Below are 63,899 nucleotides of genomic sequence, written 5' to 3'. Positions count from 1 at the left end.
CCCTACTCACGGGTGGTAGTTGTTGTCAGAGTGCTACTGGTATGGTGCTCTGCTTTCTCCAATGTTGATATTACTCGGCTGCATGCGTGTGTTCCCTCTGTGCTGTCCCAGCTCTGCAGATAGCTGACACAGCAGACCCGAAGAGAACCCCCAATGACCACAGAGTCTAGTAAGGTACGAAGGCACGTCGACCAGGTTTATTGCGATCTTGGACACCCTTGCAGGGTCCCCATAGATTACTTAGTCTACCGGGCATACTACGACAGAGTGCCTCTTGGCAATGGACCTGGCTCAGTCAGTGGTGGGACTTTCCACTGCCCCCTCAGCCAGACAAAGACACCGCCCCAGAGATGCATTCTTATACACAGGTACAAACAAGTTACACATCACACCTGACGTATTGAGGTGCAACCCCTCTACGCAGCAAGGTACAACCCCTTTACGAAGTAAGGTGCCGCCTCTCACCTTGTGCATGTTGGTTCGATCAAAACAACTCTATCCATCATATTACCCTTTTGGCCCTGTCATTGGGATGGGCCAGCCTGTTCCTTGTTATCTGTGTGGAATGTGCAAGTATGTGAATGTTCTGATATCTGGTGTTCAGTACCTTTTAGGTATGTCTCTGTTTGCAGCATCAGCCCTTTCCTTGCCAGCTTCTGTGAGCAGGGCCTGCCTCTGGCTCAAAGCTTAACTTTGCTTTACGTTAGCAAAGTCTTGACCATTACTTTAGTTCTGGCCTCAGGCCTTTGATACCAAGGTTTATATCTTAGGGCCTCCTCTTACGACATTCCCCCACTTTTTGTCTTTTTATGGGGAGGATGTTTACCCATCGTCCCAGAAGAGCATAATGCATGGACTAAAGATAACCCAGTGGGCTAAACACTGTTATGTGGTTACCTTATTTTACCATCCATACACTTATGCCCCATCTGTCTTTATAGTCTGCACATTCCCTTGTACGACTGTTAGGCAGATTTTATTATCCAATTATTTTTAGTCCCTTATGGTGGGCCTGGGAATGTTAGGCCCGGGACCGTGACTGATGAATGTAGTATTATGACTGAGCCTTAGAGGCACTCCCAAATAATTAATATATATATGAATTCTATGGATATGGCCTATATATTTGTCGTGTGTATGGGCATGTATGTATAGTATGTATGTGTACCAATGACATCACTTTATATCCAAGTGTAACCATGTTTTTCCAGTGTGCTGGTGTACTCTGGCCCTTTTACTTTGGTGACACAGATAGAAACACATGCCTATTAGGGCAATTCCAGTTATCACCTGTCTCATCATTAGTAGTAGGCTGAGTGTTTTAAAATACTGGGATAGGGATTGTGATAGTGTCCCACAGTGTATATGAGAAGTAAAACAGAATTTGGAGTAGTGACACTACCACTGAGGCCTTTATATATAAATATATTGTAATTAGTTACTACACAGTACTGTCCATTCATGTTATAGGTTATCCTTAAGGCTGGTTGTCACTCTCTGGTCAGCTTTACTGGGCAGGAAACAGAAGTGGGTAGCTTCTCTGTTCCATTGGTTGATGTAGATTCAGTTGTTTCTTATGGATACTGTCTTCCAGATAACCTACTGAATGGACAGTAACCAATTTATCAAATATTGCTGTGTCAGGATTTAATATTGGTACCCAGACACTGAACAAGATTGTTTTGAATAACGTGCCTCAGTTAGTGTTGGGTCAGTGTTACTGACCCAAATTATGACTGGTACTAACAGGCAATTTGTTTACCCAATTTGTAGTTACTATGTAACTTAGTTTCTTTACCAATTTTGTTTTTCCTTGCCTTCATGTTTGCTGCCATTCGTTTGTTGATTTTTACCTGTGTGTTGGTTAAACAATTTAGCAAGGTTATACACATTGTACATGTTGTACAGCAATCATACAATACAGCAATAATATAGCAGTACAATGACAATATAGTAGTACAGCAATAATACAGTTGTTTTTACACAGTAGCCAAGTTGAAATTAAATGAGTTTTCCTGGTCCAGCTAGTGGTTTTTAGCTGATTGTTAAATTAATTGTCCATATTTGGTAGGTAGAGGTGTATTTGACCAGTCTCTTATTTATAAAACACTTCATTTTTCTTTTCTCGATGCTTGGGGGTTTCTTCACTGTATACAGATATGAACTGGTGTCTTCAGGGTGTGATATTTTTTGGTGTCTTTTTGGTCTGTGGGATGCAAAAACCCATGCAAATAAACATACAAAACAATACAGAAATGAGGATTTCACAACTACATCTATACAGACATAAGGGTTTTCCAGCTGTGTCTATTGCTAAGTGAGTTCTTGCCAGACAGGATGCGATCAAACTAAGTTTCTTTTTACATCTTCTAGGCTCTTCCCTTTCTCTGGAGGGGACAGGATTGTATTCCTAACAGCCCAATAACACCTTATTTCAATTTGACTAGTTTGGAATGTGAGGATGTGACCGTACACTTCCCAGCTTATGGCTGCCGCTGCTGCTTAGCTGAAGAACCAGGCCTCAGACTGTCACAGTAAGAGAAGGCCATTACACAGTCAGTGATTTTGATTCTTTTATACCTCTATAACTAGCTAAGTGATAAGAATACACCTAAATTCTTAAAGTACAGACCTTTGCAGACAGGCCTGAATACCTATATCCTAACACTGTTAAAAGCACTCAGCACAATCTTTCACTTAGTAAGGGCAGGGTGAAGGGCAGTGGCTTCAGCAGATGTTACTGAGCATGCTCACTTCACCATAAGTAGCACATTCCCATAGGGAGCAGTTTTCTGTTCTGCCTCAGCAGGAGAGTTAATTAATCCACCCCAATGGGCGACAGCAGCTATGTCTGTGGGAGAAGCTCAAAACAAACAAACAAAAAAAGCCAATTGACTCTCCTTCGGCAGGCGGCAGGCAAATGGGAAACGCCAGCCAGAGGGGATTTCCCTGGCAGATAAGATTTCCAACTCTCCTGGACCAGATGCCATTGCCACAAATGGTGTTCGCTCCAGGAGAATGGGCAACCCTAGTGTCAGATGAAAAATTTCTCCACAGACCCTAGAAGAATCTGAAAAGCTGATGTAACCCCTTTGGGGTTTAGAGAACATGGCCCCTTTAAATCTTTTTTTCCTAGGGGGAAGGGGGAGAGTAAGAAAAAGGAGGGAAAACTCCAGGGGGCAGGGCTGGAGCTGGGAGGGAGAGAGAGAAAACAGCAGGGCTGGCCCTGGAGAAGGGAGGAGGAGAACCTGCCTGAGGCCTGAGGAGGACGAGCCCAATCCGGGATAGCCCAGGACAGGAGCCAGGAGCAGCCCTGTGCCAGGGAGGAATCGCCCAAGCAGGACAGGCCAGAGCTGGATCCAGTATCACGGCTGCCCAGAGCTGCGTGGGGCTGTGAGTACTGGGGCTTGTGACTCTGCACTGGGAACAAGGAGGGAGGTTGTAGCTAGTTAAGTGGGGAGGGGGTCGCTCTGTGTGGCTTTGCACAGAGCGGCAGAAGAGGGCACCGGAGGGGTTTGCTGGGGAGAGTTCACTGGCGCCGAAGATGACCAGGAGCACCCAAGACTCACCACCGGACTGGAACTTTGCTCAGGCCTCCTGAGCAATGCGTCTGCGCACACAGTTCAGTGTCTGCCCTTCCAGACTGTGTTACTACTGGGCCCGTGGGGTTTTGGTTTCAATGCAGCCCTGTTTTACTGCTCCCCCTATATTTCCCCTTGTTGTTTTTCTCCTGTCAGCCCTCTGTAAATATCTCCTTTTGTTATATCCATTGTAGTTTTCCTGTGGGGGTGTGTTCACTCTGGGGGGGTTGGAACAGGTGCCCCTGGGGTGGAAGGGAGTTCTCCTGCTGCATTCCTGCGCGCACTGTCTCTTGGCCAGAGCTGCCTGCAGAGCAGACTCCATCTTGGCCACGAGGGCGCTAAAGTTACACTGAAGAATGGTCAGCTCTGGTCTGAGTATGGGCAGCAGGTAAAACAGGCCAGAGGAAGGGAGGCTAAGCAATGGTGGTTGAAGCATGAAGGGACAGAGGAATCTTTAACGCATCTGGCATGTAAATATCTTGCGACTCTGGCTGCAACAGTGTCATAAGATTGCCTCTTCTCACTTGCAGCATTATCTCCTGCAAATGGAAACTAACTTGTTTGTTTAAGCCATTGGCTGAAGAAGAAGTAGAACTGAGTGGACGTACAGGCTCTGAAATTTTACATTGTTTTATTTTTGAATGCAGGTATTTTTTACATAATTCTACATTTGTAAGTTCAGCTTTCATGATAAAGGGCTTGCACAACAGTGCTTGTAATAGGTGAATTGAAAAATACCATTTTTCTTTTGGGGGTGTTTTAAAGTGCAAATACTTGTAATTAAAAAAATAAAGGGATCTCTGTACACTTTGTATTCTCTGTTGTAATTGAAATCAATATACAATAACTACTCACTTAAAGTCATCCCTGTTAACGTTGTTTCATTGTTACAGTGCTGATCAATTTGGGGACATGCTCATTTAAAGTTGTGCAATGCTCCCTTCTAACGTCGTTTGGCAGCTGCCTGCTTTGTCTACTGTTTGCAGGAAAAGCAGCCCATTGGAGCGAGCTGGTGGGGGCTTGGAACCAGGGTGGACCTGCAGCCCCCTATCAGCTCCCTCTATTAGCTCCCTGCTCCCCTAAGTTCCCTGTGCAGCACTGCCATGTGCTGCTCCTGCCCTCTGCCTTGGAGCTGCTCCCCGAGACTCCTGCTTGCTGTGCTGGGGGGAGGGGGAAGGAAGAGAGGGGCTAATGTCAGGGTGTCTCCCTCCCCGCTCCCTCCTGCACCCTGCTTACCCCATCTTCCATAGAGCAGGGGGGACACACCAGGGCTGCAGTCTCAGCAAGCTGATCTAATTAACAAGGCAGCGTACTTAAGGGAAATGCACATCTCCCTCCATTCCTGCTACTTTGCAGAGTGAGAGAGTTAACCCTTGAGGGCTCAGCCAATTGCTAGTTCATCATTTAGCAGTAAGGGAAATATCCCACCCTCTGACTCCTCCACCTCAACCAAGCTTCACAATCATCACTGTGTAGTCTGCCTCCCCCTTTCCATTCCCAGGACAGGCTGGTTTATCCTCAGACCTCGGGGCAGCCCCCTAGGGAGCCACTGCCTGATTCTCAGTCCTGCTCTCAGCTCAGCGTTGTCAGGGCAGTCACAGGCTGGTGCTGGCCTTGAATTCAGTGGGCCGGACCCAGCCAGCCATTTTTATGCAGAACTCCCCACTGTGCTGAGAGCTGCATTGATAACACCTGTATCCAGGTGCTCTGCTGGGCTGGAGCCTTTCACAGATTGGATTCTGCAGCTGCCAACATGTGGTTTGCTGAAATCTCATCCGCTGCTGCTGCAAACTCTGATCCCTTCCCTCATTCTGCATTTGCTGGAAGGCGGATCTAACTTACCATGCACAGAGCAATCGCCCTGTATCCCAGAGTCCTACAGCCCCACCCCCCTGTGTGACGTATTAGTCCAAGAGCTCTCTTCTCTCTTTTTCCCCTCTAGGACATCAGAGGCACCTCGACCAAACATGTTGCTCCTTTAAATCTCGGCTCTGGGTTGCCCTCCCCTTCCCTGCCCCTACCTGGAGGAGACCAGAAGGGGACTTCCGGCCAGGAGACGGACATCACTCACCTTAGTGGTTCCTGCCCAACGCTGGGGAAGGGGCAGCCCCCATGCCATCCCCTCCCACCGTCCCCCAGTGAAGCTATGGTGAGGGGCAGCAGGCTGCACAGGGGAGGCAGGAACGCACATGTGAAGGCAATGTCCTCTCCCCCAGCACCCACCCGCCACAGGAGGGATGGGAGAGGGAGGCTTCCTAGACCTGAGCAGCTGGGGCTTGGGTGAATTTTATGACACCCTGCTCCCCCGCCCCATAGCCACCACCCTCGGGGGGGGGGGAGAGGAGGGGTCCCTCCCCTGGAGCTTGCTGCTGCCAGTGGTGGTGATGGGGTCCTCTCTGGCCCCATCCCAGAACCCTCACCTGAGGGGAAAAACGTGCAACTTAAATTTGGTGGTCAGTTTGGAGTATAATTTTGTTTAGCACGATACTTGACTATTTTACACCCCTTTAAAGTATATAACTAGTCATATACAGGTGTTACAAAGTGGGAATGTTCTTAATGTTTTCTCTGAATACTGTGTGGGTGCCTCAGTTTCCTCTCTGCATTTCTCAAGGATCTAGATGGTGGGATAAGGGGGTGTGATTGTTGTAGAGCCCTAGAGGGACAGTGTGAGCTGTCTGCACAGAGAGTGGCTGCAACCCTATCTCCTGATAACTGATGGCCTGGGACACTCTCCTGCAAGGTGCCAACTGAACGTGTTGGAGAACAGAGAGCTCAGGTGGCCTCCTAATGCCTGGAAAAGAGACAAAGGCCAGAGGAGAGAGTGTCAGTGCCTGTGTAGACTTCTGGGAAGTGCATGGTGTGGAAGGGGGATGCTGTGATGCTTTGGAACAACTCCATACAAAGCCAGTCGGGACTCTGGGGGAGCCTCCTCTCTCGGAGCGTACTGCCTCCAGGGCAAGAAGCTTACACCTTCCTGGGTCTGACCTCGGAGCATTCAGCATGCCCTTCCACACCGTGCACTTTCCACAGCGAATCCGCCCAGGCGGGTCCTGGGGCAACCAGAGGTCCCTGCACCCCAACTCCGCAGTCAGATGTGACTCTCAGCCAGACTGTAAAACAGAAGGTTTATTAGATGATGGGAACACAGTTTAAACAGAGCTTGTTGGTACAGAAAACAGAACCCCTCTGTCAGGTCCATCTTGGGGGGTGGGGAGCCCAGAACCAAGTTCTCCCCATTTCCCCAGCCAGCTCCAAACTGACACTCCCTCCTCTGGCCTCTGTGTCTCTTCCAGACAAGGAGGCCACCTGATCTCTTTGTCCCCAACACCTTCAGTTGGCATCTTGCAGGGGAAACTGAGGCACCCACACAGTATTCAGAGAAAATATTAAGAACATTCCCACTTCATCACAACAGGTGCAACAAAATATAATACTGTATATTGAAGTAGGCAAGTGCTGCTTCTGACTTTCCACTTTTAATTGACCCTTGTAATCTTGTGGCACTGACCCGTTGAAGCTTCATTTTATATCGGATTTTGGGCCCCACCAAAAATTATACAAACCTGCTGCCTATGGGTAAGGCCTAAATTTACAGCAGTGGCCTAATTGTGGGTGTCTCGGTTTATCTCCTCGACATACAGGACTTCAGGGCCCGTGTTCCACCTGCATTCGCAGCTGCAGCCGGAGTCAGTGGGCGCTGCGGGGGCCCAGCCCCTTGGAGAACCAGCCCCTCAGCACTTAGGTCAGGACCCAAATTTGGACCCTAAATCAAAAGAGATTCTTGACGTTTGGACCCAGCCCATCATTGTGCTCTGGCTCCTGGGCCGGCCAGCACAGCTGTTTTTATTTCCTCCCCAGCAGCTGCAGGCACAGGGAGCGCCCCTGGGAGGGGCGGGAGGGAGCGGGGTTGGGGCAGGGACAGGCTGGAGGAGGAAGGGATGGAAAGGGATAGAGGGGTGTGGCCAGGGTGAAGCTGCATCTCTTGTACTCTGCATCCTGGCAAAGCCTCTTAAGTTAATCAGCAAGCTGCTGCCAGGAAGTTCCCTCCATCTTGAGCCCTGTCATGTGTCTCCCTTGCTCTATAGAGATGGGGTAAGTGGGGGGGACGGGGACACCCTGACATTAGCCCACCCCTCCTTCCCTCCCCCCCCACACATTGAGGGAAGGAAGAGGGGGGGCTAATGTCGGGGAGCAGTTCTGAGGCAGAGGGCACGAGCAGCACATGGCAGTGGGGGGAGGGACAGCTGAATGCCCCAGCAATTGGTAGCCTGCTGGGCAGCTGCTGCACAGGGAACTTAGGGGAGCAGGGAGCTGATGGGGGGCTACTGGTCCACCCTGGTTCCAAGCCCCCACCAGCTCACTCCAACGGGCTGCTCTTCCTGCAAGCAGTGGACAAAGTAGGTGGCTGCCAAACACTGTTAGAAGGGAGCACTGCACTTTAAATGAGCATGTTCTCTAATTTATCAGCAACGTAACGACGAAACATTAACTGAGACGACTTTAAGTGAGGAGTTCCTGTATTTGCCTTCTGGTTTCTCAGATCTTTAAAATGCGATCTGAGCGCAGCCCAAAGTTTTTCTCTGCAACCAAGAAAGCCAGCAACTTCCTTTGTTTAGGAAAGGAAAGCCAACAGTCTCATCTCATCACATGCTTCCAGGAGCTGTGGCTTTCACAAACACACTACATACAATGAGACTCATTATAAAATCATGAGTGTTGGAAACACCACAGTTTCTTTACACTGAGCCAGAGCTGCCTTAGTGTACATGAGAATCAGGCCTTTGAAACATTGATATCAGCTTAATCTAGGTTTTGTCCTGTGAATTTCATATCACTAGACTTGGAAGGATCAGACTTTTATCAGTTGATGTCTGTAAGTGTTGATTTCACTGTGCACGCACAAACCAGTAAAAAAATGTACTTTGCATATTTTGACATGTGATGTTGAAAATCTCTATTTAATGAAGCTTTACTGTTTTGAATCTCTCTACTGTCATTAAATAGTTATTGTCTGACCCAAATATTGTCTGATCCCGCCCTAAATCTCCCACCACTGTGAACATTTAAATTGATAATGAGATGCTTAAAACCCAGATTTTTGTGCAACTGTGCAAGTTTAAATCAATAAATATAAAATTGCTTAAATACCTGTCAAAATTGTATATTGAATTCTACCAAGCCTGACTATCCCGCCTTAGACACTCAGTTCCTGCTCCTGCAGGCTCATCCTCACAGGGGGGTGCCTCTGATTGCAGGACCAGAGCCCTAGTGGTACATTTTTCACTGAATGGTCCAGAGGGAGCTATGGCTGCAGAGAACCCCCTGGAAAGTCTCCAGGAGGAAGCTCCACATCCCATTTGTCTGCAGTATTTCACAGAAGCTGTCACTCTGCAGTGCGGGCAGATCAGCCAGTGCTGGGAGGGATCCGATACAGCTGTCTCCTGCCTGCAGAAACTGTGCAACGGAGAAATGTCAGGCCCAACAGGCAGCTGGGAAACATGGTAGAAATCGCCAATCGGCTGAGTTTCCAGGCAGCGAAAGGAGCAGGAGGGGATGGGGTGTGTGGGGAACACCAGGAGGCTCTGAAACTTCTGTGAAGAGGATCAAACCCCCATCTGTCTGGTTTGCCATCTGCCCCGGGCTCACAGAGCTCACACGGTGGTTCCTGCAGTGGAGGCTGCCCAGGAGTACAAAGTAGGGAATTGCTGTCAAGTTTAATGGATTTTAATGACAGGCTAATTTCACTGAAAGGTCCCTGGCACAGGCATGGTGCATTATTCAGCTTTGTAAACCCTTAACGGTATCACATGGTATCACAAAATAACTGATCTGACAGAGTGGTAACAGAGGCAAGTCTTTAATGATACCTGATGTGGGAAAATGTCCTCTGAGATTCTGATGGAGATTCCTGAAAATCTTCATCATATCAAGAATTCTACCAATCCCAAAGGAGCAGACACATCACCCACCAAGTTAATGATACTTCAGTTCTTCCCCAAATACCTGCTACAGCCAATTCTTATTAACGAAACTACTTTTTATTAAAAGAAGAAAAGACAGTATTGGCTCAAAGGTCATTAGACATACAAAGACAAATAGAGTCCTTAGGTCAGTTTCACCAGAGAGATCATAGAATCATAGATTATTAGGGTTGGAAGGGACCTCAGGAGGTCATTTAGTCCAACCTCCTGCTCAAAGCAGGACCAATCCCTAAATGGCCCCCTCAAGGATTGAACTCACAACCCTGGGTTTAGCAGTCCAATGCTCAAAACACTGATGGTGCGTTAGAATTGAAAAGAGTCCTTTTCAGAATCATTTCATCACGTTCTAGTCCAATGTCCAAATGTTCAATATCAGGGCAGTGCAGAGGGGACTGGAGATCTCAGTCTTACGACTCAATGCCCCTTGAATAAAGCTTAAGAAGATCGGAGATAAAAGGATCAGGTCTCAAGAGTTTATACAGACATTTTTGCAGCCTCTCGACAGCAGGCAGCCCTTGGGTGAACAATAGGTTTTGGAAGTAATCTTTTATTTCGCAAACACCACAGGTAATAAAACTATATGGATTAACATAAGGTAATTACCCATAAAGCCATTCATAGACAGTTTACCACAAACTCTAAAGACAGACAGATATACGTCATTATTACACCCAAGTTTAATCTAAGTGTTATTTCCCTCTTGTATGGATTGCTTGATGTTTAACAAGGCCGGACCTCCGTGTGAAACTTTTCCCACAATCTAAGCACTTATGGGGTCTCTCTCCAGTGTGGACTACCTGATGTACAACAAGGTGTGACCTCTGTCTGAAACTTTTTCCGCAGTCTAAGCACTTGTGGGGTCTCTCTCCTGTGTGGATTGCCTGATGTGCCATAAGATTTGATTTGTGTGTGAAACTTTTCCCACAGTCTAAGCATTTGTGGGGTCTCTCTCCAGTGTGGATTGCCTGATGTGTCATAAGATATGATCTTTGTGTGAAACTTTTCCCACAGTCCAAACATTTATGGGATTTCTCTCCTCTGTGGATTATCTGATGTTTAACAAGGGTTGACTTCCATATGAAACTTTTCCCACAGTCTAAGCACTTATGGGATCTCTCTCCGGTGTGGACTACTTGATGTTTAACAAGGTCTGACCTCCGTATGTAACTTTTCCCACAGATTAAGCACTTATGGGGTCTCTCTCCAGTGTGGACTGCCTGATGATTAAGTAGGATTGACCTCTGTATGAAACCTTTCCCACAGTCTAAGCATTTATGGGGTCTCTCTCCAGTGTGGACTGCTTGATGTTTAACAATATCTGATCTCCGTATGAAAGTTTTCCCACAGATTAAGCACTTATGGGGTCTCTCTCCACTGTGGATTGCCTGATGTGCCATAAGACTTGATCTTTGTGTGAAACTTTTCCCACAGTCCAAACATTTATGGGATTTCTCTCCTCTGTGGATTATCTGATGTTTAAGAAGGGTTGACTTCCATATGAAACTTTTCCCACAGTCTAAGCATTTATGGGATCTCTCTCCGGTGTGGACTGCTTGATGTCTAACAAGGTCTGACCTCCGTATGAAACTTTTTGCACAGTCTAAGCACTTATGAGGTCTCTCTCCAGTGTGGACTGCCTGATGATTAAGTAGGGTTGACCTCCGTATGAAACTTTTTCCACAGATTAAGCATTTATGGCGTTTCTTGCCAGTGTGGATTGCCTGATGTGCTGTAAGATTTGATCTTTGTGTGAAACTTTTCCTACAGATTAAGCATTTATGGGGTCTTTCTCCAGTATGGATTGCCTGATGTGCCATAAGATTTGATCTTTGTGTGAAACCTTTCCCACAGTCCAAACATTTATGGGATTTCTCTCCTGTGTGGATTATCTGATGTTTAACAAGGGCTGACCTCTGTATGAAACTTTTTCCACAGTCTAAGCACTTATGGGGTCTCTCTCCGGTGTGGACTTCATGATGTATAAGAAGGGCTGACCGCCGTATGAAACTATTCCCACAGATTAAGCATTTATAGGGTCTCTCTCCAGTGTGGATTGCCTGATGTACAACAAGGTGTGACCTCTGTATGAAACTTTTTCCACAGTCTAAGCATTTGTGGGGTCTTTCTCTTGTGTGGATTGCCTGATGTGCCATAAGATTAGATCTTTGTGTGAAACTTTTCCCACAGTCCAAACATTTATGGGATTTCTCTCCTGTGTGGATTGCCTGATGATCAAGTAGGGTTGACCTCCATATGAAACTTTTCTCCCAGTCTAAGCACTTGTGAGGTCTCTCTCCAGTGTGGATTGCCTGATGATTAAGTAGGGTTGACCTGTGTATGAAACTTTTTCCACAGTCTAAGCATTTATGGGGCCTCTCTCCAGTATGGACTGCTTGATGTTTAACAAGGGCTAACCTCCGTATGAAACTTTTTCCACAGATTAAGCATTTATGGAGTTTCTTGCCAGTGTGGATTGCCTGATGTGCTGTAAGATTTGATCTTTGTGTGAAACTTTTCCCACAGTCCAAACATTTATGGGATCTCTCTCCTGTGTGGATTGCCTGATGATCACGTAGGGTTGACCTCCGTATGAAACTTTTTCCACAGTCCAAGCACTTATGGGGTCTCTCTCCAGTGTGGATTCTCTGATGTGAAACAAGGGCTGACCTCAGTATGAAACTTTTTCCACAGATTAAACACTTATGGGGTCTTTCTCCAGTGTGGATCGCCTGGTGTGCAACAAGGTGTGACTTCTGTATAAATCTTTTTCCACAGTCTAAGCACTTATGGGGTCTCTCTCCAGTGTGGACTGCTTGATGTATAAGAAGGGCTGACCTCCGTATGAAATTTTTCCCACAGATTAAGCACTGATGGGGTCTCTCTCCAGTGTGGATCGCCTGGTGTGCAACAAGGTGTGACTTCTGTATGAAACTTTTTCCACAGTCTAAGCACTTATGGGGCCTCTCTCCAGTGTGGAATGCTTGATGTTTAACAAGGTCTGACCTCTGTATGAAACTTTTTCCACAGATTAAGCACTTGTGGGGTTTCTCTCCCGTGTGGATTCGCTGATGTAAAATAAGGTGTGACCACCACATGAAACTCTTTCCACAGTCTAAGCACTTATGGGGTCTTCCCACAGAGGTCCCCTGTGATTCCCCGTGCCCAGTAACTTCCTTCTGCTGATTCTCCTCCTCGGTCTCACTCATTCTCTCGTCACCTGCTGGGAGAGAGACAATCCAGACAGGAGTCATTGTGCTGGGGAGAAATTAAGAGGAATAGTGCCGAGGGAAAACCCAACATACTAAAGCTGCACAGACGGAGCAATTGGATTCTGCCTCCACCTCCCACCCAAACTTTCACAGGGAAGGAAAGTTGGGAAGGAAACTCCTGCAGGGAACAGGACATGTGGGAAGCAATGTCAGTGATATCTGCTGCCTGCAGCCCTGCCCTGGGTGAGATGAGGAAGGAACTAAGGGCATTTACTGATACCTCATTTTTGGGATTCTCAACTTTTTCCTTCATTCCCCAGATGGTTTGAGTGTCAGTCCTCACCTGTGTGGGTGCCTCTCGGGATCCCTCTTTCCTCACAGGCCTGGAGATCGGGCACCCACGGCTCTTCCCCTCGTTCCAGCCGGGTGATCAGGTCAGGTTTGGGAAGGGGAAATCCTGTGCAGGGAGTGAAATCAGACCAGATCAGAATGAGTGGAGGATTAAGAGAGCATCTGTCAGAAAGGACATTCCGTGGGCAGAATGTGTCCCTGTGTTGTGCTGGGGAATGTGGAATCTAAGAGGACGGGAACATGGTCACTGAGCCCCCTCGGGGGAGGCAGACATCTGTGAAGTTGAGGGGAATTGTGACACACACTGAGCTCCAGTGTTAAACCCCTGCCTATTTCTAACCCTGCGGAGCCCAGAGCCCTCCGCATGGCTGGAGCTGTTCCCAGGGAGGAGGGAGAAGAGGGATTCTGCGAGCAACCGAGAAACAACACAGACAGGACAATACACGGCTTCTCCACCTTGAAAACTAGGGGAGTTGGGTGGGGATCATTTAGTACGTGTCTTAGATTTTGACAGCCTGGTCTCATTGGAGAGTGATGAGGGAAGAACCTGACCGGTGTCAGACATGCAGACCCGCCGCCAGCTTTCAATAACCAAGGGCCCAGGAATCCCTTTGTGATAGTGTACCCCATAAGGCTTTATGGGGAGGGGTGCTCATAAATGTATGTATGATATAACTGGAATAGGGTTTTGCTACATATGCTATGTAACATATCTGTGTAAAGGTTATGATCTACTGGTTATGTTCATCCTAGTTGTGTGCAGGCACCATTTGTGTGTTCAAAGTTATGAACATTGGCTGTATATTTGCTTGACTTCTAAGGCCTGGTCTACACTAGGACTTTAATTCGAATTTAGCAGCGTTAATTCGAACTAACCGCTCAACCGTCCACACCAGGAAGCCATTTAATTTGAACTAGAGGGCTCTTTAGTTCGAATTTGGTACTCCACCCCAACAGGTGGAGTAACGCTAAATTCGACATGGCTAGCTCGAATTAGGCTAGGTGTGGATGCAAATCGAACTTAGTAGCTCCGGGAGCTATCCCACAGTGCACCACTCTGTTGACGCTCTGGGCAGCAGTCGGAGCTTGGATTCTCTGACCAGCCACACAGGAAATGACCCGGGAAAATTTGAATTCATTTTCCTGTCTGGGCACTTTGAATCTGACGTCCTGGCTGGACATCGGGGCGAGCTCCGCAGCACCTGCAACGATGCAGAGCTCTCCAGCAGAGGAGTTCATGTTATCTGTGAATAGAAAGAGGGACCCAGCATAGACTGACTGGGAACTCTTGGATCTGATCAGTGTGTGGGGCGAGGAGTCTGTGCTTTCGGAGCTGCGCTCCAAAACACGGAATGCGAAGACCTACGAGAAGGTCTCCAAAGCCATGAGAGACAGAGGATACAGGCGGGATGCAACACAGTGCCGCGTGAAAATCAAGGACCCCAGACAAGGCAACCAAAAAATCAAAGCGGCAAACGGACGCTACAGAGCCTGCCACCACTGCCCCACCAGTGACCGTGGACTCTGACGATGGGACAGTGTCGACGGCCAGTTCCTCGGTGATGTTTGCGGACGGGGAAGATGAGGAAGGGTTTGTGGAGGACGAGGCAGGCGAGAGCGCTTACAACGCTGGTTTCCCCGACAGCCTGGATCTATTCATCACCATCACGGAGATCCCCCAACAACCCTCCCCGGCCATTAACCCGGACCCTGAATCAGGGGAAGGAGCAGTCGGTAAGTGCTTTAACCATGTTAACTTTTATTCTTAATATAACAGGAATCTTAACTGTGTGAAAAGGAGGTCTCTCTAGATATGGGGATAGAACAGAAATCATCCTTGGAGATCTCCACGAAGCTCTCCTTGCGTTAATCGAAAAGCATCAGCAGGAGGTTCCTGGGGAGAGCTGCCTTATTGGGTGCTCCGTGGTAGCACAGTTTTCCGCGCAAGGCTTTCATGAGGTACTCAGGGAGCACTGCCTCCCCGAGCACGGCTGCATCAGGCCCTGGTTTGTGCTAGCTTTCACGCAGCATGCGCTCTCTATCTCCTTCAGTGACCCTCCTCAGGGTGATCTCGCTCGGAGACTCCTGCATCTAATTAGGGTAATTACTGTAATTTTACACCTGGTCCAAAGTATTTTTAAAAAATCTACGGACAGACAGCATAGCACAGACTCAGCACGCAGCTGCGTGACGAGCGTAACGGAAAGCCAAAGAATATAATGGACGCTCATGGAGGGAGGGGGGAATGAGGACGCAAGGTATCCCACAGTTCCTGCTGTCTCCGAAAAGTATTTGCATTCTTGGATGAGCTCCAAATGCTTCTAGGGTCAAACACAGTGTCTGCGGTGGGTCAGGGCATAGTTCGGCAATTTGCGCACACACCCCACCCACCACCAGAAGTGAAAACAATCCTCTGTTGACTCTTTTACATGTCACCCTATCTTTACTGAATGCTGCAGATAGACGCGATGGTGCAGCACTCAACACCAACATCCTTGCTCCCCCACGCTATGGATGGCTGATGGTACAAAAAGATGGGTATCTGTCCTCATCATCAGCCTATTGGCACATGGGGCAGTGCAAAAGGGCTGGTAACCATGCCGACTAGCATCAGTAAGGTCGATCAAGGGCGCCTGTCCCTAATTTTTGATGGCAGATGGTGCAATATGGCTGGTAACCGTCCTCATCATTGCAACAGGGGGCTGAGCTCCATCAGCCCCCACCCTTCATTGTAAATAAAAGATTCAATTGCCCCTGGACTAGCAGAGGGATGATGGGCTCCTTCATCCACACTCCTTAATGTCCTGCCTGGACTATCATTGCAGCTGGAGGCTTCCTTCCACTCATTTCTCACAAACAAGTCACTATGTCTTATTCCTGCATTCTTTATTACTTCATCACACAAGTGGGGGGACAATGGTATGGTAGCCCAGGAAGGCTGGGGTAAGAACGGAATGAACAGGTGGTGTTGTTGCAGGAGCACCCCCTGTGAATAGCATACAGCTCATAATTTATGCAGGATCGGACACAGAGCAGCTGTGCTCTCTGGTTCTATGATACAGTGGTTCTCTAGTACACTTGCCCATAATCTAGGCAGGACTGATTCTATTTTTAGATACCAAAAAGGAGGGATTGACTCAGGGAGTCATACCCAATTTTTGCTTTTGCGCCCCTGGCTGCTCGGCCAGGGGCACATATGACAGCACCAAATGGAGCAGTGCAAAAGGACAGGTAACCATGCCCATCTTATTACCATCTTATTACCAATTTATGGTATGGTAGATGGTACAATATGGCTGGTAACCATCTCTGCTGTCATGCAAAAGCAAAAGCATGCTGCTGTGTAGCGCTGCTGGCCCGCCTCTGTCAGCGGCATCTAGTACACATACGGTGACATATACAAAAGGCAAAACAGTGTCCATGGTTGCCACGCTATGGCGTATGCCAGGGCAAATCTGGGAAAACGGGCTTGAAATGATTGTCTGCTGTTGCTTTCCCGGAGGAAGGAATGACTGGCGACATTTACCCAGAATCCACCGCGAAAATGATTTGTGCCCCAGCAGGCACAGGGGTCTCAACCCAGAATTCACAGAGACAGCCTAGACTCAGTTAATTGTTCGCAAAAATGTATCTTTGCAAGGAATTCACTCCCTGTTTCCCATCTCACAGCTTCCACTGTCTCCAGACCTGCCACAGCATCCCCCTCGCAGAGGCTGGCAAAGATTAGGCGGCGAAAGAAAAAGACAAGGGACAAGATGTTCGAGGAACGTATGGGCTGCTACCTAGCAGAGGCGGACCAGCAGAGCCAGTGGAGGGAGACCGTCTCTCTGTGCCAGCGCTCACACAGCGAACGGGAGGAGAGGTGGAGTGAGGAAGACAAGCAGGCGACTGAAACGGTGCTTGGACTAGTGAGGGAGCAAACGGACACGCTCAGGCGCCTTGTGGATGTTCTGCAGGACCGCAGGAGGACAGAGACACCCTGCAGTGTATCTGCAACCGCCCTTCCCCGCCACAAAGTCCCATACCCCCCTCACCCAAAATAACCAGAAGGAGGGGCGCCAGAGGCCGTGTAAACTGTCACTGCACCCCAGCAGAGTGCTCAAGTACCCAAAAGCTCTCATACCCTACATTTGCAGAAGTCGTTCCCTTCCGGACTCACACAAGTCCCAATCCCAGTTCCATCCCCTAAGTGTCTACTTAAGTAATAAAAATACTTTGCTGTTAATTACTGTTTCCGTCATGTTTTTTCAAAGAAGACTGTGTTTGAATGGGGGGCGTGGGGAAGGGGGTTGTTAATTGCATAGGACAGTCACCTTTCCCAGGGTACAGACACGGGGGCAGGATCAGCAGCGGGTCACACACACAGTGCAGTCAGTAGGCACCATGGTTGGTATGGGAGGTGGTTTCCAGGTTCTGTGTGGGTGGGGGGGATGTGACTTTGTAGCGGGGGAGGGCGGTTACAGATCTTATACAGCGGTCCTTGTCCTGGACCGCTGAGTCACGCAGCAGAGGAATCTGTATCCGTACTCCTCCACCACAAGGTCACATATCCGCCCGCACACAGAATTCCATAAGGAGGGATGGCAGGCTCCGTTGAAAGAAGCATTCCGGCACTGCAGACCGCTCTAGGAGCAGGAGCCTGTCATTCCTTGAGTTTAGAGGCGGTCTTTACATCACCGCACACCCTACCCAGCACAGTCTGCCTCCCAGTTTCAACCCTTTAACGCAAAGTCATGAATAAAGAAACCTTTCTTCAGTAACAATGGGACATGTATTTTATTTTTACACGTGTGTTGGAAGTGGGGGAAACGGGGTGAACGGGGTATGTAACCGAAGAGGAGAGTCAACAGTCAGTGGGTAAAGAAACAGGGGCAGGTTCAGCTTCTCTGTAAAGAAACTGAACAGTCACAGGTCACGCTGCTCGCTGCTCGCTGGTATTTGAAGAGTTCCTTGTCGCTGTCCCAGGCGCCTGTATAGGGCTTCATGAGCAAGTGCATTAGCGGGCAGGCTGGGTCCCCGAGGATGACTTTAGGAATCTGCTCATCCACAACAGTTATTTCGTGGTCCGGGAAGAAACTACCTTCCTGCAGGCGTCTGAGCAGCCCACAGTTCCTGAAAACACACGCATCATGAACCTTGCCCGGCCACCCGACGTTGATGTTTGCAAAACGTCCCCTATGGTCCCCCAGTGCTTGCAGCACCATTGAAAAGTAGCCCAATTTCTCATCAGCTGACTGTGGAAGAGGTGGATGATAAAGTGCGAGGAGGAGAAAACGGCGATGATCGCAGCGGGCTCCGTGCTTGCAGTGCTGTGGCGTCCGCGCTGTCACTGACCAGAAAAGTGCACGAACAGATTGCCCGCAGGCGCTTTCAAGGAGGGAGGGAGGGAGGTTGTGATTGACGGTTCAATGACGACACTTACCCAAAACCACCCTCGACACATTTCTCCCCCCAGCAGGCATTGGGGGCTCTACCCAGCATTCCAATGGGCAGCGGGGACTGCGGGAACTGTGGGATAGCTTCCCACAGTGCACCGCTTCCAAAGTCGACGCTGGCCCCGTGAATGTGGACTCAGAAATTCGAATTAGTGTATTTAGTATGGATACACAAATTCGACTTCATAAGGTCGAATCCACAAATTCGAACTAAGTTGATTCGAAATAGTCTTGTAGTGTAGACAAGGCCTAAGTAGTCTTAGTTAGAACATTTGGTCACTTCTTGGGAAAGGAGTGTGCAAGTTAAATGCTCAATCAGGAAGAACTTAACAGACAAAAGAGCTTAGAAGACTCCAATCCACATAAGAAGTCTACCTGAGGATGTTCAAGGTAGCCTGTGGGTAATGGCTGCTACCTGCAAGTCCTGAGTCATGCATGGACATGTGACTTGCCCATGTGATTCCGAATCTCCATTTTGTGACTGGATTCTACACAGGCTGAGGAGGGGGTCTCCACCCACAAGAGAAAGTCTATTTAAACCCCTGGGAGACCCCTCCATTTTGTCTTCAGCTTGCTAAAGAAGGAGCCTCTTCCCCGCCCCCCCCAAGATACTTGAAGGAAACTGGAAGAAAGGACAGTAACTACAGGGGGTGTGAGTGATTGCTGGACCCAGGCTAAAAGAAGATTAGTCCGTAGAAGGGAACATTCTGGAACCGGTGAGGATCTTATCTGTATTTAGTTTGATTAGACATAGATTTGCGCATTTAATTTTATTTTGCTTGGTAACTTACTTTGTTCTGTCTGTTATTACTTGGAACCACTTAAATCCTACTTTCTGTATCTAATAAAATCACTTTTTACTTATTAATTAACTCAGAGTCTGTATTAATACCTGGGGGAGCACACAACTATGCATATCTCTCTGTCAGTGTTACAGAGGGCGAACAATTTATGAGTTTACCCTGCATAAGCTTTATACAGGGTAAAACGGATTTATTTGGGTTTAGATCCCACTGGGAGTTGGGCATCCGAGTGTTAAACACAAGCACACTTCTGTGAGCTGCTTTCAGGTAAACCTGCAGCTTTGGGGCAAGTAATTCAGCCCCTGGGTCTGTGTTGGAGCAGACGGGAGTGTCTGGCTCAGCAAGACAGGGTGCTGGAGTCCTGAGCTGGCAGGGAAAACAGGAGCAGGGGTAGTCTTTGCACATCGGGTGGCAGCTCCCAGGGGGGTTTCTGTGATCCAACCCTTCACACTCTTACCCAGCGAGGTCACCGTCTCGTAGTTCTCCTGCATGACGTCCCTGTAGAGGGCTCTCTGAGCGGGGTCCAGCAGAGCCGCCTGCCCCTGGGTGAAATACACAGCCACCTCCTCGAAGGTCACCGGCATCTGAAACAACAAACTCAGAACCTGCTGCCCCAGCCACAATCCCACGAGTCAAGGGGGAGGAGGGACAGAGAAACAGAATCCTCCCTGCACCCTGCTCAGAGCAGCCAGGAGGCTTCAGGGGGTGGGGAGGAGGTCCTTGTCCCCCCACAGCAGAGGGAGCAGGGCAGGGTCTTTTCGTTTCCCACACACCTGCCAGCCACAGGCTGATAATACGGGAAGCAGAGCTCTCAGCCAGGGACAGAGACAGGAATCCCAACAGCTTCCCTGCGTATTTCACAGCAGCCTCTGGCCAGTGGGTTCAGGCTCCAGCACTGGGAATCTGGTCAGTTTTCCCAGCCCTGCCCAGGGGGGTGTTTCCTGGTTCCAAAACTGACCTCCCCCACCACCAAAAGCTCCCTAAAAATCCCCTACCTGAGCTGGTTCCATCACGGCCATTCCCCTGCCCTGTCTCCTGGAAGATGGGACGATCTGGAGCAAAACGTGGATGCGATTCCTCAGCCTGTCAGAGGAGCAGGGAGATTGGGCAGGTTTCATAAGGGGCTGGAGTCCATGTCACTCCCCGATTCCCCCCAGGCTCTCTCCCTGCAGACAGACGCGCAGATTCTAGGACTCTGCCATGCTGGGAACAAATCCAGTTGGTTCATTACCCCCCCACCCCTGGCCTGGCCCCCTCCCCCATTAGAACTAACCCCACCAAGTCTCTTCTAAACCTCCCCAGAACAGCATCTCTGAGCCAAACGCCGGAAAAACAGCAGAATCAAAGGAGTCACTTTAGGGCACTGCCCCACGGTGTATTGTAACCCCTCTAGCTCTGCCCCGGCTCCCTCAGTTCTGCGGTGCTCAGTAGAGTCAGCAACTGGCTTTTCCTCGCTCAGCTCCTCCCCTTGTTCCCAGGAGAGATGACTGCCCCGGGGGTGCAGGGAATGGAGCCGGGCAGGGCTGGGAGCTGGGAACCTCCCTCCCCACTTCGTGCTTCTACTGCCCTTCCAGTCTCTCCGCTCCCCCTTTTATCTTCTTCCCTCGCCCTGGGAGAACGGGCGACTGCCCCATTGCCGTGGGCCTTTGCTTTCATCAGGCAGCTCTGCCACTGACACTGCTAATGGGGGTTGAACCTGGCTGTGCCGCTGAGGGCAGCAGCTCTGGGACTCACGGATGCAGGGAGCCCCTCCCCTTGTAGGCCAAACTCTCCAGCTGGTCCCTGAAAGGGGCCCTTTGTGCAGAGTAATTTCCCTGCCCGGCCCCAGCCCTTTCCCCAGGTCTCTCCATCACCTGGAGGCTCAGGGGCTGGTATGGTTAGAGGGGTTCCAGCCACTGGAGAAAGTGCCCCTGGGCTGGTCTCAGAGGGGTGGGATGAAGCAGGAATGTTCTGAATTTTTTCTCTGAACCCCATGTGTGCCTCAGTTTCCCCATGTGTTACTCAAGTATCAAGCTGGTAGGATACGGGTGTGTGTTCATTGCAGAGCCCTCTAGAGGGCAGGTGTGACTGCAGAGTGGCTGCCTGGGCATAGAGAATGGCCAGAATTCTGTATCCTGGCCAGGGATGGCCGGAGCCAATCCTTTGTAAGGAGCCAGCCTAAGGTGTTGGGAAAAAAAAGAGGTGAGGGGGGGAGGCCAGGTGACCTGTTTTCCTGGGAAAGAGAGAAAGCAGAGAGGAGGGGCAGAGGGGCAGCCTGACATCACTGGGGTGGGGAGGGGCTGGACATCACGGAGGAAGAGGGGCTGGAAGCGGGTCAGTCTCTTGGTTTGGGACTCAGCGGGGAGAGTCCAGGGCTCGGGACTCTGGATTCCCCACCAGACGGACTTTGCTGAGAACTCCTGATTTCTGTGCTAACAAGCTCTGTTCTACGCTGTGTTCCCAGTGACCAATAAACCTTCTGTTTTCCAGGCTGGCTGAGAGTCAGAGCTGAGTGTGGAGGTGGGTGCAGGGCCCCTGTGGGGAGCGGGTCAGGCATCTCCTTAGGCTGCCCCCAGGGATGAGGCTGGGGCCGTGCAACCTCCCTGGGCTTCGGGACGGGGAGGCTGGGCCCACGTGCTCAGCAGGTGCATGTGTGGGGGGGTTATTGGGGGTACTCAGGGGCTGGGATCCTGCCCCTATAATCAGCGGGGGCTGCCTCCGCCAGCCCTAGGTTCACCCCCCCCCCCGCTGGCTGTCCCCATTCTTACCCCCGGCTCCTAGTCCCAGGCAGGGGGGTGAAACAATCTGTACAATGGGGGGCGCTGAGAGCCACTGAACCAGACTGTAAACCAGGATAGGCTGGAAACCCCTTCAAGCCGGGGCGGGGGCGCAGCAGGGCCCCACCAGCCTAGAGCCAGCGCCTCTGCTGCCTCCGTCCCCCACCGCCCTGGTTGTGCCCCTGGGCCCCGCTCCTTCCCCGGCCCCCAGCTCGCCCCCCCCCCATTCAGTTTGGCCCCTGCCCACCTTCCGCCCCCGGGGCTGGCGGCAGCTCTCCCGGGCCCCGGGCGGGAATCGCAGCCAGCTCCGCTGGGAGCAGCCTGGGGCCAAACCTCCCCCTGCAGCCCGGGGGTGCCGGGGGGGGGGGGCGGGTCTCTCTCACCTTCCCTCCGAGCGGGGCCCCCCGGGGCAGGGGCCGGGCCGGGGGCTCTGCCCTGGGAGAGGCTCCTGGCGGGGGAGCAGCGGGAAGGGCCCTGCTGGAGATTCCCCTCTCCCGGCTGCAGCCAGGGCTCCGGGCTCCCAGCACCAGCCGCCCCGCGGGGCTCGGGGATCTCGCCAGGAGCCTGGGAGCCAGAGTCACCGCAGCGGCTGCGAGTCACTTCCTGCGGCCGGGCCGGAGCCCAGCGCTCGCTGCCCGGAGCCGCCTCCCGGCTGCTCCTGGGTCCTAGCGCTGAAGGGATCGCGCTGCAGCATCTCTGGGTCCGGCTCCTGTTCCACTCCCAGGCGCTAAGGTCAGAAGGGCCCATCATGAGCATCTAGCCCAGGGGGTCTCACGACCAAATTTGGTGGCCTCAGAGTGTGGCCAGGAACTCTCGCTGGTGGCTGCTCTGACAGTTTTCCTAAAATACTTAATGAATCTTAGGGGAAACCAGTAACAATGCACAGAGGTAAGCAGGGAAATGGCCCCGCTATTGGGGGGAACTTTCCTGACTTAAACACCCCCCGGAAGGAATCAAATAGCAGCAGGATCTGAGTCCCTGCACCCCACCCCGGGACAGGGACTCGGCAATGAGGCTGCACCCGACCTTGACACAGTGCAAGGGCCAGGCCTGCCCCAGAAACACCCTGGGACCCTGCCCCCGTGCCAGGTGCACCCGGTGTGGGTGAGCAGGCTCAGCCCAGCAGCGGGATCCAGGTGGGGGGTCAGAGTTCTCTGTGGGGCAATCTGGGTGCGGGTGGCTCAGTGGGGTCTGGATGCACAGAAGCTTATTGGGCAGTTCCAGGTGCAGGGGCAATGGGAGTCTGCAGGGGATCCAGGTGATGGTGTTTGGGGCTCAGCAGGGGGGGGTCTACATGCAGGGGAGGTGGGGTTCATTTGGATGGGGGTCCAGGTGCAGGTGGTTGGAGCTCAGTGGGGAGGGTGACTGGGGGGCTCATCGGGGTGATACAGATGCAGGGAGGTGGGGCTTGTCAGGGTGAGGGTTTGCTGGGCCTGCTTAACAGGGCAGCCCCAGTTTCTGCCAAGCGGATGCCACATGCTGGGCTCCAGCTTCCCCCCTGCCCCCACTTCCGCTATCCCCTTCTCTTCCTCACCCCATGTCCCTTGACCACTGCTCCATCTCCCCCGTCCTCTTTCCCCCCTGTCCCCGCTTCCCCTTTTGGTGATAAGAGCCGTTCTCCTCCCCACCTGCTCCTCGCTCTTCCTCTGTCCCTTGCACGTCTCCCCTGCTCTCCCCAGGTGTGTCCGTCTCTCGCTGCATGGCTGAGATCCCCGCTGCTGGAGCAGGCTGACAGCTGGGAGGGATGCTACAGACACAGTGGCTCGAACTCTGCTCTGAATATCAGCAACTCCTCAGTGTCCAACTCTGCAATCGGCTCTGTGGGTGGAGGGGAGTCGGCTGAGCGCCTGGGTACAGATCTCTCTCCAGAGCCACTCCAGCCCATCTGCCAGGTCCCAAAACTCCAGTTTTATCAAAATCAAAATGTTTTGCAGCAGCATTTGGATTTTGGTGACATTTTTAATCATTTCAGTTCCTGTTGCCAACAGGGTACCGCGTCGTATTTCATAAAAGGTGACCAGCAAACCAAAATAAACCTCCGGGAGGGATCAAAATGAAACAATAGGAGGGGTCTGAACTGCAGCTTTTTCAGCATTCTAGTTCCAAGGGACACTTTGAAATTTCAGCTCTTTTGTTCCCTTTTGAAATTTTTTTTTAATTAAAAAAAAAATTTAATTTTCAAAATTGCCAATATTCAATCAGCTCTAGCCCCTCTTCTAAAGTCAAGGGGAGCCAGAGACACACAAGTGGGAATGGGGGAAGCACAAACAGCGTCTGTGGGATGCCCGGGCGGTTCACAGTCTGTCCCTCCCCCATCCCAGGCCTCCTGCCCAGGCCCTGGCTGTGCTGCAGGGATGCTGCGGGTCAGACACCTGCTCTGGCGGTGGCCACACGCCCTCAGGCTCTAGGTGACAGGACCCTTCTTCCCAGTGTCCCTGGGAAGGTGCAAATCCAGAGGGCAAATAAAAAGCCCCCATACTTGGTAATCTCTGTAACTGATTGGGGGGGAGGGGGGCAGACTCGTGATCTTTGAGCACTTCTGGCTGCTGACCTAGTTCTGTCCCTGCCCCCCCCCAGGGTTCCACGGGGTGCAGGCCATGGACTGGGGCACCCCCGGGCGGATGTGGATGACTTCATCAGCTTCCATGTCCAGCCTCAGGCCCCTTATCCCTGTCTGTGTCCCGACTCCCCCACTCCCGAAGCCATGGCCCTGCTCCCGGCCCCACTCCAAGGGGTACAGGGGGCACAGACAGGGATAAGGGGGGGCACCACACCCCCCACTCTAAAAAGCGTTGCACTGGGCCCAGAGCAATTCCAGCCTCTCCCCCTCTGCTTTGCCGGACTCAGCCGGTCATGGCGGCAGCTGGGATGCTGGGCGAGGGCGAGAGCCGGGATGCTGGGCTGGGGCCTGTGTTGTGAATTCCTTTAACGTTTCACCAGGACAATGTTAATAGCTGAAACGGTTACTGCTTTAAAATGCTGTTTGCATCCCTAGTCTGGACTCCTGCCTTGTAGCCTCTGAGCCCTTAGGCAAAGAATCCTGTGGCACCTTATAGACTAACAGACGTTTTGCAGCATGAGCTTTCGTGGGTGAATACCCACTTCTTCGGATGCACGCTCAGTTCACCATAAGTAGCACGTTCCTACAGGGAGCAGTTGTCTGTACTGCACCTGCAGGAGAGTTAATTAATCCACCCCAGTGGGCGATAGCAGCTATGTCTGTTGGAGAAGCTCAAAACAAACAAACAAAAAAAGCCAATTGACTCTCCTTCGGCAGGTGGCAGGCAAATGGGAAACACCAGCCAGAGGGGATTTCCCTGGCAGATAAGATTTCCAACTCTCCCGGCCCAGATGCCATTGCCACAAATGGTGTCCGGTCCAGGAGAATTGGCAACCCTAGTGTCAGATGAAAAATTTCTCCACAGACCCTAGAAGAATCTGAAAAGCTGAAGAATGATCAGCTCTGGCCTGAGCATGGGCAGCAGGTATAGCAGGCCAGGGGAAGGGAGGTTAAGCAATAGTGGTTGAAGCATGAAGGGACAGAGGAATCTTTAACACATCTGGCATGTAAATATCTTGCGACTCCGGCAGCATTAGGCTCCCTTCTAATGTCATTTGGCAGCTGCCTGCTTTGTCTACGGCTTGCAGGAAGAGCAGCCCATTGCAGGTAGCTGGTGGGAGCTTGGAACCAGGGGGGACCGGCAGCCCCCTATCAGCTCCCCACTCCCCTATGTTTCCTGCACAGCAGCTGCCTGCAGTTCAGCTGTGTCCCTGCCCCCACTGCCATGTGCTGCTCCTGCCCTCTGCCTTGGAGCTGCTCCCTGAGACTCCTGCTTGCTGTGCCGGGGGGGGGAGGGGAGGCAGAGAGGGGCTAATGTCAGGGTGTCCCCCTCCCTCCTGCATCCTGCTTAGCCCATCTTCCATAGAGCAGGGGGGACACACCAGGGCTGCAGTCTCAGCAAGCTGATCTAATTAACAAGGCAGTGTACTTAAGGGAAATGCACATATCTCCCTCCATTCCTGCTGCCTTGCAGAGTGAGAGAGTTAACCCTTGAGGGCTCAGCCGATTGCTAGTTCATCATTTAGCAGTAAGGGAAATATCCCACCCTCTGACTCCTCCACCTCAACCAATCATCATCACTGTGTAGTCTACCTCCCCCTTTCCATTCCCAGGACAGGGTTGGTTTATCCTCGGGGCAACCCTTAGGGAGCCACTGCCTGATTCTCAGTCTTGCTCTCAGCTCAGCATTGTCAGGGCAGTCACAGGCTGGTGCTGGCCTTGAGTTCAGTGGGTCGGACCCAGCCAGCCATTTTTATGCAGAACTCCCCAGTGTGTTGAGAGCTGCATTGATAACACCTGTAACCATGTGCTCTGCTGGGCTGGGGTCTTTCAGGGATTGGATTACGCAACTGCCAGCACGTGGTTTGCTGAAATCTCATCCCCTGGTGCTGCTGCAAACTCTGATCCCTTCCCTCATTCTGCATTTGCTGGAAGGCGGATCTAACTTACCATGCACAGAGCAATCGCCCTGTATCCCAGAGTCCGACAATCGCACCCCACCGTGTGACGTATTAGTCCGAGCGCTCTTTTCTCTCTTTTTCCCCTCTAGGCCGTCAGAGGCACCTCGACCAGACACATGGCTCCTTCTCACTCCCCCTCACACTTCTTGAGACCGGGCAGGGCTTGGACACCAGGTGAAAGCCACGTCTCCCCTCAGCACAATGTGGACAGGAGCCACATTTCCGCTACTTTCACTTTGTTCAAGTTAACCTTGAGGTTCTCGCCCTGTGAACAAAATGGTGGATTTACCCTCCCATGGGAAAGATTATGAACTTGTTACATCCCTGGGGGACTGGCTGCCTGTAGACACTGGGGATGTAACATGGGCCTTTCACTGCTAGGTCTCTGCTTACCATAGGCGCTGACTTCTATCTGTCCCTGGGGGTGCTCCACCCCCGCTTTGCCCTGTTATTTCTGTGGGGGTTTGAGCTCCGGAGCACCCATGGGGTCAGCACCTCTGCTGCTTACAGTCATGGGACCGAGCAGTGACCAAGTATAAACAGTGACTTACAATGAGACGTAGCCACGTCCTGCTGTTAATGGGCAGGTCGGTAAGGCCTAAATTTACAGCAGTGGCCTAACGGTGGGTGTCTCAGTTTATCTCCTCGACATACAGGAGTTCAGGGCACGTGTTCCACCTGCATTCGCAGCTGCAGCTGGAGTCAGTGGGTGCTGCGGGTGCCCAGCCCCTTGGAGAACCAGCCCCTCAGCACTTAGGTCAGGACCCAAATTTGGACCCTAAATCAAAAGACATTCTTGACGTTTGGACCCAGCCCATCATTGTGCTCTGCTCCTGGGCCGGCCAGCATGGCTGTTTGTGCTTCCTCCCCAGCAGCTGCAGGCACAGAGAGCACCCCTGGGAGGGGCGGGAGGGAGTGGGGTTGGTGCAGGGACAGGCTGGAGGAGGAAGGGATGGAAAGGGATAGAGGAGTGTGGCCATGGTGAAGCTGCATCTCTTGTACTCTGCACCCTGGCAAAGCCTCTTAAGTTAATCAGCAAGCTGCTGCCAGGAAGTTCCCTCCATCCTGAGCCCTGTCGTGTGTCCCCCTTGCTCTATAGAGATGGGGTAAGTGGGGGGCAGGAGCAGGGGGAGCCCCCCTCTCTTCCTACCCTCCCCCCCCCACAGCAAGCAGGAGTCTTGGGGAGCAGCACATGGCAGTGGGAGGAGGGACAGCTGAACGCCCCAGCAATTGATAGCCTGCTGGGCAGCTGCTCCTCAGGGAGCTTATGGGAGTGGGGAGCTGATGAGGGGCTGCCAGTCCACTCTGGTTCCAAGCCCCCACCAGCTCGTTGCAACGGGCTGCTCTTCCTGCAGGCAGTGGACAAAGCAGACGGCTGCCAAACCGTTAGAAGGGAGCACTGCACAACTTTAAACGAGCATGTTCCCTAATTGATCAGCAACGTAGCAACGAAACATTAACCAGGACAACTTTAAGTGAGGAGTTCCTGTATTTGCCTTCTGGTTTCTCAGATCTTTAAAATGCGATCTGAGCGCAGCCTAAAGTTTTCCTCTGCAACCAAGAAAGCCAGCAACTTCCTTTGTTTAGGAAAGGAAAGCCAAGAGACTCACCTCATCACATGCTTCCAGGAGCTGGGGCTTTCACAAACACAATGAGACTCATTATAAAATCATGAGTGTTGGAAACACCGCAGCTTCTTTACACTGAGCCAGAGCTGCCTTAGTGTACATGAGAATCAGGCCTTTGAAACATTGATATCAGCTTAACCTAGGTTTTGTCCTGTGAATTTCATATCCCTGGACTTGGAAGGATCAGACTTTTATCGGTTGATGTCTGTAAGTGTTGATTTCACTGTGCACGCACAAACCAGTAAAAAAATGTACTTTGCATATTTTGACATGTGATGTTGAAAATCTCTATTTAATGAAGCTTTAACATTTTGAATCTGTCTCTACTGTCATTAAATAGTTATTGGCTGACCCAAATATTGTCTGATCTCACCCTAAATCTCCCACCACTGTGAACATTTAAATTGATAATGAGATGCTTAAAACCCAGATTTTTGTGCAACTGTGCACAAATCAATAAATATAAAATTGCTTAAATACCTGTCAAAATTGTATATTACAAATGAATTCTACCAAGCCTGACTATCCCGCCTTAGACACTCAGTTCCTGCTCCTGCAGGCTCATCCTCACAGGGGGGTGCCTCTGATTGCAGGACCAGAGCCCTAGTGGTACATTTTTCACTGAATGGCCTAGAGGGAGCCATGGCTGCAGAGAACCCCCTGGAAAGTCTCCAGGAGGAAGCCCCACATCCCATTTGTCTGCAGTATTTCACAGAAGCTGTCACTCTGCAGTGCGGGCAGGTCAGCCAGTGCTAGGAGGGATCCGATACAGCTGCCTCCTGCCTGCAGAAACTGTGCAACGGAGAAATGTCAGGCCCAAGAGGCAGCTGGGAAACATGGTAGAAATCACCAATCGGCTGAGTTTCCAGGCAGCGAAAGGAGCAGGAGGGAACGGGGTGTGTGGGGAACACCAGGAGGCTCTGAAACTTCTGTGAAGAGGATCAAACCCCCATCTGTCTGGTTTGCCATCTGTCCCAGGCTCACAGAGCTTACACGGTGGTTCCCACACAGGAGGCTGCCCAGGAGTACAAGGTAGGGAATTGCTGTCATGTTTAATGGGTAATAACTTTGGATTTTAATTACAGGCTAATTTCACTGAAAGTTCCCTGGCACAGGCATGATGCATTATTCAGCTTTGTAAACCCTTCATGGTATCACATGGTATCACAAAATAACTGATTTGACAGAGTGGCAACAGAGGCAAGTCTTTAATGATACCCCTGATGTGGGAAAATGTCCTCTGAGATTCTGATGGGGATTCCTGAAAACCTTCATTATATAAAGAATTCTACCAATCCCAAAGGAGCAGACACATCACCCACCAAGTTAATGATACTTCAGTTCTTCCCCAAATACCTGCTTACAGCCAATTCTTGTTAACGAAACTACTTTTTATTAAAAGAAGAAAAGACAGTATTGGCTCAAAGGTCATTAGACGTACAAAGATGAATAGAGTCCTTAGGTCAGTTTCACCACAGAGATCATAGAATCATAGATTATTAGGGTTGGAAGGGACCTCAGGAGGTCATCTAGTCCAACCCCCTGCTCAAAGCAGGACCAATCCCCAAATCCCTGAATGGCCCCCTCAAAGATTGAACTCACAACCCTGGGTTTAGCAGGCCAATGCTCAAACCACTGATGGTGCGTTAGAATTGAAAAGAGTCCTTTTCAGAATCATTTCATCACGTTCTAGTCCAATGTCCAAATGTTCAATATCAGGGCAGTGCAGAGGGGACTGGAGATCTCAGTCTTATGACTCAAATGCCCCCTGAATAAAGCATAAGAAGATCGGAGATAAAAGGATCAGGTCTCAAGAATTTGTACAGACACTTTTGCAGCCTCTCGACAGCAGGCAGCCCTTGGGTGAACAATAGGTTTGAGAAGTGACCTTCTATTTCGCAAACACCACAGGTACTAAAACTATATGGATTAACATAAGGTAATTATCCATAAAGCCGTTCATAGACAGTTTACCACAAACTTTAAACAGAGAGAGAGAGAGAGAGATAGATACAATGACATTATTACACCCAAGTTTAATCTAAGTGTTATTTCCCTTTTGTATGGACTGCTTGATGTTTAACAAGGACAGACCTCCGTGTGAAACTTTTTCCACAATCTAAGCACTTATGGGGTCTCTCTCCAGTGTGGACTACCTGATGTACAACAAGGTGTGACCTCTGTCTGTAACTTTTTCCACAGTCTAAGCACTTGTGGGGTCTCTCTCCTGTGTGGATTGTCTGATGTGCCATAAGATTTGATTTTTTTGTGAAACTTTTCCCACAGTCTAAGCACTTGTGGGGTCTCTCTCCAGTGTGGATTGCCTGATGTGTCATAAGATATGATCTTTCTGTGAAACTTTTCCCACAGTCCAAACATTTATAGGATTTCTCTCCTGTGTGGACTACTTGATGTTTAACAAGGTGTGACCTCCGTATGAAACCTTTCCCACAGATTAAGCACTTATGGGGTCTCTCTCCAGTGTGGACTGCCTGATGGTTAAGTAGGATTGACCTCTGTTTGAAACTTTTCCCACAGTCTAAGCACTTATGGGGTCTCTCTCCGGTGTGGACTACTTGATGTTTAACAAGATCTGATCTCCGTATGAAACTTTTCCCACAATCTAAGCACTTATGGGGCCTCTCTCCAGTGTGGACTACCTGATGTACAACAAGGTGTGACCTCTGTCTGTAACTTTTTCCACAGTCTAAGCACTTGTGGGGTCTCTCTCCACTGTGGATTGCCTGATGTGCCATAAGATATGATCTTTCTGTGAAGCTTTTCCCACAATCCAAACATTTATGGGATTTCTCTCCTCTGTGGATTATCTGATGTTTAACAAGGGTTGACTTCCATATGAAACTTTTCCCACAGTCTAAGCACTTATGGGATCTCTCTCCGGTGTGGACTGCTAGATGTCTAACAAGGTCTGACCTCTGTATGAAACTTTTTGCACAGTCTAAGCACTTATGGGGCCTCTCTCCAGTGTGGACTGCCTGATGATTAAGTAGCTTTGACCTCCGTATGAAACTTTTTCCACACTCTAAGCACTTATGGGGCCTCTCTCCAGTGTGGACTGCCTGGTGATCAAGTAGGGTTGACCTCCGTATAAAACTTTTTCCACAGGTTAAGCACTTGTGGGGTTTCTCTCCAGTGTGGATTCGCTGATGTAAAATAAGGTGTGACCACCATATGAAACTCTTTCCACAGTCTAAGCACTTATGGGGTCTCTCTCCTGTGTGGATTGCCTGATGACAAACAAGGTCTGACCTCCGCATGAAGCTTTTTCCACAGTCTAAGCACATATGGGGTCTTCCCACAAAGGTCCCCTGTGATTCCCTGTGCCCAGGAACTTCCTGCTGTTGATTCCCCTCCTCGTTCTCACTCATTCTCTTGTCGCCTGCTGGGAGAGAGAGAATCCAGAGAGGAGTCATTGTGCTAGGGAGAAATTCAGAGGAAGAGCATCGAGTGAAAACCCAACATGCTAAAGCTGCACAGAAGGAGCAATTGGATTCTGCCTCCACTTCCCACCCAAACTTTCACAGAGAAGGAAAGTTGGGAAGGAAACTCCTGCAGGTAACAGGACATGTGGGAAGCAATGTCAGTGGTATCTGCTGACTGCAGCCCTGCCCTGGGTGAGAAGAGGAAGGAACTAAGGGCATTTACTGATACCTCATTTTTGGGATTCTCAACTTTTTCCTTCACTCCCCAGATGGTTTATGTGTCAGTCCTCACCTGTGTGGGTGCCTCTCGGGATCCCTCTTTCCTCACAGGGCTGGAGATCAGGCACCCACGGCTCTTCCCCTTGTTCCAGCCGGGTGATCAGGTTAGGTTTGGGAAGGGGAAATCCTGTGCAGGGAGTGAAATCAGACCAGATCAGGATGAGTGGAGGATTGAGAGCGCGTCTGTCAGAAAGGACATTCCGTGGGCAGAACGTGTCCCTGTGTTGTGCTGGGGAATGTGGAATCTAAGAGGACGGGAACATGGTCACTGAGCCCCCTCGGGGGAGGCAGACATCTGTGAAGGTGAGGGGAATTGTGATGCACACCCAGCTCCAGTATTAAACCCCTGCCTATTTCTAACCCTGCAGAGCCCAGAGCCCTCCGCATGGCTGGTGCTGTTCCCAGGGAGGAGGGAGAAGAGGGATTCTGCGAGCAACCGAGAAACAACACAGACAGGACAATACACGGCTTCTCCACCTTGCAAACTAGGGGGGCTGGGTGGGGATGATTTAGTATGTGTTATGATCTACTGGTTATGTTCATCCTAGTTGTGTGCAGGCACCATTTGTGTGTTCAAAGTGATGAACATCGGCTGTATAATTGCTTGACTTCTAAGTAGCCTTAGTTAGAACATTTGGTCACTTCTTGGAAAAGGAATGTGCAAGTTAAGTGCTCGATCAGGAAGAACTTAACAGACAAAAGAGCTTAGAAGACTCCAATCCACATAAGAAGTCTACCTGAGGATGTTCAAGGTAGCATGTGGGTAATGGCTGCTACCTGCAAGTCCTGAGTCATGCATGGGCATGTGACTTGCCCATGTGATTCCGAATCTCCATTTTGTGACTGGATTCTACACAGGGTGAGGAGGGGTCGCCACCCGCAAGAGAGAGTCTATTTAAACCCCTGGGACACCCCTCCATTTTGTCTTCAGCTTGCTAAAGAAGGAGCCTCTTCGCGCCCCCCCCGCAAGATACTTGAAGGAAACTGGAACAAAGAACAGTAACTACGGGGGGTGTGAGTGATTGCTGGACCCAGGCTAAAAGGAGATTAGTCTGTAGAAGGGAACATTCTGGAACCGGTGAGGATCTTATCTGTATTTAGTTTGATTAGACATAGATTTGCACATTTTATTTTATTTTGCTTGGTAACTTACTTTGTTCTGTCTGTTACTACTTGGAACCACTTAAATCCTACTTTCTGTATCTAATAAAATCACTTTTTACTTATTAATTAACTCAGAGTCTGTATTAATACCTGGGGGAGCACACAACTATGCATATCTCTCTGTCAGTGTTACAGAGGGCGAACAATTTATGAGTTTACCCTGCATAAGCTTTATACAGGGTAAAACGGATTTATTTGGGTTTAGATCCCACTGGGAGTTGGGCATCCGAGTGTTAAACACAAGCACACTTCTGTGAGCTGCTTTCAGGTAAACCTGCAGCTTTGGGGCAAGTAATTCAGCCCCTGGGTCTGTGTTGGACCAGACGGGAGTGTCTGGCTCAGCAAGACAGGGTGCTGGAGTCCTGAGCTGGCAGGGAAAACAGGAGCAGGGGTAGTCTTTGCACATCGGGTGGCAGCTCCCAGGGGGGTTTCTGTGATCCAACCCTTCACACTCTTACCCAGCGAGGTCACCGTCTCGTAGTTCTCCTGCATGACGTCCCTGTAGAAGGCTCTCTGAGCGGGTTTCAGCAGAGCCCCCTGCCCCTGGGTGAAATACACAGCCACCTCCTCGAAGGTTACCGGCATCTGAAACAAGAGTCCCCCACTCAGAACCTGCTGCCCCAGCCACAATCCCACGAGTCAAGGGGGAGGAGGGACAGAGAAGCAGAATCCTCCCTGCACCCTGCTCAGAGCAGCCAGGAGGCTTCAGGGGGTGGGGAGAAGGTCCTTGTCCCCCCCCCAGCAGAGGGAGCAGGGCAGGGTCTTTTCGTTTCCCACACACCTGCCAGCCACAGGCTGATAATACGGGAAGCAGAGCTCTCAGCCAGGGACAGAGACAGGAATCCCAACAGCTTCCCTGCGTATTTCACAGCAGCCTCTGGCCAGTGGGTTCAGGCTCCAATACTGGGAATCTGGTCAGTTTTCCCAGCCCTGCCAAGGGGGGTGTTTCCTGGTTCCGAAACTGACCTCCCCCACCACCAAAAGCTCCCTAAAAATCCCCTACCTGAGCTGGTTCCATCACGGCCATTTCCCTGCCCTGTCTCCTGGAAGACGGGAGGATCTGGAGCGAAACGTGGATGCGATTCCTCAGCCTGGCAGAGGACCAGGGAGATTGGGCAGGTTTCATAAGGGGCTGGAGTCCATGTCACGCCCCGATTCCCCCCAGGCTCTCTCCCTGCAGACAGACGCGCGGATTCTAGGACTCTGCCATGCTGGGAACAAACCCAGTTGGTTCATTACCCCCCCCCCCCCCGGCCTGGCTCCCTCCCCCATTAGAACTAACCCCACCAAGTCCCTTCTAAACCTCCCCAGAACAGCATCTCTGAGCCAAACGCCGGAAAAAGAGCAGAATCGAAGGAGTCACTTTAGGGCACTGCCCCACGGTGTATTGTAACCCCTCTAGCTCTGCCCCGGCTCCCTCAGTCCTGCGGTGCTCAGCAGAGTCAGCAACTGGCTTTTCCTCCCTCAGCTCCTCCCCTTTTTCCCAGGAGAGCTGACTGTCCCGGGGTGCAGGGAATGGAGCCGGGCAGGGCTGGGAGCTGGGAACCTCCCTCCCCACTTCGTGCTTCTACTGCCCTTCCAGTCTCTCCGCTCCCCCTTTTATCTTCTTCCCTCGCCCTGGGAGAATGGGCGACTGCCCCATTGCCCTGGGCCTTTGCTCTCATCAGGCAGCTCAGCCACTGAAACTGCTAACGGGGGTTGAACCCGGCTGTGCCGCTGAGGGCAGCAGCTCTGGGACTCACCCACACAGGGAGCCCCTCCCCTTCTAGGCCGAACTCCCCAGCTGGTCTCTGAAAGGGGCCCTTTGTGCAGAGTCATTTCCCTGCCCGGCTCCAGCCCTTTCCCCAGGTCTCTCCATCACCTGCAGGCTCATGGGCTGGTGTGGTTAGAGGGGTTCCAGCCACTGGAGAAAGTGCCCCTGGGCTGGTCTCAGAGGGGTGGGATGAAGCAGGAATGTTCTGAATTTTTTCTCTGAACACCGTGTGTGCCTCAGTTTCCCCATCTGTTACTCAAGTATCAAGTTGGTAGGATACGGGTGTGAGATCATTGCAGAGCCCTCTAGAGGGCACATGTGACTGCAGAGTGGCTGCCTGGGCATAGAGAATGGCCAGGATTCTGTATCCTGGCCAGGGATGGCCGGAGCCAATCCTTTGTAAGGAGCCAGCCTAAGGTGTTGGGAAAAAAAGAGGTGGTGGGGGGTGGGAGGCCAGGTGACCTGTTTTCCTGGGAAAGAGAGAAAGCACAGAGGAGGGGCAGAGGGGCAGCCTGACATCACTGGGGGGGGAGGGGCTGGACATCTCTGAGGATGAGGGGCTGGAAGCGGGTCAGTCTCTTGGTTTGGGACTCAGCGGGGAGAGTCCAGGGCTCGGGACTCTGGATTCCCCCCCAGACGGACTTTGCTGAGAGCTCCTGATTTCTGCGCTAACAAGCTCTGTTCTACGCTGTGTTCCCAGCGACCAATAAACCTTCTGTTTTCCAGGCCGGCTGAGAGTCACAGCTGAGTGCGGAGGTGGGTGCAGGGCCCCTGTGGGGAGCGGGTCAGGCTTCTCCTTAGGCTGCTCCCAGGGATGAGGCTGGGGCCGTGTGCCCCTCCCTGGGCTCCGGGGACGGGGAGGCTGGGCCCACGTGCTCAGCAGGTGCGTGTGTGGGGGGGTTATTGGGGGTACTCAGGGGCTGGGGTCCTGCCCCTATAATCAGGGGAGGCTGCCTCCCCCAGCCCTAGGTTCACCCCCCGCCGGCTGTTCCCCGTTCTTATCCCCGGCTCCTAGTCCCAGGCAGGGGGGTGTACAGTGGGGGGCGCTGAGAGCCACTGAACCAGACTGTGAACCCTGAATAGGCTGGAAACCGCTTCAAGCCGGGGCGGGGGGGTGGCAGGGCCCCACCAGCCTAGAGCCAGCGCCTCTGCTGCCCGCCCCCCACCGCTCTGGTTGTGCCCCTGAGCCCCGCTCCTTTCCCGGCCCCCAGCTCGCCCCCCCCCCCGCATTCAGTTTGCCCCCTGCCCACCTTCCGCCCCCCCGGGGCTGGCGGCAGCTTTCCCGGGCCCCGGGCGGGAATCGCAGCCAGCTCCGCTGGGAGCAGCCTGGGGCCAAACCTCCCCCTGCAGCCCGGGGGTGCCGGGGGGGGGCGGGTATCTCTCACCTTCCCTCCGAGCGGGGCCCTCAGGGGCCGGGCTGGGGGCTCTGCCCTGGGAGAGGCTCCTGGGGGGGAGCAGCGGGAAGGGCCCTGCTGGAGATTCCCCTCTCCCGGCTGCAGCCAGGGCTCCGGGCTCCCAGCACCAGCCGCCCCCCGGGGCTCGGGGATCTCGCCAGGAGCCTGGGAGCCAGAGTCACCGCAGCGGCTGCGAGTCACTTCCTGCTGCCGGGCCGGAGCCCAGCGCCGCCTCCCGGCTGCTCCTGGGTCCTAGCGCTGAAGGGATCGCGCTGCAGCATCTCTGGGTCCGGCTCCTGTTCCACTCCCAGGCGCTAAGGTCAGAAGGGCCCATCATGAGCATCTAGCCCAGGGGTTCTCGCAACCAAATTTTTGGCGGCCTCAGAGTGCGGCCACTAAGTCTCGCTGGTGGCCGCTCTGACACGTTTTCCTAAAATACTTAATGAACTTTAGGGGAAACCAGTAAAGATGCGCAGAGGTAAGCGGGGAAATGGCCCCGCTATTGGGGGAATTTTCCTGACTTAAACACCCCCCGGGTGGAATCGAATAGCAGAAGGATCTGAGTCCTCGCTCCCTTCACCCAGAGCCTGCCTGACCCCGAGGGCTCCCCTTCCACTCTGCTGTGTGGCAAAGTCCTTGTATCCCCGACAAGGCTGGGCCCAGGCTTCCTGAGGGGCTCGTCATCCCCCAACCTGGTCGTGACCACTCGGGACAGGGGCTAGAGCGTCCCCACTCTGTGGCACTTCTTCCGCTCTGGAGGCTTCTCTGACCTCTTCCCTGACCCTTGTCTACAGTTCAGGAGAAATGCAATTTACAAAACAGCAAGTAATAAAAAAATCAGGACACAGTTGGAAAGGAAAAAGGAAAACTCTTAGCCCCACTCAGCAAGGTCGGATTAACTTTTCATGGGCCTGGTGCCAAATATACTCGTGGGCCCCCGTGGGGCAAGGTGCTGGGGGCGGGATGGTCCGTCTCCAGAGGGAAGGGCGGATGGGGTGCAATGAGGCCCATCATAGCGAGATCGGCCCCGTTCTGCGCAGCCCAGCAGAGGACACTGCTTACAAACCAGCCCAGTGCTGTTCTGCCAGTGTGCCCCTTCCCCTTGCGGGCGGGCCCACACCACACTGCCCCCTGCCCAGAGCCCCACCCTTATGCCCAGTGCCCCCTCGCCCAGAGACCTCCCCCGCTGGCCTCCCACCACAACTGCACAGCACCCTGCACACCACACCTCTCGCCCAGCACCCCCCGCCCATGGACCTCCCCACTGCCCACCTCCTTCCTCACAGTCCCACCATCACAGCTGCTCTGCACCCATAGTCCTGAGGGGATTCTGCACCAAGCAATTAAACATTCTGCACATAATATTTTAAAATGTTGCAAATTTTGTCAATAAATAAATGTGGAGGCTCCAACATGGCAGTGGGGAGCACAGGCCCCTGGTTGCATGGAGGTGGGAGATCACCCTGCAGCATCCCTGCACCCCACCCCGGGACAGGGACTCGGCAATGAGGCTGCACCCGACCTTGACACAGTGCAAGGGCCAGGCCTGCCCCAGAAACACCCTGGGGCCCTGCCCCCGTGCCAGGTGCACCCGGTGTGGGTGAGCAGGCTCAGCCCAGCAGCGGGATCCAGGTGGGGGGTCAGAGTTCTCTGTGGGGCAATCTGGGTGCGGGTGGCTCAGTGGGGTCTGGATGCACAGAAGCTTATTGGGCAGTTCCAGGTGCAGGGGCAATGGGAGTCTGCAGGGGATCCAGGTGAAGGTGTTTGGGGCTCAGCAGGGGGGGTCTACATGCAGGGGAGGTGGGGTTCATTTGGAGGGGGGTCCAGGTGCAGGTGGTTGGAGCTCAGTGGGGAGGGTGACTGGGGGGCTCATCGGGTGGTACAGATGCAGGGAGGTGGGGCTTGTCAGGGTGAGGGTTTGCTGGGCCTGCTTAACAGGGCAGCCCCAGTTTCTGCCAAGCGGATGCCACATGCTGGGCTCCAGCTTCCCCCCTGCCCCCACTTCCGCTATCCCCTTCTCTTCCTCACTCCATGTCCCTTGACCACCGCTCCATCTCCCCCCGTCCTCTTTCTCCCCTGTCCCCGCTTCCCCTTTTGGTGAGAAGAGCCGTTCTCCTCCCCACCTGCTCCTCGCTCTTCCTCTGTCCCTTGCACGTCTCCCCTGCTCTCCCCAGGTGTGTCCAGGTGTGTCCGTCTCTCCTGCGTGGCTGAGAGCCCCGCTGCTGGAGCAGGCTGACAGCTGGGAGGGATGCTACAGACACAGTGGCTCGAACTCTGCTCTGAATATCAGCAACTCCTCAGTGTCCAACTCTGCAATCGGCTCTGTGGGTGGAGGGGAGTCGGCTGAGCGCCTGGGTACAGATCTCTCTCCAGAGCCACTCCAGCCCCAGCCTGCCAGGTCCCAAAACTCCAGTTTTATCAAAATCAAAATGTTTTGCAGCAGCATGTGGATTTTGGTGACATTTTTAATCATTTCAGTTCCTGTTGCCAACAGGGTACCGCGTCGTATTTCATAAAAGGTGACCAGCAAACCAAAATAAACCTCCGGGAGGGATCAAAATGAAACAATAGGAGGGGTCTGAACTGCATCTTTTTCAGCATTCTTGTTTCAAGGGACACTTTGAAATTTCAGCTCTTTTGTTCCCTTTTGAAATGTTTTTTTTTAATTAAAAAAAAAATTTAATTTTCAAAATTGCCAATATTCAATCAGCTCTAGCCCCTCTTCTAAAGTCAAGGGGAGCCAGAGACACACAAGTGGGAATGGGAGAAGCACAAACAGCGTCTGTGGGATGCCCGGGCAGTTCACATTCTGTCCCTCCCCTATCCCAGGCCTCCTGCCCAGGCCTTGGCTGTGCTGCAGGGATGCTGCGGGTCAGACACCTGCTCTGGCGGTGGCCACACGCCCTCAGGCTCTAGGTGACAGGACCCTTCTTCCCAGTGTCCCTGGGAAGGTGCAAATCCTGAGGGCAAATAAAAAGCCCCCATACTTGGTAATCTCTGTAACTGATTGGGGGGGAGGGGGGCAGACTCGTGATCTTTGAGCACTTCTGGCTGCTGACCTAGTTCTGTCCCTGCCCCCCCCAGGGTTCCACGGGGTGCAGGCCATGGACTGGGGCACCCCCGGGCGGATGTGGATGACTTCATCAGCTTCCATGTCCAGCCTCAGGCCCCTTATCCCTGTCTGTGTCCCGACTCCCCCACTCCCGAAGCCATGGCCCTGCTCCCGGCCCCACTCAAAGGGGTACAGGGGGCACAGACAGGGATAAGAGGGGGCACCGCACCCCCCACTCTAAAAAGCGTTGCACTGGGCCCAGAGCAATTCCAGCCTCTCCCCCTCTGCTTTGCCGGGATCAGCCAGTCATGGCGGCAGCTGGGATGCTGGGCGAGGGCGAGAGCCGGGATGCTGGGCTGGGGCCTGTGTTGTGAATTCCTTTAATGTTTCACCAGGACGATGTTAATAGCTGAAACGGTTACTGCTTTAAAATGCTGTTTGCATCCCTAGTCTGGACTCCTGCCTTGTAGCCTCTGAGCCCTTAGGCAGAAACCTCCACCTACCCCCAAAGCTTCATTGATATTTGTGGTAAAAGAATTTCCCTCTGGCTGCTGGGTGGGGCAGCCCCTCCCCCTCTCCTGCCGCATGGGTTGGGGGAGCTGCCTCATGTCTCTCCCTCTCCCCGACCCCCACCCACTTTCCCTCCCTCCCCAGCCAGTCTGCTCTTGCTCTCACAGCCTCCCCCCAGCCTCCCCTCCCCACATCCCCTCTTTCCTTTGCAGGACCCCCCCACTCAGAGATTCCTTCCATTGCAACCCTGTTCCCAATTCCCATCCACCCCCTAAGTCTTTCCTGATCCCCCTGCATTGCCCCATACCCCCTTCAGCATCCGCCCTGCCCACTGCATCCTCCTCCTGCCCCTGACCCATCCCTCATCCCCCCTTATCTACACCCCCCTTCCCCACTTCAGCCCCCTTTCAGCTCCCCCAGGTATGGCTGTCCCAGCACCCAGCGCAGCGTGGGTTGGTTTTCCCCTGCTCTGCCGGGAACTGCTGGGTGTTGAATAGGAGACTACCCTGTAGGAATGTGCTACCTGTATCCGTTGTTGATCTGTAACTGGTTTGTAAGAAACTGCTATTGGAAAAACCTGCTCCCTGATGTAGCAAATGACTGCAGAGAGCAGTTTGTCCCCGGCACTCTTTTCCTGTGCCTGCTCTCATGGCAGGACTAAGTATTATCTAGACCATTCCTGCCAGGTGTTTGTCAGCTGCATGATCCCCCGACCAGTCAATTTTTGCCCCTAGCTCAGATCCTGGCCGCCCCCTCTTCTGATTTTCCCTCTTTGCCCCTTTTTAACCCCTGTGAAGAGCACTCGGCACAATCGTATACTTAGGGCAGGATGAAGGTCAGTGGCTTCAGCAGATGTTACTGAGCACGCTCAAGCAGCAAAGAATCCTGTGGCACCTTATAGACTAACAGACGTTTTGCAGCATGAGCTTTCGTGGGTGAATACCCACTTCTTCGGATGCACGCTCAGTTCACCATAAGTAGCACGTTCCTACAGGGAGCAGTTGTCTGTACTGCACCTGCAGGAGAGTTAATTAATCCACCCCAATGGGCGATAGCAGCTATGTCTGTGGGAGAAGCTCAAAACAAACAAACAAAAAAAGCCAATTGACTCTCCTTCGGCAGGTGGCAGGCAAATGGGAAACACCAGCCAGAGGGGATTTCCCTGGCAGATAAGATTTCCAACTCTCCCGGCCCAGATGCCATTGCCACAAATGGTGTCCGGTCCAGGAGAATTGGCAACCCTAGTGTCAGATGAAAAATTTCTCCACAGACCCTAGAAGAATCTGAAAAGCTGAAGAATGATCAGCTCTGGCCTGAGCATGGGCAGCAGGTATAGCAGGCCAGGGGAAGGGAGGTTAAGCAATAGTGGTTGAAGCATGAAGGGACAGAGGAATCTTTAACACATCTGGCATGTAAATATCTTGCGACTCCGGCTGCAACAGTGTCATAAGATTGCCTCTTCGCACTTGCAGCATTATGCTCCCTTCTAATGTCATTTGGCAGCTGCCTGCTTTGTCTACTGCTTGCAGGAAGAGCAGCCCATTGCAGGTAGCTGGTGGGGGCTTGGAACCAGGGGGGACCTGCAGCCCCCTATCAGCTCCCCACTCCCCTGAGTTTCCTGTGCAGCACTGCCATGTGCTGCTCCTGCCCTCTGCCTTGGAGCTGCTCCCCGAGACTCCTGCTTGCTGTGCTGGGGGGGGGGAGGGGGAAGGAAGAGAGGGGCTAATGTCAGGGTGTCTCCCTCCCCCCTACTCCTACACCCTGCTTACCCCATCTTCCATAGAGCAGGGGGGACAGACCAGGGCTGCAGTCTCAGCAAGCTGATCTAATTAACAAGGCAGTGTACTTAAGGGAAATGCACATATCTCCCTCCATTCCTGCTGCCTTGCAGAGTGAGAGAGTTAACCCTTGAGGGCTCAGCCAATTGCTAGTTCATCATTTAGCAGTAAGGGAAATATCCCACCCTCTGACTCCTCCACCTCAACCAAGCTTCACAATCATCATCACTGTGTAGTCTGCCTCCCCCTTTCCATTCCCAGGACAGGGTTGGTTTATCCTCGGGGCAACCCTTAGGGAGCCACTGCCTGATTCTCAGTCCTGCTCTCAGCTCAGCGTTGTCAGGGCAGTCACAGGCTGGTGCTGGCCTTGAGTTCAGTGGGCCGGACCCAGCCAGCTATTTTTATGCAGAACTCCCCAGTGTGTTGAGAGCTGCATTGATAACACCTGTAACCATGTGCTCTGCTGGGCTGGGGCCTTTCAGGGATTGGGTTCCGTAACTGTCAGCACGTGGTTTGCTGAAATCTCATCCCCTGGTGCTGCTGCAAACTCTGATCCCTTCCCTCATTCTGCATTTGCTGGAAGGCGGATCTAACTTACCATGCACAGAGCAATCGCCCTGTATCCCAGAGTCCGACAATCCCACCCCCCTGTGTGACGTATTAGTCCAAGAGCTCTTTTCTCTCTTTTTCCCCTCTAGGCTGTCAGAGGCACCTCGCCCAGACACGTGGCTCCTTCTCACTCCCCCCTCACACTTCTTGAGACCGGGCAGGGCTTGGACACCAGGTGAAAGCCACGTCTCCCCTCAGCACAGTGTGGACAGGAGCCAAATTTCCGCTACTTTCACTTTGTTCAAGTAAACCCTGAGTTTCTCGCCCTGTGAACAAAATGGTGGATTTACCCTCCTGTGGGAAAGATTATGAACTTGTTACATCCCTGGGGGACTGGCTGCCTGTAGACACTGGGGATGTAACATGGGCCTTTCACTGCTAGGTCTCTGCTTACCATAGGCACTGACTTCTATCTGTCCCTGGGGGTGCTCCACCCCCGCTTTGCCCTGTTATTTCTGTGGGGGTTTGAGCTCCGGAGCACCCATGGGGTCAGCACCTCTGCTGCTTACAGTCATGGGACCGAGCAGTGACCAAGTATAAACAGTGACTTACAATGAGACGTAGCCACGTCCTGCTGTTAATGGGCAGGTCGGTAAGGCCTAAATTTACAGCAGTGGCCTAACGGTGGGTGTCTCAGTTTATCTCCTCGACATACAGGAGTTCAGGGCATGTGTTCCACCTGCATTCGCAGCTGCAGCCCGAGTCAGTGGGCGCTGCGGGTGCCCAGCCCCTTGGAGAACCAGCCCCTCAGCACTTAGGTCAGGACCCAAATTTGGACCCTAAATCAAAAGAGATTCTTGACGTTTGGACCCAGCCCATCATTGTGCTCTGCTCCTGGGCCGGCCAGCATGGCTGTTTGTGCTTCCTCCCCAGCAGCTGCAGGCACAGGGAGCGCCCCTGGGAGGGGCGGGAGGGAGTGGGGTTGGTGCAGGGACAGGCTGGAGGAGGAAGGGATGGAAAGGGATAGAGGAGTGTGGCCATGGTGAAGCTGCATCTCTTGTACTCTGCACCCTGGCAAAGCCTCTTAAGTTAATCAGCAAGCTGCTGCCAGGAAGTTCCCTCCATCCTGAGCCCTGTCGTGTGTCCCCCTTGCTCTATAGAGATGGGGTAAGTGGGGGGCAGGAGCAGGGGGAGCCCCCCTCTCTTCCTACCCTCCCCCCCCCACAGCAAGCAGGAGTCTTGCGGAGCAGCACATGGCAGTGGGAGGAGGGACAGCTGAACGCCCCAGCAATTGATAGCCTGCTGGGCAGCTGCTCCTCAGGGAGCTTATGGGAGTGGGGAGCTGATGAGGGGCTGCCAGTCCACTCTGGTTCCAAGCCCCCACCAGCTCGTTGCAACGGGCTGCTCTTCCTGCAGGCAGTGGACAAAGCAGACGGCTGCCAAACCGTTAGAAGGGAGCACTGCACAACTTTAAACGAGCATGTTCCCTAATTGATCAGCAACGTAGCAACGAAACATTAACTGGGACAACTTTAAGTGAGGAGTTCTTGTATTTGCCTTCTGGTTTCTCAGATCTTTAAAATGCGATCTGAGCGCAGCCTAAAGTTTTCCTCTGCAACCAAGAAAGCCAGCAACTTCCTTTGTTTAGGAAAGGAAAGCCAAGAGTCTCACCTCATCACATGCTTCCAGGAGCTGGGGCTTTCACAAACACAATGAGACTCATTATAAAATCATGAGTGTTGGAAACACCGCAGCTTCTTTACACTGAGCCAGAGCTGCCTTAGTGTACATGAGAATCAGGCCTTTGAAACATTGATATCAGCTTAACCTAGGTTTTGTCCTGTGAATTTCATATCCCTGGACTTGGAAGGATCAGACTTTTATCGGTTGATGTCTGTAAGTGTTGATTTCACTGTGCACGCACAAACCAGTAAAAAAATGTACTTTGCATATTTTGACATGTGATGTTGAAAATCTCTATTTAATGAAGCTTTAACATTTTGAATCTGTCTCTACTGTCATTAAATAGTTATTGGCTGACCCAAATATTGTCTGATCTCACCCTAAATCTCCCACCACTGTGAACATTTAAATTGATAATGAGATGCTTAAAACCCAGATTTTTGTGCAACTGTGCACAAATCAATAAATATAAAATTGCTTAAATACCTGTCAAAATTGTATATTACAAATGAATTCTACCAAGCCTGACTATCCCGCCTTAGAGACACAGTTCCTGCTCCTGCAGGCTCATCCTCACAGGGGGGTGCCTCTGATTGCAGGACCAGAGCCCTAGTGGTACATTTTTCACTGAATGGCCTAGAGGGAGCCATGGCTGCAGGGAACCCCCTGGAAAGTCTCCAGGAGGAAGCTCCACATCCCATTTGTCTGCAGTATTTCACAGAAGCTGTCACTCTGCAGTGCGGGCAGGTCAGCCAGTGCTAGGAGGGCTCCGATACAGCTGCCTCCTGCCTGCAGAAACTGTGCAACGGAGAAATGTCAGGCCCAAGAGGCAGCTGGGAAACATGGTAGAAATCACCAATCGGCTGAGTTTCCAGGCAGCGAAAGGAGCAGGAGGGAACGGGGTGTGTGGGGAACACCAGGAGGCTCTGAAACTTCTGTGAAGAGGATCAAACCCCCATCTGTCTGGTTTGCCATCTGTCCCAGGCTCACAGAGCTTACACGGTGGTTCCCACACAGGAGGCTGCCCAGGAGTACAAGGTAGGGAATTGCTGTCATGTTTAATGGGTAATAACTTTGGATTTTAATTACAGGCTAATTTCACTGAAAGTTCCCTGGCACAGGCATGATGCATTATTCAGCTTTGTAAACCCTTCATGGTATCACATGGTATCACAAAATAACTGATTTGACAGAGTGGCAACAGAGGCAAGTCTTTAATGATACCCCTGATGTGGGAAAATGTCCTCTGAGATTCTGATGGGGATTCCTGAAAACCTTCATTATATAAAGAATTCTACCAATCCCAAAGGAGCAGACACATCACCCACCAAGTTAATGATACTTCAGTTCTTCCCCAAATACCTGCTTACAGCCAATTCTTGTTAACGAAACTACTTTTTATTAAAAGAAGAAAAGACAGTATTGGCTCAAAGGTCATTAGACATACAAAGATGAATAGAGTCCTTAGGTCTGTTTCACCACAGAGATCATAGAATCATAGATTATTAGGGTTGGAAGGGACCTCAGGAGGTCATCTAGTCCAACCCCCTGCTCAAAGCAGGACCAATCCCCAAATCCCTGAATGGCCCCCTCAAAGATTGAACTCACAACCCTGGGTTTAGCAGGCCAATGCTCAAACCACTGATGGTGCGTTAGAATTGAAAAGAGTCCTTTTCAGAATCATTTCATCACGTTCTAGTCCAATGTCCAAATGTTCAATATCAGGGCAGTGCAGAGGGGACTGGAGATCTCAGTCTTATGACTCAAATGCCCCCTGAATAAAGCATAAGAAGATCGGAGATAAAAGGATCAGGTCTCAAGAGTTTGTACGGACACTTTTGCAGCCTCTCGACAGCAGGCAGCCCTTGGGTGAACAATAGGTTTGAGAAGTAACCTTCTATTTCGCAAACACCACAGGTACTAAAACTATATGGATTAACATAAGGTAATTATCCATAAAGCCGTTCATAGACAGTTTACCACAAACTTTAAACAGAGAGAGAGAGAGATACATACAATGACATTATTACACCCAAGTTTAATCTAAGTGTTATTTCCCTTTTGTATGGATTGCTTGATGTTTAACAAGGACGGACCTCCGTGTGAAACTTTTTCCACAATCTAAGCACTTATGGGGTCTCTCTCCAGTGTGGACTACCTGATGTATAACAAGGTGTGACCTCTGTCTGTAACTTTTTCCACAGTCTAAGCACTTGTGGGGTCTCTCTCCTGTGTGGATTGTCTGATGTGCCATAAGATTTGATTTTTTTGTGAAACTTTTCCCACAGTCTAAGCACTTGTGGGGTCTCTCTCCAGTGTGGATTGCCTGATGTGTCATAAGATATGATCTTTCTGTGAAACTTTTCCCACAGTCCAAACATTTATAGGATTTCTCTCCTGTGTGGACTACTTGATGTTTAACAAGGTGTGACCTCCGTATGAAACTTTTCCCACAGATTAAGCACTTATGGGGTCTCTCTCCAGTGTGGACTGCCTGATGGTTAAGTAGGATTGACCTCTGTTTGAAACTTTTCCCACAGTCTAAGCACTTATGGGGTCTCTCTCCGGTGTGGACTACTTGATGTTTAACAAGATCTGATCTCCGTATGAAACTTTTCCCACAATCTAAGCACTTATGGAGCCTCTCTCCAGTGTGGACTACCTGATGTACAACAAGGTGTGACCTCTGTCCGTAACTTTTTCCACAGTCTAAGCACTTGTGGGGTCTCTCTCCACTGTGGATTGTCTGATGTGCCATAAGACTTGATCTTTGTGTGAAGCTTTTCCCACAATCCAAACATTTATGGGATTTCTCTCCTCTATGGATTATCTGATGTTTAACAAGGGTTGACTTCCATATGAAACTTTTCCCACAGTCTAAGCACTTATGGGATCTCTCTCCGGTGTGGACTGCTAGATGTCTAACAAGGTCTGACCTCTGTATGAAACTTTTTGCACAGTCTAAGCACTTATGGGGCCTCTCTCCAGTGTGGACTGCCTGATGATTAAGTAGCTTTGACCTCCGTATGAAACTTTTTCCACACTCTAAGCACTTATGGGGCCTCTCTCCAGTGTGGACTGCCTGGTGATCAAGTAGGGTTGACCTCCGTATAAAACTTTTTCCACAGGTTAAGCACTTGTGGGGTTTCTCTCCAGTGTGGATTCGCTGATGTAAAATAAGGTGTGACCACCATATGAAACTCTTTCCACAGTCTAAGCACTTATGGGGTCTCTCTCCTGTGTGGATTGCCTGATGACAAACAAGGTCTGACCTCCGCATGAAGCTTTTTCCACAGTCTAAGCACATATGGGGTCTTCCCACAAAGGTCCCCTGTGATTCCCTGTGCCCAGGAACTTCCTGCTGTTGATTCCCCTCCTCGTTCTCACTCATTCTCTTGTCGCCTGCTGGGAGAGAGAGAATCCAGAGAGGAGTCATTGTGCTAGGGAGAAATTCAGAGGAAGAGCATCGAGGGAAAACCCAACATGCTAAAGCTGCACAGACGGAGCAATTGGATTCTGCCTCCACTTCCCACCCAAACTTTCACAGAGAAGGAAAGTTGGGAAGGAAACTCCTGCAGGGAACAGGACATGTGGGAAGCAATGTCAGTGGTATCTGCTGCCTGCAGCCCTGCCCTGGGTGAGAAGAGGAAGGAACTAAGGGCATTTACTGATACCTCATTTTTGGGATTCTCAACTTTTTCCTTCACTCCCCAGATGGTTTATGTGTCAGTCCTCACCTGTGTGGGTGCCTCTCGGGATCCCTCTTTCCTCACAGGGCTGGAGATCAGGCACCCACGGCTCTTCCCCACGTTCCAGCCGGGTGATCAGGTTAGGTTTGGGAAGGGGAAATCCTGTGCAGGGAGTGAAATCAGACCAAATCAGGATGAGTGGAGGATTGAGAGCGCGTCTGTCCGAAAGGACATTCCGTGGGCAGAACGTGTCCCTGTGTTGTGCTGGGGAATGTGGAATCTAAGAGGACGGGAACATGGTCACTGAGCCCCCTCGGGGGAGGCAGACATCTGTGAAGGTGAGGGGAATTGTGATGCACACCCAGCTCCAGTATTAAACCCCTGCCTATTTCTAACCCTGCAGAGCCCAGAGCCCTCCGCATGGCTGGTGCTGTTCCCAGGGAGGAGGGAGAAGAGGGATTCTGCGAGCAACCGAGAAACAACACAGACAGGACAATACACGGCTTCTCCACCTTGCAAACTAGGGGGTCTGGGTGGGGATGATTTAGTATGTGTTATGATCTACTGGTTATGTTCATCCTAGTTGTGTGCAGGCACCATTTGTGTGTTCAAAGTTATGAACATCGGCTGTATAATTGCTTGACTTCTAAGTAGCCTTAGTTAGAACATTTGGTCACTTCTTGGAAAAGGAATGTGCAAGTTAAGTGCTCAATCAGGAAGAACTTAACAGACAAAAGAGCTTAGAAGACTCCAATCCACATAAGAAGTCTACCTGAGGATGTTCAAGGTAGCATGTGGGTAATGGCTGCTACCTGCAGGTCCTGAGTCATGCATGGGCATGTGACTTGCCCATGTGATTCCGAATCTCCATTTTGTGACTGGATTCTACACAGGGTGAGGAGGGGTCGCCACCCGCAAGAGAGAGTCTATTTAAACCCCTGGGACACCCCTCCATTTTGTCTTCAGTTTGCTAAAGAAGGAGCCTCTTCACCCCCCAACCCCCCAAGATACTTGAAGGAAACTGGAACAAAGAACAGTAATTACGGGGGGTGTGAGTGATTGCTGGACCCAGGCTAAAAGGAGATTAGTCTGTAGAAGGGAACATTCTGGAACTGGTGAGGATCTTATCTGTATTTAGTTTGATTAGACATAGATTTGCACATTTTATTTTATTTTGCTTGGTAACTTACTTTGTTCTGTCTGTTACTACTTGGAACCACTTAAATCCTACTTTCTGTATCTAATAAAATCACTTTTTACTTATTAATTAACTCAGAGTCTGTATTAATACCTGGGGGAGCACACAACTATGCATATCTCTCTGTCAGTGTTATAGAGGGCGAACAATTTATGAGTTTACCCTGCATAAGCTTTATACAGGGTAAAACGGATTTATTTGGGTTTAGATCCCACTGGGAGTTGGGCATCCGAGTGTTAAACACAAGCACACTTCTGTGAGTTGCTTTCAGGTAAACCTGCAGCTTTGGGGCAAGTAATTCAGCCCCTGGGTCTGTGTTGGACCAGACGGGAGTGTCTGGCTCAGCAAGACAGGGTGCTGGAGTCCTGAGCTGGCAGGGAAAACAGGAGCAGGGGTAGTCTTTGCACATCGGGTGGCAGCTCCCAGGGGGGTTTCTGTGATCCAACCCTTCACACTCTTACCCAGCGAGGTCACCGTCTCGTAGTTCTCCTGCATGACGTCCCTGTAGAGGGCTCTCTGAGCGGGGTCCAGCAGAGCCCCCTGCCCCTGGGTGAAATACACAGCCACCTCCTCGAAGGTCACCGGCATCTGAAACAACAAGAGTCCCCCACTCAGAACCTGCTGTCCCAGCCACAATCCCACGAGTCAAGGGGGAGGAGGGACAGAGAAGCAGAATCCTCCCTGCACCCTGCTCAGAGCAGCCAGGAGGCTTCAGGGGGTGGGGAGAAGGTCCTTGTCCCCCCCCAGCAGAGGGAGCAGGGCAGGGTCTTTTCGTTTCCCACACACCTGCCAGCCACAGGCTGATAATACGGGAAGCAGAGCTCTCAGCCAGGGACAGAGACAGGAATCCCAACAGCTTCCCTGCGTATTTCACAGCAGCCTCTGGCCAGTGGGTTCAGGCTCCAGCACTGGGAATCTGGTCAGTTTTCCCAGCCCTGCCCAGGGGGGTGTTTCCTGGTTCCAAAACTGACCTCCCCCACCACCAAAAGCTCCCTAAAAATCCCCTACCTGAGCTGGCTCCATCACAGCCATTTCCCTGCCCTGTCTCCTGGAAGATGGGACGATCTGGAGCGAAACGTGGACGCGATTCCTCAGCCTGGCAGAGGAGCAGGGAGATTGGGCAGGTTTCATAAGGGGCTGGAGTCCATGTCACGCCCCGATACCCCCCAGGCTCTCTCCCTGCAGACAGACGCGCAGATTCTAGGACTCTGCCATGCTGGGAAAAACCCCAGTTAGTTCATTACCCCCCCCACCCCCGGTCAGGCCCCCTCCCCCTCATTAGAACTAACCCCACCAAGTCCCTTCTAAACCGCCCCAGAACAGCATCTCTGAGCCAAACGCCGGAAAAACAGCAGAATCAAAGGAGTCACTTTAGGGCACTGCCCCACGGTGCATTGTAACCCCTCTGGCTCTGCCCCGGCTCCCTCAGTCCTGCGGTGCTCAGCAGAGTCAGCAACTGGCTTTTCCTCCCTCAGCTCCTCCCCTGCTTCCCAGGAGAGCTGACTGCCCCGGGGGTGCAGGGAATGGAGCCGGGCAGGGCTGGGAGCTGGGAACCTCCCTCCCCACTTCCTGCTCCTGCTGCCCTTCCAGTCTCTCCGCTCCCCCTTTTATCTTCTTCCCTCGCCCTGGGAGAACGGGCGACTGCCCCATTGCCCTGGGCCTTTGCTCTCATCAGGCAGCTCAGCCACTGACACTGCTAACGGGGGTTGAACCCGGCTGTGCCGCTGAGGGCAGCAGCTCTGGGACTCACCGACACAGGGAGCCCCTCCCCTTGTAGGCCAAACTCCCCAGCTGGTCCCTGAAAGGGGCCCTTTGTGCAGAGTCATTTCCCTGCCCGGCTCCAGCCCTTTCCCCAGGTCTCTCCATCACCTGCAGGCTCAGGGGCTGGTGTGGTTAGAGGGGTTCCAGCCACTGGAGAAAGTGCCCCTGGGCTGGTCTCAGAGGGGTGGGATGAAACAGGAATGTTCTGAATTTTTTCTCTGAACACCGTGTGTGCCTCAGTTTCCCCATGTGTTACTCAAGTATCAAGCTGGTAGGATACGGGTGTGTGATCATTGCAGAGCCCTCTAGAGGGCAGATGTGACTGCAGAGTGGCTGCCTGGGCATAGAGAATGGCCAGGATTCTGTATCCTGGCCAGGGATGGCCGGAGCCAATCCTTTGTAAGGAGCCAGCCTAAGGTGTTGGGAAAAAAAGAGGTGGGTGGGGGGGAGGCCAGGTGACCTGTTTTCCTGGGAAAGAGAGAAAGCACAGAGGAGGGACAGAGGGGCAGCCTGACACCACTGCGGGGGGGGAAGGGGCTGGACATCACTGAGGAAGGGGGGCTGGAAGCGGGTCAGTCTCCTGGTTTGGGACTCAGCGGGGAGAGTCCAGGGCTCGGGACTCTGGATTCCCCCCCGCAGACGGACTTTGCTGAGAGCTCCTGATTTCTGTGCTAACAAGCACTGTTCTACGCTGTGTTCCCAGCGACCAATAAACCTTCTGTTTTCTGGCCGGCTGAGAGTCACAGCTGAGTGCGGAGGTGGGTGCAGGGCCCCCATGGGGAGCGGGTCAGGCTTCTCCTTAGGCTGCCCCCGGGGCTCGGGCTAGGGCCGTGTGCACCTCCTGGGCTCCGTGCTCAGCAGGTGTGTGTGTGTGGGGGGTTATTGGGGGTACTCAGGGGCTGGGGTCCTGCCCCTGCAGTGGGGGGAGGGGCCTGCCTCCCCAGCCCTAGGTTCACCCCCCACCAGCTGTTCCCCGTTCTTATCCCTAGGTCCTAGTCCCAGGCAGGGGGGTGAAACAATCTGTACAGTGGGGGGCGCTGAGAGCCAGTGAACCAGACTGTAAACCTGGATAGGCTGGAACCGCTTCAAGCCGGGGGGAGGGGGGGTGGTGGCAGGGCCCCACCAGCCTAGAGCCAGCGCCTCTGCTGCCCCCCGCCGCCGCCCTGGTTGTGCCCCTGGGCCCCGCTCCTTCCCCGGCCCCCAGCTGGGCCCCCTCCCACCCTGCATTCAGTTTGGCCCCTGCCCACCTTCCGCCCCGCCCAGATCTCCCTGAGCTGCAACCTCCGTCCGCACCAGCGCAGCCAGAGGCAGGGAAACAAAGCAGCAGATGGGGGGAGGAGACGGGGGGGGGGGGGAATGGAGGGTAACGTGATCCCGCCCCCGCCCCGCACCCACCGGGGCTGGCGGCAGCTTTCCCGGACCCAGGGCGGGAATCGCAGCCAGCTCCGCTGGGAGCAGCCTGAGGCCAAACCTCCCCCTGCAGCCCGGGGGTGCCGCGGGGGCGGGTCTCTCTCACCTTCCCTCCGAGCGGGGCCCCCCGGGGCAGGGGCCGGGCCGGGCCGGGCGCTCTGCCCTGGGAGAGGCTCCTGCGGGGGGAGCAGCGGGAAGGGCCCTGCTGGAGATTCCCCTCTCCCGGCTGCAGCCAGGGCTCCGGGCTCCCAGCACCAGCCGCCCCCCGGGGCTCGGGGATCTCGCCAGGAGCCTGGGAGCCAGAGTCACCGCAGCGGCTGCGAGTCACTTCCTGCGGCCGGGCCTGAGCCCAGCGCCGCCTCCCGGCTGCTCCTCGGTCCTAGCGCTCAATGGATCGCGCTGCAGCATCTCTGGGTCCGGGTCCTGTTCCACTCCCAGGCGCTAAGGTCAGAAGGGCCCGTCATGAGCATCTAGCCCAGGGGTTCTCACGACCAAATTTTTGGCGGCCTCAGAGTGCGGCCACTAAGTCTCGCTGGTGGCCGCTCTGATACGTTTTCCTAAAATACTTAATGAACTTTAGGGGAAACCAGTAAAGATGTGCAGAGGTAAGCGAGGAAATGGCCCCGCTATTGGGGGAATTTTCCTGACTTAAACACCCCCCGGGTGGAATCGAATAGCAGAAGGATCTGAGTCCTCGCTCCCTCTCCCTTCACCCAGAGCCTGCCTGACCCCGAGAGCTCCCCTTCCACTCTGCTGTGTGGCAAAGTCCTTGTATCCCCGACAAGGCTGGGCCCAGGCTTCCTGAGGGGCTCGTCATCCCCCAACCTGGTCGTGACCACTCGGGACAGGGGCTAGAGCGTCCCCACTCTGTGGCACTTCTTCCGCTCTCGATGCTTCTCTGACCTCTTCCCTGACCCTTGTCTACAGTTCAGGAGAAATGCAATTTACAAAACAACAAGTAATAAAAAAATCAGGACACAGTTGGAAAAGCCAAAGGAAAACTCTTAGCCCCACTCTGCAGGGTCGGATTAACTTTTCATGGGCCTGGTGCCAAACGTATTTATGGGCCCCCATGGGGCAAGGTGCAGGGGGCGGGATGGTCAGTCTCCAGAGGGAAGGGCGGGTGGGGCGCAATGAGGCCCAGCATGGCGGGAGCGGCCCCGCTCTGCGTAGCCCAGCAGAGGACACTGCTTACAAACCAGCCCAGCCCTGTTCTGCCAGCGTGCCCCTTCCCCTTGCGGGCGGGCCCACACCACACTGCTCCCTACCCAGAACCCCACCCTTAGGCCCAGCGCCCCCTCGCCCAGAGACCTCCCGCACTGGCCTCTCACCACAACTGCACAGCACCCTGCACACCACACCGCTCGCCCAGCGCCCCCCCGCCCATGGACCTCCCCACTGCCACCTCCTTCCTCACAGTCCCACCATCACAGCTGCTCTGCACCCATAGTCCTGAGGGGATTCTGCACCAAACAATTAAACATTCTGCACATAATATTTTAAAATGTTGCAAATTTTGTCAATAAATAAATGTGGAGGCTCCAACATGGCAGTGGGGAGCACAGGCCCCTGGTTGCATGGAGGTGGGAGATCACCCTGTTGCCGGCCCAAAAGGCCTGAGGAAGCAAACAGTGGTTCGTTGCCCAGTGTACCTCGCTCCAATAGACACACCAAGGTGGAGAAGCAGTTTAAAAGTTTATTTGAGATCTCAGATAACAAGATGCTCGGAGACACACACGTCTCAAATCAAGCACACAGACATAAGCTGTGTGTCTCTTCTTATACATGACTTCAGCTAGGCATCTCTATCACCCCCACTACCTACCCCCCCCTTCTACCCTCTAGTTCTCTCCCATATAATAAGCACATTGTATAGCTGGCAATTACATTAAACAGGTTAAATCATTCTTGACAACAAACAATTCATCTTGTTAGTAACTTTTCAAGGCTGTTAGGTTGGTTTACTTCTGGATTTATTACTTTGCCTCCCCTCCTCCTCCTCCTTCTAAGCCAGATACAAGTGGCCCCTTTTTACTATCTCCTGGTGCCAGTGTTGCACTGATAAGAAGCTTTTACACATTCCATTCTCAATTCTGACCTGGGAATTCAACTAAAGTTTAACATGGAGGCACTCTGGACAAGCATAAAATAACTTTGGTCCATTCAGGCCTAATACAGATGCCTGATGACACCAACAATTCCCTCCTTTGAGAATACTCAACAAACCTTTGACTGAGTGTTCTCATATACTGTGGACAAAATTCGATTGAGTGCCCTGGAGCTGGGGCTCTCAATGAGAGGGTACATAGGGACCTTCGGGGCACGGGGGGCACAAAGTTTACGAAGGAGCAGTTTAAAACAAGCAATCAAGAGGAGGGTGACTAGGCACAGTACCACACCTGTGAGGAGGAGATGCACAAGGCCATTTCCCAAGCCTCCTAGGTTGGGCAACCAACTCCAAAGGGAATCAAAAATTGTGGGTTCCCCTTCCTGGGCCTTCCACTGCTTGAAAGCCTGTTCGGCTGACAGGATGTGTTTATTAATGTCCTGTGAGTTTTCTGGGACATAAGTACAACATTCATTCCCAATAAGGGCACACACCCCGCCTTGAGAAGCTAAAACATAATCCAGGGCCTGTCTGTTCTGCAAGGCCAGCAACCGGAGCTGATAAAGCTCTGAGTTAAGGCTTTTCTCTATGGCCAGGGTCTCATTGGCAAACTTGGTGAGAAACATAGAGAGCTTACGGTAAATTTGAGACAGCCGTCCCACCCCATAAGATGGGAGGAGGATCATGCCAAGTCTGTCTCCCTCGCCAATGGGCTCTGGGGTGGCATACAAGGACCTGCGCTGCCTGGGGCGGCCAGGGGGCAGTTTAGGGAGCACTCGAAGGGGAGGGGCAAGATATCCTATGTAACAGCTTCCATACCACCGATGCGGTAGCCATTTATAGGCAGAGGTACCGCAAATGTAAAAGGAGTGGCCATTTCCTACCAACCCATTATTACCACTTCTCCATTGTTCTGCTCGGGCACCACTAAGAGTTCCAACTCGGGCGGTAGAATTAGATTTGCCATTAACATAGACCGGGAGAGAATCATTCCTGTCAAGGGAGAAATAATACTGACAGGTGCTATTTCCAGTGGACCAGGTGTGATTGTCAGATTGGAACTGTCGATAACACACCAACCCAGGGTCCACTGACCACAGCCTAATAGGGGTAGGAATACGCGTCGAGTTGGCTTGTGGTTCCCAGGGGTCATCCCTCAATGCATACTGTGATTCAATAGTACAATTTTGTGACAAGAGGGTACCCGAGATGTTTCTTCCCCTACTGAACCATCCCCAACAAAGATCTGACCAATTTTGGGGACCTACCCTCCAGGGCAACCCAGCTGCGTGGTGCGGGATTTGGGAGCATATCCAACAGTTAGAGAGATTAAACTCTTGGGCAAAACAAATCTTCAGGCCCTCGTACATATTTGCTTCTAATTTGTTAGGGATTCCCCTCCATCCCGCATGTACCTGGGGAGAAACGGGGGTTAACAAGAGGAGTGTTCCCATAGCAAAGAATAACACTGTGGCAAACCTTAGGCCTAAATCCATACTGGGCAAGTAACTTTAAGCTAACAATTACAATTCCCCAAATACCCACAAAATAACAACTACCAATAACAAACAGATTAAAAACAAAAGAAACCAGGCCCACAAGTTAGGCTGGCCCTGTGAAAATAAACACAGCCAACGCTCAAAGTTTTCACGGGGAGTGCGCTGTAACTGTCCAAAGGGGTCACAGGGCATTCCCAGCAGGTCTTACTGTCGCCTGAATAACAGTTTAAGTCCCAGATCGTCGCTGGCAGTCTTCTCCGCGGGCTGGACAGTCCACCGTTCAGGAGCTGGCACTGCTTTCAGACGGGAGTAGTGGATCCAGTTCTTGTATCCCTCGACCTTTGCTGCTGTGTGGGAGATCAGCAGGACGGTGTGGGGTCCCTTCCACTTCTCTTGAAGAGGTTCGTCCTTCCAGGTACGAATGAGAACGGAGTCACTGGGCTGCAGGGAGTGGACAGGGGCATCCAGTGGGAGAGGCTGCAAATCTTTGGTATACCTGTGGAGAGAACAGAGAACAGCAGACAGAGAGCACATGTACTGAGATAAGAAACCACAGCCTACCTCCCACTCCCCTAGCAGAACCGGTGTACCATTCATAGGCCATGCCCTCCCGAACATAATCGCAAAGGGACTAAGCCCTAACTTGCCCTTTGGGAGAGCACGAACTCGGAGTAAAACAAGGGGTAAGGCATCAGGCCATCGAAGAGAAGCCTCTTGGCAGACCTTTGAGAGATGCCGCTTGAGTGTCTGATTAGTGCGTTCCACTACTCCACTGGCCTGTGGTCGCCATGGAGTGTGGAGCTTCCAGGGGATCTGTAGGACATCCGAAATCCTCTGAACGACTTGCGATGTGAAGTGTGTTCCGTTGTCAGATTCCATCCACTGGGGGAGTCCGAAGTGAGGAATGATCTCCTTGACAAACTTGAGAGCCACTGTTCTGGCAGTGTTGTTACGGCATGGGAAGGCTTCAGGCCATCCGCTGAATCGATCCACTAAGACAAGGAGATATCTGAACCCTTGGGTCCGGGGGAATTCAGTGAAATCTATTTGCCACACCAATCCTGGCCCTGGGGTAGGTTCCAGAGTGGCTGGCGGCACTGACACTCCTGGCCGAGGGTTATTCTTTTGACAGACTAAACACTCAGCCTGTACCTGGGAAGCCAGGGGTCTAAGTCCAGAGGTTAAAAAATACTTATTCATAAGCTGGGTGAGAGCTTCCCTTCCAGCGTGAGTGGTCTGATGTAGTTTCTGTAGTACTGGCCGTATTAGGCTTTTAGGTAGGAGGATTTTCCCTTCTGTGGAGTGGAGCCATCCCTCCTTTTCCTGGAGCCCAAGTGAATTAGCCAAGTTCCTTTCTTCGCGAGAGTACTGAGGGGCTGGGAGCTCACCCACTGATGGGATGAGAGCATGCACATGGGCCTCCTCAGCTCTCAATGGTTCCAGGGTGGCAGCTCGCTTGGCTTCCCTGTCGGCCCTAGCGTTGCCCTTGGCTACGTCCTGGTCTTCTCGTTGATGAGCCTTGCAGTGTACAACTGCTACCTCCAAGGGGAGCTGTACCGCTTCCAGAAGCCGGAGGATCTGTGTCCCATGTTTAACTGGAGAACCTTCAGCTTTCAGCATTCCCCTCTCCTTCCACAGACCTGCATGAGCATGCAGCACTCCAAAGGCATATCTGGAATCAGTAAAGATGTTAACTCTTTTTCCTTTTGACAATTCAAGTGCACGGGTTAAGGCTATCAATTCAGCCAGCTGGGCTGACGTTCCGGCAGGCAAACCCTCTGCTTCCACAGTTTTGTGGAGAGTTACAACAGCATAGCCCGCCCTCCTTTGTCCGTCTGTGACAAAGCTGCTGCCGTCAGTGTACCACTCATACTCTGCATTTGGGAGTGGCTGATCTTTTAAGTCTGTACGGGTGGAGTATTGGGCATCTATGATTTCTAAACAGTCATGTTCCTGCTCCTCTGTTTCTGGCAACATAGTGGCTGGGTTAAGAGAGGGGCAGGTTTGCAAGGAAACCTCAGGATTTTCTAGGAGTTTAGCCTGGTACCGAGCTACCCGAGCCTGGGTGAGCCAGAGACCACCCTTAGTGTCCAGCATATGAGGGGTATACACCTGCACAGTTCCCCCCAAAGTCAGTTTCTCCGCTTCACCAAGCACCAGGGCAGTTGCCGCGACCGCTCGCAAGCATGCTGGCCACCCCTTGGCAACTTGATCCAGTTGTTTAGAGAAATATGCCACAGGACGTTTCCAGGTTCCTAATAATTGAGTAAGTACTCCCAGGGCTACTCCTTTTCTTTCATGCACATACAGTTGAAACGGCTTAGAGAGGTCAGGCAGACTGAGGGCTGGGGCTTCCATTAGTTTTCTCTTTAACACTTTAAATGCTTTGTCAGTTTCTGAGGACCAGTGAAAGGGGTCGTGGTCTGCTCCCTTAACACATTCATACAAATGTTTAACCCACAATCCGAACTCTGGGATCCATATTCTGCAGAAGCCTGCCATGCCCAAAAAAGCCCTGAGCCGTTTACGATTGCTGGGGACAGGGATTTGACAGATTGCTTCCTTTCTTTCATTTGAAAGCTGTCTCTCTCCCTGCCGTATGTGAAACCCTAAGTACTGTACTTCTGAGAGGGCAATTTGAGCCTTGCTCCGAGCTACCCGATATCCTCGGAGTCCAACAAAGTTCAAGAGGCTCACAGTAGCCTTAAGGCAAGGAGTCAGACCCACAGCTGCAATTAATAAATCATCTACATACTGCAGGAGGAGGACTTTGTCCGCATTATCCCATTCTTCCAAGTCTCTAGCCAGAGCCTGGCTGAAAAGGGTGGGGGAGTTTTTAAATCCCTGAGCTAACACAGTCCAGCAAAGCTGTTTCTTAACTCTTTTCTCATCCTCCCACTCAAAGGAGAAAATCTCCTGAGATTGAGTATCAACCGGAATTGTGAAGAAAGCATCTTTTAAGTCCAGGACCGAAAAGTGGGTGTACTGCCCCCCTATAGATGCCAACAGTGTATACGGGTTTGGAACAAGGGGGTGCAGAGTTTTAACCCGTTCATTAACTGCCCTCAGGTCCTGGACCAGCCGATAGGTGCCATTGGGCTTTCGAACAGGCAGGATGGGGGTGTTCCAGGCTGACTGGCATTCTCGCAGTACCCCGTACTTCAGAAACTGATTTATAGTTTCCTGCAGCCCTTCTCTGGCTTCCCTTTTGATCGGATACTGCTTGATCCGCACTGGACCTTTTCCTGGCAGGAGCTGAACCTTAATGGGGGTATGATGGGCTGCCTTTCCTGGGACCCCCGAAGCCCATACTAGAGGAAAAACCTGGTCCTCCCACTGGCTCCACTCTGGGGCTTGCATGGCTGAGGGCTCCACTGCAAGAGTCATTATCCAAGCATTCTCTGGGGGTAGGGTGAGAGTGATTTCATCTTGGGTGAAATGCAGGGTGGCACCTAAGCGACAGAGCAGATCCCGTCCCAATAGAGGCGTTGGACAGTCAGGGAGGTAAATCAGCTTGTGGGATAGAGTTCTGTCTCCCAAGGCACATTCTGCTGGGGCATACACTGGACACTTGGTTCCTCTCCCTGTAGCACCTACCACAGTGAGGGAATCTGCCACAGGCAGCTGAAGAGGTTGATTTACAGCAGTTCGAGCTGCTCCAGAGTCTATTAAAAAGTCTATTTCCGAATTTCCCACCCACATTCTTACTCGGGGTTCCGGGGGCAGGATAGTCCGTCTCCCCTGACACCCCTAGTCTTGATTCTCTGCTGCCATCATAGGAGTATCTTCCCTCTCGGGGCACTCATTTTTCCAGTGTCCCTCCTTTCGGCATATGGCACACTGATTGCGACCCAAATGCCTTTCCTGTGGGCCAGGGCGCCCACATCCACGGCCTCTCATTCCCCGGCCCCTTCCACCTCCTTCCTGAAACTTTCTTCTGCCACCAGCCTGTATTGCTGCAACCATCATCTTCACTTGCCTCTTTTCTTTCTCTCCCTTTCTAAGGCTATAAGCCCTATTTGCAGTTTCCAAAATCTGAGCCATAGACATTCCCATTAAATCCTCCTTTTTCTGCAATTTCCTTTTAATGTCAGGGGCCGCACGGCTGGTAAAGATACCTTTTATAATTGCCTCAGTTGCCTCAGCATCAAGGTCTGCATTAGTGTGCTGCCGAATGGCATCCCGAATGCGCTGCAGAAAAGCGACCGGACTTTCCTTAGGCTCCTGTATGAGCTCATAAGGTTTGGCCCAATTGTTATGGCGAACAGCTGAGCGTCGGAGTCCGTGCAAAAGCAGCTCCTTGTACACAGTGAGGCGGGTCTGACCATTAGGATCATTAGGATTCCACCCAGGATCTGCCGTGGGGACCATGTCGGCAGGAATGGGGACATTAGCCTGATCCCGATCATGCCTCTGCTGTGCCTCCTCCCTTGCCTTGGCTATAACCTGATTCCTCTCCACTTCAGACAACAGGGTCCTCATAAGGATATTACAGTCATCCCAATCAGGCTTGTGACTGGCAAAACATCCCTCAAAAACCGAAATAAACTTGCTGGAGTTCGTTGAAAATTCCCCTGCCTGTGCCTTAAAGGCTGCTAGGTCCACCGGGTTAAAAGGCACATGCGTGTAGACCTGCATAGTGGTGGCCTGGCGCCCCTCCGCTCCATGTCGGGTTACCACAGTCTCAGTGATCAACGGATAAAGTCCCACTGAGGGGGAAATCCCCGGAGCACAGAGTACCTGTTCTTTATATGGTGGGGGTGTAGGAGCCGAAGGGGACACCGACTCTGCCATTACAACCAGGGAGGGGTTCGGGGAACTAACACTAGTGACTACCGAACCTGTCGGAGTCAAATTACACTTTAACAAGAGATCTGACTTATCTCTTAACGTCATAAACAACTGTACATACATAAATTCATTCCATTTATTCATTTGCTGACAAAACAAAGCTAATTGAAGGATCGTGCTATAATTAAGTGATCCCTCCGGTGGCCACCTCTCCTGGCCCTCTAGCTGGTACTGAGGCCAGTCTACTGTACAGAATCTTTTCAATTTACTTTTAGTCAATGGATCTTTTTCAAACACTTTCCAATTTAATAGAATGCATTCTAAGGGTGTACACCATGCCCTGCCTGTACTCTGTTCCTGCCCCATACCTATGGGAAGACACTGGGCGTCCCCAGGTCTTAACAGGCAAACAAAAGGTTAACAGCACTGGACTGTTCCTACCTTATCCACGGGACCGGTTCCCCACCGTTGCCCGCAGCTGCTTCTCCACTATTTGAGCGCGTTGCACCGTAATACCCTCCGGGGTCAACCACACCACGTCTTCGCCGAGGCCCCCGATGAAGTCACCGGTGCGCGCTGGGCGTCGGTCATCGCCGCAATCCGTCGACCTCCAGGAGGGGTCTGGGAATGGCTAGATTTTAGCCTCGAGCCCACCCAGGGATGCCAAGACTGTTGCCGGCCCAAAAGGCGTGAGGCAGCAAACAGTGGTTCGTTGCCCGGTGTACCTCGCTCCAATAGACACACCAAGGTGGAGAAGCAGTTTAAAAGTTTATTTGAGATCTCAGATAACAAGATGCTCGGAGACACACACGTCTCAAATCAAGCACACAGACATAAGCTGTGTGTCTCTTCTTATACATGACTTCAGCTAGGCATCTCTATCACCCCCACTACCTACCCCCCCCCCTTCTACCCTCTAGTTCCCTCCCATATAGTAGACACATTGTATAGCTGGCAATTACATTAAACAGGTTAAATCATTCTTGACAACAAACAATTCATCTTGTTAGTAACTTTTCAAGGCTGTTAGGTTGGTTTACTTCTGGATTTATTACTTTGCCTCCCCTCCTCCTCCTCCTTCTAAGCCAGATACAAGTGGCCCCTTTTTATTATCTCCTGGTGCCAGTGTTGCACTGATAAGAAGCTTTTACACATTCCATTCTCAATTCTGACCTGGGAGTTCAACTAAAGTTTAACATGGAGGCACTCTGGACAAGCATAAAATAACTTTGGTCCATTCAGGCCTAATACAGATGCCTGATGACACCAACAACCCTGCAGCATCCCTGCACCCCACCCCGGGACAGGGACTCGGCAATGAGGCTGCACCCGACCTTGACACAGTGCAAGGGCCAGGCCTGCCCCAGAAACACCCTGGGGCCCTGCCCCCGTGCCAGGTGCACCCGGTGTGGGTGAGCAGGCTCAGCCCAGCAGCGGGATCCGGGGGGGGTCAGAGTTCTCTGTGGGGCAATCTGGGTGCGGGTGGCTCAGTGGGGTCTGGATGCACAGAAGCTTATTGGGCAGTTCCAGGTGCAGGGGCAATGGGAGTCTGCAGGGGATCCAGGTGAAGGTGTTTGGGGCTCAGCAGGGGGGGTCTACATGCAGGGGAGGTGGGGTTCATTTGGATGGGGGTCCAGGTGCAGGTGGTTGGAGCTCAGTGGGGAGGGTGACTGGGGGGCTCATCGGGGTGATACAGATGCAGGGGAGGTGGGGCTTGTCAGGGTGAGGGTTTGCTGGGCCTGCTTAACAGGGCAGCCCCAGTTTCTGCCAAGCGGATGCCACATGCTGGGCTCCAGCTTCCCCCCTGCCCCCACTTCCGCTATCCCCTTCTCTTCCTCACCCCATGTCCCTTGACCACTGCTCCATCTCCCCCGTCCTCTTTCCCCCCTGTCCCCGCTTCCCCTTTTGGTGATGTTAGGCCTGAATAAAGATATAGCAGACAAAACAGGTATGCCAACCTGACTGAAGTCAGGCTAACAGAGGTTTCTGGGTAATCCCAGAGTGGAAAAATACTGAGAAGCAGCATTGTCTCACAAAGCCCTGGAAAAGTGAGATAAGCCAGGGGTGCATTCCTGGCATAGTACTAGATGTGCTGTGTTAGGAACAGTGTTTGGATAACTGATAAGAAACCTTAGCATCCCACAGTTCAGATTCTAACTCCCAGGTTGAGTGATAGGCTTGTTTAAAACTCCCCTGCATTCCTAACTTTTGGTGTTTGTTAAGATATTATTAATCTAATGCTATAGACATAGAGACTAAGCATGTGTGTATATTAAAAGTGTCTAGTTTCCAGTTGTTAGACAAAGGGGAGGTGGGTTGTTCAAGTGAATGATGTATGACGTAATAAAACTGTCTATATAGGCTAACACTAAGCTGTAAAGGGGGGCTGGTTCTCTCTGGAGACGAGCTGCTCTCTATTGATGCGTGCACTTGTCAATAAAGAGCTTTTGATCGGACCTTGCTGGTGTTGCCTGTCTCTCTGCGGTCAGACAATGAACTTTGCTGTCGGGGTTAGAGTCCCTGACAGTGAGAAGAGCCGTTCTCCTCCCCAGCTGCTCCTCGCTCTTCCTCTGCCCCTTGCACGTCTCCCCTGCTCTCCCCAGGTGTGTCCGTCTCTTGCTGCATGGCTGAGAGCCCCGCTGCTGGAGCAGGCTGACAGCTGGGAGGGATGCTACAGAAACAGTGGCTTGAACTCTGCTCTGAATATCAGCAACACCTCAGTGTCCAACTCTACAATTGGTTCTGCGGGTGGAGGGGAGTCGGCTGAGCGCCTGGGTACAGATCTCTCTCCAGAGCCACTCCAGCCCATCTGCCAGGTCCCAAAACTCCAGTTTTATCAAAATCAAAATGTTTTGCAGCAGCATGTAGATTTTGGTGACATTTTAAATCATTTCAGTTCCTGTTGCCAACACGGTACCGCGTCATATTTCATAAAAAGTGACCAGCAAACCAAAATAAACCTCCGGGAGGGATCAAAATGAAACAATAGGAGGGGTCTGAACTGCAGCTTTTTCAGCATTCTTGTTCCAAAGGAGACTTTGAAATTTCAGCTCTTTTGTTCCCTTTTGAAATGTTTTTTTTTAATTTCAAAAAAAAATTTAATTTTCAAAATTGCCAATATTCAATCAGCTCTAGTCCCTCTTCTAAAGTCAAGGGGAGCCAGAGACACACAAGTGGGAATGGGAGAAGCACAAACAGCGTCTGTGAGATGCCCGGGCAGTTCACAGTCTGTCCCTCCCCCATCCCAGGCCTCCTGCCCAGGCCCTGGCTGTGCTGCAGGGATGCTGCAGGTCAGACACCTGCTCTGGCGGTGGCCACACGCCCTCAGGCTCTAGGTGACAGGACCCTTCTTCCCAGTGTCCCTGGGAAGGTGCAAATCCAGAGGGCAAATAAAAAGCCCCCAAACTTGGTAATCTTTGTAACTGATTAGGGGGGTGGGGGGCAGACTCGTGATCTTTGAGCACTTCTGGCTGCTGACCTAGTTCTGTCCCTGCCCCCCCCCAGGGTTCCATGGGGTGCAGGCCATGGACTGGGGCACCCCCAGGCGGGGGGCAAATGCCAGTAGGATGTG

At 52.0% G+C, this 63,899-nt stretch overlaps 3 protein-coding genes and 1 long non-coding RNA gene across 4 annotated transcripts; all 4 read right to left on the bottom strand.

The window, feature by feature from the left end:
* Positions 1 to 10,191: 10,191 nt before the first annotated feature.
* Positions 10,192 to 19,875, bottom strand: LOC123346587 (zinc finger protein 585B-like). Its single transcript, XM_044984061.1, has 4 exons — positions 19,821 to 19,875; positions 13,118 to 13,231; positions 11,131 to 12,782; positions 10,192 to 10,203 (listed from the first exon to the last, which is right to left on the bottom strand). The coding sequence occupies exons 1-4, from the start codon at positions 19,852 to 19,854 to the stop codon at positions 10,192 to 10,194; spliced, it is 1,812 nt and encodes a 603-aa protein (XP_044839996.1). The 5' UTR covers positions 19,855 to 19,875.
* Positions 19,876 to 29,010: 9,135 nt separating this feature from the next.
* LOC123346586 (zinc finger protein 250-like) lies at positions 29,011 to 34,361 on the bottom strand. The gene is made up of 5 exons (XM_044984060.1): positions 34,158 to 34,361; positions 33,613 to 33,739; positions 32,004 to 32,117; positions 30,652 to 31,671; positions 29,011 to 29,060 (listed from the first exon to the last, which is right to left on the bottom strand). Exons 1-5 carry the CDS (start codon positions 34,278 to 34,280, stop codon positions 29,011 to 29,013), a joined length of 1,434 nt encoding a protein of 477 aa, XP_044839995.1. The 5' UTR covers positions 34,281 to 34,361.
* A 10,888-nt stretch (positions 34,362 to 45,249) lies between these two features.
* Positions 45,250 to 49,273, bottom strand: LOC123346002 (zinc finger protein 641-like). Its single transcript, XM_044983183.1, has 4 exons — positions 49,222 to 49,273; positions 47,611 to 47,724; positions 47,146 to 47,278; positions 45,250 to 45,647 (listed from the first exon to the last, which is right to left on the bottom strand). Exons 1-4 carry the CDS (start codon positions 49,253 to 49,255, stop codon positions 45,569 to 45,571), a joined length of 360 nt encoding a protein of 119 aa, XP_044839118.1. The 5' UTR covers positions 49,256 to 49,273; the 3' UTR covers positions 45,250 to 45,568.
* Positions 49,274 to 49,327: 54 nt separating this feature from the next.
* Positions 49,328 to 52,079, bottom strand: LOC123346003. The gene is made up of 3 exons (XR_006572900.1): positions 52,038 to 52,079; positions 49,769 to 49,939; positions 49,328 to 49,348 (listed from the first exon to the last, which is right to left on the bottom strand). It is a non-coding gene; the product is annotated as an uncharacterized LOC123346003 (long non-coding RNA).
* Between the last annotated feature and the right edge of the window lie 11,820 nt (positions 52,080 to 63,899).

Source organism: Mauremys mutica, chromosome 12 (assembly GCF_020497125.1).
Source record: "Mauremys mutica isolate MM-2020 ecotype Southern chromosome 12, ASM2049712v1, whole genome shotgun sequence".
Lineage (NCBI taxonomy): Eukaryota > Metazoa > Chordata > Testudines > Geoemydidae > Mauremys > Mauremys mutica.
This window is presented reverse-complemented; position numbering and strand designations above follow the sequence as displayed.

Excerpts from the sequence above, each read along its gene's own strand:
- LOC123346002 (XM_044983183.1), bottom strand. The coding sequence starts at position 49,255 with ATGCAGGAGAACTACGAGACGGTGACCTCGCTGG. Across the intron at positions 47,725-49,221 it reads CGAGACGGTGACCTCGCTGG|GATTTCCCCTTCCCAAACCT; the intron begins GTAAGAGTGTGA and ends CTCCCTGCACAG. Across the intron at positions 47,279-47,610 it reads CCCGAGAGGCACCCACACAG|CAGGCGACAAGAGAATGAGT; the intron begins GTGAGGACTGAC and ends TCTCTCTCCCAG.
- LOC123346586 (XM_044984060.1), bottom strand. The coding sequence starts at position 34,280 with ATGAAACCTGCCCAATCTCCCTGGTCCTCTGCCAGGCTGAGGAATCGC. Across the intron at positions 32,118-33,612 it reads CGAGACGGTGACCTCGCTGG|GATTTCCCCTTCCCAAACCT; the intron begins GTAAGAGTGTGA and ends CTCCCTGCACAG. Across the intron at positions 31,672-32,003 it reads CCCGAGAGGCACCCACACAG|CAGGCGACAAGAGAATGAGT; the intron begins GTGAGGACTGAC and ends TCTCTCTCCCAG.
- LOC123346587 (XM_044984061.1), bottom strand. The coding sequence starts at position 19,854 with ATGCAGGAGAACTACGAGACGGTGACCTCGCTGG. Across the intron at positions 13,232-19,820 it reads CGAGACGGTGACCTCGCTGG|GATTTCCCCTTCCCAAACCT; the intron begins GTAAGAGTGTGA and ends CTCCCTGCACAG. Across the intron at positions 12,783-13,117 it reads CCCGAGAGGCACCCACACAG|GTGACGAGAGAATGAGTGAG; the intron begins GTGAGGACTGAC and ends CTCTCCCAGCAG.